Source organism: Rana temporaria, chromosome 4 (assembly GCF_905171775.1).
Source record: "Rana temporaria chromosome 4, aRanTem1.1, whole genome shotgun sequence".
NCBI classification, from domain to species: domain Eukaryota; kingdom Metazoa; phylum Chordata; class Amphibia; order Anura; family Ranidae; genus Rana; species Rana temporaria.
In genome coordinates this window covers 30,549,436-30,621,524 of record NC_053492.1, presented here as the reverse complement: position 1 = coordinate 30,621,524, position 72,089 = coordinate 30,549,436, and the positions used below count along the sequence as shown (strand labels likewise).

The window sequence follows — 72,089 nt, the reverse complement described above, 5'->3', positions numbered from 1 at the left end:
GTCATATGGGCAGGTGACATCGACTCCTTCCACAGCTTCATCGGTAGGCTTAATGTTAACGAGCGGAACATCCATTTAACCCACACGATAGACAGGAATGTAATTCCCTTCCTTGATCTCAAAATTGGCCTTAAGGAAGGTAGAATCGTCACGTGTACCTACCGTAAAGAGACAGCGGCAAATACTTTGCTCCAGGCAGATAGCCACCATCCACCGTGGCAAAAAAACAGCATACCCATAGGGGAATTTATCAGAATAAAACGAAACTGCTCTGATAAATCAAACTATGACACTGAAAGTAAGGAACTTTATAAGAGATTTAGGGAAAGAGGCTACTCACACAAACAGATCAGACATGCCAAAAAGATAGCAGCCCAACGAAATAGGAGTAGCCTTCTCACCACGAAACCCAAGATGTTAGTATCGGACAACAAGGACACCAACCCGGTGAGGCTTATTACCACATACGGCCCACAATGGGAAAACGTGAGACAATTGTTAGAAAAACATTGGGGTGTCCTAGCTGGTAACAGGATGCTCGCCAAAATTGTAGGCACAAGTCCTAAAATGGTAGCACGTAGAACTAAAAACCTGGGGGATCTCCTGGTCCATTCCGAGTTCACCAAACAACCACAGATCTCTTGGCTGTCGGAATATCCACGTAGCACCGGAATGTTCCCGTGCTCCAAATGTCAGATCTGTCCATATGTGGACAGGACCAAAATTTTCTGCGATGCAAAGGGTGAGAAGACCTATGAAATCAAAGGGCTCATAAATTGTGCGACAGAAAGGGTTATCTATATGCTCACCTGTCCTTGCCCTAAGATATATGTGGGTAAAACTAAGAGACAGCTCAGGACAAGGATAGGTGAACATCTAAGGGACATTAAAAATGAGGAAAGGGAGGAAGAAAAACGCAAAAAGGTAGGATACACTGAAAAATACCGTGAAAGTCCATTAGCGAGGCATTTCTTGAAATATCATGGAGGCAGACCCGATGGTCTTCTGGTCAAAGGTATATACACACTAAGGCTACCTGCAAGACGAGGTGATTTTGACAAAGTGTTACACCAAAAAGAAAAATGGTGGATATACACTTTAAAAGCTTTGGCGCCCCTCGGAATCAACACCGAATTAAGTATGCAACCGTTCCTCTAAACAAACATCTTCAGTATTGTCCCTCCATAATAGTCCCTTTATCCCAATCTTCCGACCCATCTTACATATCAAGTTTTCCCATCATACTGTACTATTACCAATAGGCACTATAGTAGCCTGGATATATCTTATGTGCCCGCAATACTGACGGTTTTAGACTTGTTATATCCCCCATCTATTGAATTCATGTAAAAAATCCCCTTCAAAATTTACAGCATGATGTGGAATAATAACAGTTCATACCCTTGGTGTCATGATGTGTTCTTTATGTAACATACAATCTTTGTTCTATGTTGTCTTGTGTTTATGGCCCCCTACTAAATACACCTTAGATAGCACCATTTTATGATATTGTTTGAAGGAATGAATCAGTTTTCCTCCACTAATGCTGTCTCAAACGGGGCACATATCGCCAAGAACTTTGATAACACACTAAAGACCATAATGAGATAATGACACTGATTCGGCCTCTTATTAGCATACCATGAAGGAACCAATCAGTCTTTACAAACAACACGAGACTAAATCAACAAACACTCAGAGATGAAATTTTTGAACGTATAGTTCAGGAAAGTGGGCGTGCATGGCATCATGCTTAAAAAGGAGTGATGCACGGCCCCTTTTCAAGCGTCCAGACGAAGCTACGCAAGTCATTTGCGAAACGCGTTGACGTCACACGCTCAGACGCCGGACACACATACACACCCCTTACCAGCTGGGATCAGGTGTGGGAGGGAGCGCTAACCCGACAGAAGCCGATGAGATCATCGTCAGCCTGCTGCATACCAGCACGCATACACGCCAGTATACTTGTACTCCGGACAATCTAATTCAATGTCACGGAGATATTGACCTACATGAGGGTCATCCCTCGAGGCGGTACCTTTCTATAAGGTGTATGTTGTGTTGGATCGGGCTATACAAAGCCTCAAATAAGGAGCTATACATATGATCTACATATGAAGGATAAATTCTCTCAAATGACCTGGAGAACCTCCAACACAGCTCATCAACTCTAACTCGTGGACGTGGTAAGACCGTCCCATTAATTATTGTTTCAACACCAAATTGCCTTCATTTGAGTTGTTTGCATCGTGAACTGCACTTCAGAGTCATATCTCTTTCCAGGAATTACATTGAGCCCAGTCATATCTATGATCCATGAGTGAGACTACCTAGGAATATGACCTAGCGGTCTACTATCCATAGTGCAATAAGCAGTTTTGTTTTTTGCCTCACTCGCTACTTTTGAGGACACCCTAACTTTTATTGTTGATAGGTCTGCACCTTATCAGTCACTGGACATTTTTCTACCTTCATCGGTGGGTCCTATCATTTGTTGTATGCACAGACCGTCACTTATAGAACATATACTATCATACAGAATATAAGTTATATAGGGTGTTCCCCTTGTGTAGTCAGCTGCTCCCCCCTCCCTGCAGTGTCACCTCTGTGGTTTGCTCACCATTTATTTGGTTACACCAATACGAGTATGTTCACCCTTCTTATCATTAACCATTAGGGGATTTTTTTCCTGGTGAGCCATCACAGAGGCGACACTTTTTGTGTCCGGACTGTCTGAGTTTTATTGTTATATGTCTGTCATTGTTTTATGTTTGTTCGTCTGATAATCTCACAACCGCTATTGCGGGAGTTTCTTGTTTCACTAATTAGCTCTGCCACATTTTCAATTGGTATTTACAGTTGATCAATTTTAATCATGTTATGTAGCTAACTAATAATTTATTAAATTTCATATTTTTGCATAAATTGAGTATAGTCCGTGTTTTGCCTACAGTAGCCTCTTACCCAGAGGTAGCCTTACTCTTTAGGGTCACCGTCTGGGTACTTTGTATATTTTCAGTTGGCCTTTTGGCTACGGCAAAACCCCTTCAAATTCCAGGGTGGTCTTCTCTGTGCTATTAGCTACTTTACATAATAGGTCAGTGCATGGGACGCTTTTCTTTTTCTATTTTGTGACATTACCTAATATGCCTAATCGATAGTAGGCTTTCGAGCATATACAGCTTGGAGTAAGACAACATGCATAAAGAGGATGATGTGGTCCAAATACTCATTTGCCTAATAATTCTGCACTCCCGGGATGTGTTAGACACATAACAAGTGTATACACATGATAATGATTGATTAATAAGCAAAAAAAATATTTTATTTATTTGGTAACGTTCTTTGAAATCCAAATGTTTTTTTATTATATCCTAACAGTATCAAGACAGATGATGAGGCAGAACACACTCATCAAGAAAACCCACCAGAGGATCCTGCGAAACCAACGCAAGATCCGCTACCTGACGCAACAAAATGCGCTGCTAGAGCAGCAGCAATCCAAAAATATTGCGGAAATGGAACGGCTTCAGAAACGCAATCAGAGTTATATCTGAATTTATTTTTTTATTAAAAAATCTTATTTTTTGGAAATGTTTCATTTCTTTTTGAGATAGATTTGTAGGTTTTTCAACACATCTAACTTCACATCAAACAAATCAACATCAACACATTTAACTTCATAATAAGCAAAAACATTTTATACTATTATTTTATTTAACAGTAACCTAGGACAAACTAAAGCACACGACACAGACACGACGAACACAAAATAAACTGTTGAAAAATGAACATAACAAAAGCAACAATATATATATATATACACAAAGAGAGAGAGAGGGAGAGCAAGAAAGAGAGAGAGAATGCAGATGAGCTCTTGCAGACAGCCCAATGGTTGCAGTATAAATGCCGCAAAACAGGGTTAAACATAAGGTTCATTGTTATAGTTACACTTGCTGTTTAGATCCGGTCTGGTAGCTTGTAGCGGAGGCTGTTGGTGGATCCGCTGTGCCAGAGAGGTCATGAAGCTTTACTCAGCATGGAGGCAGCAGCAGTAGTATTAAAATATAATATAACTAGACAATGCATTTCCTGAGGAAAATGCGAGTGGGAATGCTGAATAGCTTAATTGCTGAGCCCCTTGCCAAAGACATTCACCATAACCACTACACTATCTTTAGGACACACAGCTTCTTTCTCTATCTGCAAAGTATAGAGTATGCTGACTTCCTGGTCGCCCCTCCCCCCTCAAGAGGTTTCCCCTCCCCCCCAGGTCAGTGAGGATGAATATTGCACTGAGGTCAGGAAAGTTATTTATGGAAAGAAATAACATTACAAACGCTTTTAATTCACAGATCAAATACATGATTTAAGCCTCCAAACAAAGCTTAATAAATCCTCAACCGTACATGCGATCGATACAACGACTACACCGTTTGAAATACACGGCCCTTGTGAACGCATCGATATGAAATTTATGTTGATAAACTTAAAAATGTGGCCATGTCTGCGATTTAGAAAAGAGCGTCTTTGTGAGTTCTGCAGCAACATTTTTTAGATAATTTAACATGAGAGTCTATGAGACATAATTTCTGGCTGTTGCTCCAATAACTAAAACTAAAATACGTATCGCAGAATTGATCACATTGCCAGAAACCAGACAAGCATAGCTACGTTTTGATATAAACATTGTGTATGAAAAGTAGATCTTGTGGGCGTGAGAGCAATTTGTTTCCCCTTTTTCTAAAGATATTTTTAATTACAAAGATCTCCAATGTTAAGGTCACATGACAGACTCTAAATCCCCTCCATAGGATTACATTATAACCGATTGCATTTTTGTAAAAAATTCGCCAAACGTAAATTGCGTTTTCACCAAAAAATTGTAAACGATAACGATCTGAAAAGTCATAGCCGGATAGCTAAATATTTTGTGACCGCTTTAAAGTTTGTTTAGTGTCTGTAAGTGAAAGTATGAAGTAGCTGAAACTTTTGGCAGGGCATGTGAATTCAAAGGGGAAAAGGATGTTCTCATTGACTTCAATGTTAAAAAAAAGGGTCTAAAAGCTTAAAATTTATAAAAGTGTAAATAGTCGAAAAAAACTTGAAGAAGTCCCATCATTAGCTGAATGAGACGAACATTTTTACAGTTGAATGGTCTCAATAGCTGAAAGAATGCCGAAGTTACGCAGAACCAAAAAACGTAAGGAATAATAAGATTACTAAATTTACGGATATCAATACTGGAAATGTTTATTAAAGCATTCACACTAATTAAGATTAATACATTTACGGGTATCCATACTGGGAATGCTTATTAAAGCATTCCCACTAAGTATCACACAGGCAGGATTTACAAGCAGTAGTGGTAATAGTACTAGATAGCATAAAAACACTTGGGGAAGACTTTACAGCATCAGTAGTGGTCATAGTAGTCAATAGTGTACCAAAAAATTGGGACACAGGTGTCTTGACTGAGCTGTAATAGTAGTAGTAGACATTGACAATACAGTGTCAAATCACTCGGGCAAGAGGTGCCATGATGAACAGCAGCAGCAGCATCAGTAGTGGTAATAGTAGTATAGAGTGGCAAATAACTAGTGACATAGGTGTCTTGATTGAGCAGTAGTAGTAGTAGTAGACATTGACAATACAGAGTCATATCACTTGGGCAGGAGGTGCCATGATGAACAGCAGTGGTAATAGGAGTATATAGAGTGTGAATTAACTGCTGACATAGGTGTATTGACTGAGCAGCAGAAGCAGCAGTAGTAGTATTAGCAGTAGATGTTGATACAGAGTCATATCACTTGGGCAGGAGGTGCCATGATGAACAGCAGTGGTAATAAGAGTATATAGGGTGTGAAATAACTGCTGACATAGGTTTCTTGACTGGGCAGCAGCAGCAGCAGCAGAAGCAGCAGTAGTAGTATTAGCAGTAGTAGTTGATACAGAGTCATATCACTTGGGCAGGAGGTGCCATGATGAACAGCAGTGGTAATTAGAGTATATAGAGTGTGAAATAACTGCTGACATAGGTGTCTTGACTGGGCAGCAGCAGCAGCAGCAGAAGCAGCAGTAGTAGTATTAGCAGTAGTAGTTGATACAGAGTCATATCACTTGGGCAGGAGGTGCCATGATGAACAGCAGTGGTAATAAGAGTATATAGGGTGTGAAATAACTGCTGACATAGGTGTCTTGACTGGGCAGCAGCAGCAGCAGCAGAAGCAGCAGTAGTAGTATTAGCAGTAGTAGTTGATACAGAGTCATATCACTTGGGCAGGAGGTGCCATGATGAACAGCAGTGGTAATTAGAGTATATAGAGTGTGAAATAACTGCTGACATAGGTGTCTTGACTGGGCAGCAGCAGCAGAAGCAGCAGTAGTAGTATTAGCAGTAGTAGTTGATACAGAGTCATATCACTTGGGCAGGAGGTGCCATGATGAACAGCAGTGGTAATAAGAGTATATCGGGTGTGAAATAACTGCTGACATAGGTGTCTTGACTGGGCAGCAGCAGCAGCAGCAGCAGAAGCAGCAGTAGTAGTATTAGCAGTAGTAGTTGATACAGAGTCATATCACTTGGGCAGGAGGTGCCATGATGAACAGCAGTGGTAATTAGAGTATATAGAGTGTGAAATAACTGCTGACATAGGTGTCTTGACTGGGCAGCAGCAGCAGCAGCAGAAGCAGCAGTAGTAGTATTAGCAGTAGTAGTTGATACAGAGTCATATCACTTGGGCAGGAGGTGCCATGATGAACAGCAGTGGTAATAAGAGTATATAGGGTGTGAAATAACTGCTGACATAGGTGTCTTGACTGGGCAGCAGCAGCAGAAGCAGCAGTAGTAGTATTAGCAGTAGTAGTTGATACAGAGTCATATCACTTGGGCAGGAGGTGCCATGATGAACAGCAGTGGTAATTAGAGTATATAGAGTGTGAAATAACTGCTGACATAGGTGTCTTGACTGGGCAGCAGCAGCAGAAGCAGCAGTAGTAGTATTAGCAGTAGTAGTTGATACAGAGTCATATCACTTGGGCAGGAGGTGCCATGATGAACAGCAGTGGTAATAAGAGTATATAGGGTGTGAAATAACTGCTGACATAGGTGTCTTGACTGGGCAGCAGCAGCAGCAGCAGAAGCAGCAGTAGTAGTATTAGCAGTAGTAGTTGATACAGAGTCATATCACTTGGGCAGGAGGTGCCATGATGAACAGCAGTGGTAATTAGAGTATATAGAGTGTGAAATAACTGCTGACATAGGTGTCTTGACTGGGCAGCAGCAGCAGCAGCAGAAGCAGCAGTAGTAGTATTAGCAGTAGTAGTTGATACAGAGTCATATCACTTGGGCAGGAGGTGCCATGATGAACAGCAGTGGTAATAAGAGTATATAGAGTGTGAAATAACTGCTGACATAGGTGTCTTGACTGAGCAGCAGCAGTAGTAGTATTAACAGTAGTAGTTGATACAGAGTCATATCACTTGGGCAGGAGGTGCCATGATGAACAGCAGTGTTAATAAGAGTATATAGGGTGTGAAATAACTGCTGACATAGGTGTCTTGACTGGGCAGCAGAAGCAGCAGTAGTAGTATTAGCAGTAGTAGTTGATACAGAGTCATATCACTTGGGCAGGAGGTGCCATGATGAACAGCAGTGTTAATAAGAGTATATAGGGTGTGAAATAACTGCTGACATAGGTGTCTTGACTGATCCAGAGGAGTCATGGGAGAAAATCATGTGGTCAGATGAGACCATAATATAACTTTTTGATCATAATTTCACTAACCATGTTCGGAGGAAGAATAATGATGAGTACCATGCCAAGAACGCCATCCCTAATGTGAAGCATGGGGGTGGTAGCATCATGCTTTGGTGGTGTTTTTCTGCACATGGGACAGGGTGACTGCACTGTATTAAGGAGAGGATGACCGTGGCCATGTATTGCGAGATTTTGGGCAACAACCTCCTTCCCTGAGTTAGAGCTTTGAAGATGGGTCGAGGCTGGGTCTTCCAACATGACAATGACCCAAAGCACACAGCCAGGATAACCAAGGATTGGCTCTGTAAGGAGCATATCAAGGTTCTGGCGTGGCCTAGCCAGTCTCCAGACCTAAACCCAATAGAGAATCTTTGGAGGGAGCTCAAACTCCGTGTTTCTCAGCGAGAGCCCAGAAACCTGACTGATGTAGAGAAGATCTGTGTGGAGGAGTGGGCCAAAATCCCTCCTCCAGTGTGTGCAAAGCTGGTGTAAAACTACAAGAAAGGTTTGACCGCTGTAATTGCAAAGAAAGCCTACTGTACCAAATATTAACATTGATTTTCTCAGATGTTAAAATAGTTATATTCAGCACTGTAAATACATCAGGTCCGGGGCTCCATCAGGGAATGCATGACAAGGGACCCTTCAGCGCCCTGAACCGACGACGGGTGCCAGAAAGTCACCGCCGATCCAGGACTCATTCATCTTTATGAATGTGAGTCTGTCCACGGAGTCTGTGGACAGACGGGTCCTCTTGTCCGTGACCACCCCACCTGCCGCGCTGAATGTCCGCTCAGATAGTACGCTGGAGGTGGGGCAAGACAATAACTCCAGCGCATACTGAGCGAGCTCGCGGCAGGTGTCCAATCTGGCAACCCAGTACTCCATGGGGTCGTCGGTGCTCATACTGTCAGAAGCACCGACGGACGCCATGTAGTCTGCCACCATGTGGGCCAGCCGCTGGTGGTGACTGCTGCTGCTGCTGGTGCTGGTACTGGGTCGCTCGGTTTGGAAGAACATCCTCATCTCATCCATTAGGTCCCCTGCTCGGCTGCTGCTGGGTGCAGCCACCTGCTGGGTGAGATGAGGGGGGACAACTGGAGGCCGGGGAGTTGCCTGCTCCAACCGGCTGACAATGCCTGCCTGCAGTTCCTCCATCCGGTGCTGCCTCCGGCTGGCTGGGATGAACTGCTCCAGTTTTCCTTTGCACCTGGGATCCAAAAGGGTGGCCATCCAGAAATCATCCCTCGCCTTGATGGTCTTAACCCGGGGGTCCCTCCTGAGGCATCTCAGCATGTGGGCAGCCATGGGGAAGAGCACAGCCCGCTGTGACTCCTCACTGCTGCCCAGGTCAATGAGGTCCGACTCTTCATCCCTGAGGCGCTGCTGGTCACGCTCAGAGATGCCCAACCCCCGGACTATCGGTGCCCCCAACACCGGGTCTCCCTCCTGACCAGGCCCTGACTCCGGGACGACACCAGCAACCACCTCCTCCTCATCATCATCATCCTCCTCCTCGTCCTGGCCCTGGTCTCGGTGGAGCATTGCTGACTCCTCCTGCTCCACCAAGGCACTCTCCCCAGCTTCGAGCAGGCGATCTAGTGTCCTCTCCAGCATGAACACTATTGGCAGCACGTTATTGAGGCCGACATGCTCACTGCTGACCATCTTGGTCGCCTGCTCAAAGGAGGACAACACTTGGCAGACCTGGTTTATCTGCCCCCACTCCGCACAGGCGATGAAAGGGAGTTGTGGTGAAGCCCTCTCAGTGCGTAGGTCCATCAGGTACTCCCTCACCGCCCTTCGCTGCTCCCACAACCTCTTCAGCATGTGGAGGGTGGAGTTCCACCGCGTCACACTGTCCACAATCAGCCTGTGAAGGGGCAGACTGTAGTTCCGCTGCAACTCGGACAGGGACGCGGTAGCGGTTGGGGAGCGCCTGAAGTGGCTGGCAATCCTACGCGCCTTTGCCACAATGTCACTCAACCCGGGATATGTGCGCAGGAACTTCTGCACCACCAGGTTGAGGACATGTGCCAGACAGGGCACGTGGGTCAGACTGCCAGCACTGAGGGCGGCGAGTAGGTTGCTGCCGTTATCACAGACAACCATACCTGCCTGGAGCCTTCGGGGTGTCAGCCACTTCTGGACCTGAGCCTGAAGTGCTTTCAGCACTTCTTCTCCAGTGTGTCTCCGGTCCCCTAAACTAACAAGCTGGAGCACGGCCTGACAGCGCACGTGCCCCACACTTGAGTAGCTACGGGGGAGCTTGCTGGGAGGCTCAGCAGCTGCGGAGACAGTGGCTTGAGGGAGACCAGCAGTTCTCCCCTGGACACCCCGGGGCGGCACCACAAGATCGGTTGCCGCCGATCCCTCACCGACGCCTCGGAGGGAAACCCAATGGGCCGTGAAGCTGATGTAGCGCCCCTGCCCATGCCTGCTGGTCCAGCCATCCATTGTCAGATGAACCCTGTTGCTGACAGCGTGATCCAGCGACAGGGTTACATTCTGCACAATGTGCTGGTGTAGGGCAGGGACACCAGTCCTGGCAAAGAAATGGCGGCTGGGGACACGCCATTGGGGTTGGGCCTGCTCCAACATCTGCCTGAAGGGGTTGCTGTCAACTATGTTGAAGGGCAGCATATGTTGGGCAATAACCCTTGCCAGGAGCCCATTGAGGGAACGCACACATCGGTCTCCAGGGGGGAAGGGAGTGGTGCGGTCAAAGGCGTCTGAAATTGACGCCTGGCGCCGGACGGCAGTGCGGGACACAGACGCGGAGGGTGCTGTGGAAGTAGAGGTCTGGCTGCCGGTACCAGTACCTCTACTAGAGGGAGCGGGGGGGCATGACCTGCTGGAAAGAGATGAAGATGTGGCAGGGGCTGCTGTACCCTGCTCACTTGTGGTGGTGGCGCTGCTACCACCACCACGCTTCATCTCGTCAAACACCGCCCAGTGGTTTATCCTCAGGTGCTGGTTCAGGGCTGTGGTACCCACCCGAGCCAAACACTTCCCTCTCTTCACCCTCACTTTACAAATCCGGCAGATGGCCACGGTAGGGTTGTCTGCCACCAGGGTAAAGTAGTTCCAGACAGGTGACTTCAGCACCGCCCTCCTGTCAGATGGGGTGACGCTTACTTGCACCTGCTGGGACTCGGTGCGCACAGGTGGAGCTGCCTGCTGCTGCTGCTGCTGCTGCTCCTCCTGACACCTCCTGCTGCCATCACCAGTGGAGACCCTGACGATGGTCTCCCTGGTGGTGACCTGGCGCACCGTTTCACCAGGGTGCCTACCTTCCCCGTCGTCACTGACGTAGTGAGCCGACGCGTCAGATGGCAACCATGATGGGTCACCCTCTTCGCCCCCAGAGATGTCAGACCAAGGGCTGAGATGTGTTGGTCTGAGGGAACCAACTGACATGGAGCCTCTAGCCTGGCTCCGCTGTCCCCTCACCCACGCCTGGGTCTGACTAGGTGCTGCTGTTTCCTGCACCAAAACAGCAACACCAGTTTGAAGGGATGTCTCTGGGATACTGCCAGCAGGTATCCCATCCTCCTCATCCATCCCTTCAAAAAGGTCCTGACCATCAGGACAGAGCTGGAGGTCTGCCTGATGCATGGCCTCCCCCAAGATATCCCTCTCACTGTCGCTGTCGAACAGTAAGATGCTGGACTCTTGGGGGCTGGGGGGGGGTACTACAGGCACCGGTGTAATGGTGGTACTACTGTGAGTCGGGACCGACGACTCAGTGGCACTGCTGTGCCCCATGTAATCCACCACTACTTCAGCCTGAGATGGCAATATCGGGCGGCTGCCCGATGGGAAGAACTCCCGGATCAGGCGGACTCCCCTTGCACCCGATCCTCTACCACTAGTAGGGGCACGAGAGGTACCCCGTGCTGGCAGCGACCCAGCACTGGGAGTAACTCCCCTACCCCTGCTGCCACTGCCACGGATGCCGCTCATTATTGCTGATGTGTGTGGGGTAAACTTTATTGGGGGGGGAAATGTGTTTTTTTTACAAGACAGGCACGCAGACAAAGACGTACACAGACAGCTACTAAACTATAATAAAAGTAGTACACCAAAGACAAGGACTACAAAATTTAAAAAAAAAAAAAAAGCACTAAACAAACACTAACTTTTTTTTTTTTTTTTTTTTTTAACACAAAACACAGACACTAAACACACACTAAGCTAAGCTAGATGAAATAAATGTACACTAACAGTGTGTACACTTACTACACAAAATTAAACTAAACTAAACAACACAAAACTTAGCTTTTAGAAAAGCTCTTTAGGAAAAACTAAGCAAAATGTGCACTGAAATCACTAGCAAATATCACTGAACAGCGAAGATGCAAGATCAAACAGTAACACAAGATGAACAAAACAGCACAAAACAGCACAAAACGTAGCTTTGAAAAAAGCTCTTGGGTCTATTGCTTTGAAAAAAGCAGTTGATATACTGGAAACGATGCACTGGAATCACTAAATAGCAATGCAGCACTATGCTGGTGATGATATAAATCAATCAGGAACAGACACAGGAACACAGAAACAGCCTCCACACTCTCTAGCCAGCTTCTGAATCTGCAATGAAATGGTGCTGGGAGTGAGCTTATATAATGTCTGTGCAGGCAGGTTCCTATTGGTTGCTAACCTCTGACGAGTGTGGAAGGAGAACTCTGATTGGCTCTGATGCAAAAGGGCGGAGAAAATAATCGCGCAATATTCCTATTGCCGAATATTCGCATTGCGAATATTTGGCAATATAAAATGATCGCTTCAGCTACTCGGCCCAAGGTCTCTAATCATACCAGCAATGCTTTTAGACGTCTATGGAGATCACTAGGATGTGATCTGTTTTAAAAATGAAACTGTAAAAATCGCTCTGATGCGGAAGATAGGGGCGAAGAAAATAATCGCGCGATATTGCGTTTGCCGAATAATCGCATTGCGATTTTTCGGCAAAATTCAATGAACGCTTCAGCTACTCGGCCCAGGGTCTCTAATCATACCAGCAATGCTTTTAGACGTCGATGGAGATATCTACGGTGTGATCTGTTTTAAAAACAAAATTGTAAAAAATTGAATATTCGGAATTGCGGATATTCACCGCGAAATTCGAAATATAGCGCGATTTCTCGAATATGCTATATTCGAGTCGAATATTCGCAATGCGAATATTCGTGAGCAACACTAGTGGTTAGGTTTTAACGGGATGGGTAGTGTTCAAAAAATATAAAGGATCCGAGGGAGTAAGAGCATTTTAAACGAGGCTAGGCGACGGGACCACGTCAATTCAACTTTGGATAGGCGGTCAGCTTCTTTGGATAGCTTGTCTATTAGGGGAGTGTAGTTAGCGTCTGCAAGTTTCAGGGGGTCAGCTGTTATTTGATGTCCTAAGTATGGGATACTAGATGCAGTCCAAGAGTAGGGAAAGGAGACTTGCAAATGAGATTGGAGGCAAGGGGGAGGTTAAGACCTAATAAGAGGGATTTCAGGAAGTTCACTTTATAGTAGGTATGCAGCTGAACGCGGAGAGAATATTATGTGCCTGTAATGATGTTTGTGGAGACGTCAGGAAAAGGATGATGTCATCCGCAAATAGACTAATGTTATGTGATCTGCCCTGTAGTGTGAAGCCCGGGGTGCCAGCATGGGATCTAATCTTTTCCGCCAGGGGCTCTATGAGGAGGTTGAAAATGGAAGGGGACAGTGGACACCCCTGTCTAGTACCATTGGTAATGCGAAATGGACGTGTAAACCTGAGCGAAGGAGTACAAGGCCAAAATACCCGACAAGATAGGGCCAGAAAACCCGAATCTCTTGAGCACCCGACCCATGTAGCCCCAATGTACCCTGTCGAACGCATTCGCATCCAAGGAAAGGAGCAGAGAAGACGTTCGACTGACCCCAGCGTGATGGACAATGCCAATGACCCTCCTAGTGGCGTCAGAAGACTGCCTACCGGGAGTAAACCCTGATTGGTCTGGGTTGATCAAGGTTGGCAATATGGGGAGTAGCCTGGAGGCTATAATCTTTAACGTCTGTATTCAACAGCGAAATGGGCCGGAAGTTAGCTGGTTCAGTAGGTGGTTTCCCTGGTTTTGGAATGGTAACAATGTAGGCTTTAAGCATTTCATCTGGGAAAGAGGCAGAGAGCATTGCTTCTGAAAACATTTTACCTAACGCAGGGGCAAGAAGGGAATCAAAAGTTTTACAGTAACAATTGGGCCAGTCCATCTGGACCGGGCGACTTCCCAATAGAGATGGTCTTAATCACCCTCAGGATCTCAGGCTCTGTTATAGGTGAATTTAGAGACTCCAATTGGGACTGGGACAATGCGGGGAGTGTAAGATCAGCTAGGAAGGACTGAATGGCGGCCTCCATGGGCTGAGGGGTGGCAAGGTCCTCCCGGAGGTTGTATAATGAGGCATAGTAATCTGCAAAATAATTATCTATATTCTGTGGGTTATAGATTTTACTGCCATCAGAGCTATTATTAAGGAAAGGGATGGAGGTTTTCACTCTACGATTTTTCAGCCGTTGAGCCAGAAACTTGCCTGCGTGGTTACCAGAGGCATAGTGGGTTAATTTAAGGGATTGGACATGTTTGTTGTATTGTTCAAGCAGGAGCCGCCTGAGACCTGAGTGCAACTCGAACAGCCTAGCAGCCATAGGGTTGTCAGAGGTCCGTTTGTTCAGGGCCTCTAGGGCCCTAATCTCAGCCAGGATAGTGTCTAAGTTCTGTGCTCTCTGCCTCTTTGCCCGTGCAATACCTCTAATATAAGCCTTATGGGCACACAGTACACGGATTAGAAACAGACTCTGGGTTCAATGAGAAGTATTCTTTTAAGTGGGCGGTTAGAGCAGTCACCTGATCCGGTTGCTGGAGCAGGTGAGAATTAGCTCTCCAAACATGGTATGGGGACATCGGGCTTCTCCTGTCCACCACCACTGACACCGGGGCGTGGTCTGACCACGTGATGTCGTGGATGGTAGACGAGGAGATCCTCTGCAATAAAAATCTATCTACCAAAATCATGTCGATACGTGAGTAGGAATTATACCTGGAGGAGTGGAAGGAGTAGTCCCTTTCATTCGAGTGTTGACATCTCCAAGCGTCAAACATGTATTCCATGTGAAGCAGGGGTTGAAGAACAGGTTGAGGTCATTTGGATTTGGAGGTGGTGTCCATCGCAAAGTCAGCCGTCACCACACATGATCAAAGCCCCTTGTTTAACTTTGTTGAAAAGTCTCCATAGGAAGCGAAGTTGGTGGGTGTAGGGCACGTAGAGATTGACTATCATGAACAATTGGTTATTAAAAACCCCCACCAGAATCAGGAATCTACCTTCAGGATCAATGAACGACTCTTTCAAGGAGAAACTCACAGACTCCCTGACAGCAATGAGAACTCCTCTATGTTTCTTGGGAGCAGAGGCCTGGAATATGTGAGGGAATTTGCTGTGATGGAAAGGGGGTGCACCCAATGCCATCAAGTGAGTCTCCTGCAGGCACAGGATGTCAGAGCGTAATTTCAAGGCCTCTCTCTATACAGAAGCCCGCTTAACCGGATGGTTTAAACCCCTGACTTTAAAGGAGGTTACTGTGAGGGCCATGGGTCAGCAGAAAAAAAAAAGAAAGAAAACGGTACCTCTCGAGGTTCCCAACAGTTACTCGATTTCAATGAAGTCCAGGTATCAGGTGTTGAGAAGAGGCGGGACGTCTTCAGAGTAAGCGGCACAGCATCCATCCCAAGTGTGGCAAGGAGAAGGGTAGAAACTGTGGAAACTGGAAATAAAAAGAAGAAAAAACAAACAAAAAACTCAAGATATAAAAAGGGAGATTCCACTCGGAATCTGATGGTAGGGTAACTGCTCATAATTCAGGGAGGAGAAGATCATGGTTAGAGAACTCCAGGGAGCATCAGGAAACTTGTAGCTCTATTAGAACTTAGTTTCTGAGGCACAGGGCTTTCAAGCATTTTTCTTGTTGTTGCGCTTGTGCGACACCACTTTCCAGTTTGGACTCTGGAGGGAGAGGCCCGTTCGTCCGGGGTGTGTTCGGGCAGGATGTTCCATTTGCGCAGGAGTGCCAAACCCTCCTCCAGGTTCGAGACTGTAGAGGAGACACTGTCCTTAGTTATAGTGAGCTTAGTCGGATACCCCCATCTGTAAACAATGCTGTGGTTGCGGAGAGCTTTGGTAACAGGCAAGAGCGACTTACGCCTCTGCATAGTGTACTGCGAGAGGTCCGCAAACACTTGGAGATTGGAGTAACGTTCAGGGGCCTGAGGGTTCCTGCGAAATGCCAGTGTGAACTGATCCTTCACGTGATAGAAATGCACCCGCATCAGCACGTCTCTAGGGATATTTTCTGGGAGGTGCGCCGGTTTAGGAAGGCGATGAATTCAATAAATAACCGGCTCAGGGGCAGGTATTGAGGGCAGAAAAGATCCCATAAGTTCCTAGCATACTGATGGAGTTGAGCAGGGAGGACAGTCTCAGGGATGCCACGCAGTATATAAAATATACCATGGTGCTAATTGTGGCTTCAGATTTCATGATAGTCAGATCCAAGAAGTTTACCTTCTCATCACTGATGACATGGTCCAATACAATATTGTGAGGCCCTGTACACTTGATCGGACAAAACCGATGAAAACGGACGGAAGTTCAGTTTCATCGGTCCAAACCGACCATGTGTGGGCCCCATCAGTCAGTTATACTTCGGTCCAAAAATGTAGAACTTGCTTTAAAATTCAACCGATAGACGCCTAACCGATAGGTCAAAACCGATGGTTAGTACTGAAAAGCATCCGTTCCAAACCCGCACATGCTCAGAATCAAGTCGACGCACGTCGTTGTGTTTTACGTCACCGCGTAGGACTCGATCGGTTTTTGAACTGATGGTGTGTAGGCACATCAGACCATCAGACTGCTTCATCGGTTAACCGATGAAAACGGTCCTTTGGACCGTTCTCATCGGATGGACCGACCCTGTGTACGCGGCCTTAATGTTGCAATTTAAATGTTTCAAAAACTCCAACACAGACTCCATGGATCCCTCCCATATAAATAGGAGGTCATCAATGAATCTCCGGTAAAGTTTCAACTCCGGTCTCTGTTCGTTGAAAACATGTTTATCCTCCCATTCCGCCATAAACAGGTTGGCGAGGCTGGGAGCAAATTTCGCTCCTATTGCCACGCCAACCTGCTGGGAGAAAAACTGATCCTGATATCAGAAATAATTGTGGGCCATACAGAAGTCTAGCACCTTCCCCAAAAAACATTTCTGTGTGTACGGATACAAGTCTGCACATTGAGAGGACTTTATACCTCGGATATCACTCAAGCTTCTTGGGATTAAGCACTTTATCATCACTATTTGGACTTTTTACATATTTTATTTCTTTTCTTTTTTGCGTTGGATTCATAAGTAGTTTACACTGATAATATTTACATAGGCAAGCACTGTTTATGCACAGAGAATACTCTTGTGGATTGTATATTTGTATTGCACAACCTAAAGGTTTGGGACAGCAGCTGCAGGTATTTATATAGGTACAAGAAAAATCTAATACAAAAGACTGCCCATGATCAGAAACAATAAACTACAAAAATAAAGCCTGTCATACAAGAATGTTCATACATTATTTCCATCCTTGGTTCTGACTTGCTGTGAAACATTGAGAAAAAACAGTCTTTTTGACCCCAGATCTGATATTTAAGAGGACCTGTCATGCTTTTTTCTGTTACAAGGGATGTTTACATTCCTTGTAATAGGAATAAAAGTGACACAAATTTTTATTAATTTTTTTAAAGAACAGTGAAAAAATTTAAAATAAAAGCTTGCGTGCAGAAGCAAACGCATACGTGAGTAGCGCCAGCATATGAAAGCGGTGTTCTAACCACATATGTGAGATATTGCCGCGATTGGTAGAGCGCAAGCAATAATTCTAGCCCTATACCTCCTCTGTATCTCAAAACATGCAACATGTAGAATTTTTTAAACTTCGCCTATGGAGATTTTAAAGGATAAATGTTTGTCGCCATTCCACAAGTGGGCACAATATTGAAGCAAGACATGTTGGGTATCCATTTACTCAGCTTAACGTTATCTTTCACAATATAATATATTTTTGGCTAACTTTACTGATTTTTTATTCCAAAAGGTGTATTTTTTCCCCAAAAAAGTGCACTTGTAAGACCGCTGCGCAAATACGGTGCAACAGAAAGTATTGCAACGACCGCTATTTTATTCTCTAGGAAAAAAAAACAAACAGAAAAAGCACCTATGAGTGATCTGTTTTAATGTAATAGTAAATTAGTATATCCAACACTTACATAAAAGTAAATGAAGCGATGCTCAGGACGGGACAGTAGCGATGTCCTAGCTGGTATAGGGTCCAGAGTCAACAGGTGCATCCAGAAGTGTCCAAAGATCCAGGCTGTGATAGCCGCACGGAGCTGGGGAGAAGCCAGCTGGGTCCGTTGATGGAGGTGGCGGCTGAACCGAAGACTCATGGACTGGCGTGTGACGTCAGCTGAACAGGAAGAGAGCAGGGAACCACTATGCGTTTCAGAGCATGTGCAAGTCGTGAACAGAGCATGCGTGCTCCTTTGTCAAGTCTATTTTATTCTCTAGGGTGTTAGAAAAAAAATTATATATATATATATATATGGAAATTTCTTGATTGATCAATCAATATTGACACTATTCAAATTAATTATACCAACAAAGTATTGCTATTATTTTTCTACATGATACTAATACAGTCAGAATTTTCAATAGCTACTTAGTATCAAACTCATCAAATTTTGGATCTACATTATTTATGGACTTCCACTAAATCTGTATATACATTCAATATATATATATTTTTTTTCTGAAAAACGTTCTAAAATTATTTTGAGCTCTGACAACACACCACATACTCCACACCTCCCCCCTCCCCCCATCTCCCTAGTCACAGGTTCACCCACCAGGTAAAGCATCAATTAGATACTATAGTACTCTACATGTGGTGAGATCTACCGTTCCCCACACATAACCATCCTAATTATAGTCCCCATGATCTATGATCGGGGCATCAAAATTGCAACCATTTTATGATGCATGTCACTGATGTGTGAACCTTCAGCGCGCGTAGACGGGCGCCGTTATTTGTAGTCCAGTGAGTCTTGTAAGTCTTGTTTTATGTGTTCAGGAACTTTCAAACACTAATTAGATTTTTTATCTGATTATTTGTCAAATTGCACAAACCTGTGCTAAATAAATTTCACTTTGATATATTTCTAAATCAAGTTTTTTGGTCAATTACTGCTACTAAAAGTAACCCTCTTATCTAGATTCTATAGTCTTCCCTTAGACTACTCCCCACCCCCCCACTTCTCTATTTCTTTAATTTATTTTAAGCCCAATAAGGTTACAGTACCAGCACCGCCCATTGACGGATGACCTCCTATAGGTGTACTTAATTAAAGACACCTATCCAACAAGTGACACAACTTGCACCTTCCCCTTACCCTTTTCCCCTAAAAACACCATTTTGATATATATATATATATATATATATATATATATATATATATATATATATATATATATATATATATATATATATATAATGTTTGGGGGTTCTAAGTAATTTTCTAGCAAAAAAAAAAACTGTTTATAACTTGTAAACACCAAATCACAGAAAAAGGCTCGGGACTATAATGGTTAAGGCAGCAGTTTTTTGCTTATCTCCAAAATGACTAACAAGGTTTGGTCTGCAGAAGTCTGTCGGCAGTAAACTGAGACCATTATCTAGACATAGCGGAAGTAATATAGCTTTTACACTTCTTTACCCAGACAGAAATATGGAAAATGGTGAAGTATATATAGGTTTGTGGTTAGGTCATACAAGATATTGTGGTAGATGTGTTTTACTTTTCTAAAGCTGTGAGAAGCCGATGAGTAATCACTACCATACAGGCCATTAGCATGTGCAATTTTAGAATGATTTATAGTTTCTGAAAGCTGAATTCCAGGCAGGTATAAAAGACGGCTTTGTATTTGTTAAAAGAGAAGTTTGGCAAAAGCTTTTTTGATCATACTTCTCTTGTGTGTGATAAGGTGCACTTACTTTTGCTCTCATGTGACCCAGATAATAGAGCGATATTGCCTGCTATCAGCTGACAAGGCAGAGCCACTTCAGGATCTGGATGCCTGATCAGCAGTTGGCTCAACTTCTCAGAGTACTACTAAGATCTGAAGCCAACTGCTTCTTCCCCCTTCTCTGCATGGTGCTCCAGTGAGCGCTAGAGGGGCAGACCAGAGAGCAGTGACTGACAGATATTGCCCTCTGCTCTGAGCAGAGAACTGAGCAACCAGCAGTCATGTGAACTCTCTGTTCTCGGTCTTCGAGCCAACGTGGTAAAGATGCAGTATTTTTAATGTCTTTTCATGTGACAACACTGAAGAAATTACACTTTGCTACAATGTAAAGTAGTGAGTGTACAACTAATATAAAAGTGTAAATATTTCTGTCCCCTCCCCTTTAAACGGCTTGCAACAAAAGTGAGTACACCTCTAATTGAAAATTTCCAAATTGGGCCCAAAGTGACAATATTTTGTGTGGCCACCATTATTTTCCAGCACTGCGTTAACCCTCTTGGGCATGGAGTTCACCAGAGCCTCACAGGTTGCCACTGGAGTCCCCTTCCCCTCCTCCATGATGACATCACAGAGCTGGTGGATGTTAGAGACCTTGTGCTCCTCCACTTTCCGTTTGAGGATGCCCCACAGATGCTCAATAGGGTTTATATCTGGAGACATGCTTGGCCAGTCCTTTACCTTTACCCTCATCTTCTTTAGCAAGGCAGTGGCTGTCTTGGAGGTGTGTTTGGTGTCGTTATTATGTTGCAATACTGCCCTGTGGCCCAGTCTCCGAAAGGAGGGGGATCATGCTCTGTCTCAGTATGTCACAGTATATGTTGCCATTCACGGTTCCCTCAATGAACTGTAGCTCCCCAGTGCAGCTAGAACTTATGCAGTGCCAGACCATGATACTCCCACAATAACTTTACGCCAGATGTACGACTTACGCAAACCACGTATATTATGCGCTGGGCGCAAGTACGTTTGTGAATCAGCGTATATCTCCCTCATTTGCATATGTGCAAAAAAAAAATCTATGGGAGCGGCAAAAATCGCCCAGCGTAAATATGGGCCCAAGTGTCGGAGTGCAACTTGCAGAGGGGGGGAAGGTGACATTGCTGGGCATCAGGCCAAGCTGTGCTATTGCAGATGTTCCATCAGATTCGGCCACCCGCCACATTAAGTAACATAAGCGACATTCAGCGACGGCAATCTTGGTACACCAGTCTGCAATTAGCATGCAGTCAGAAGGCAGCAGCGGACATTTTTTTTCACCCACACAAGTCTAATGCCGCGTACACACCATCACTTTACGTCAATTTAAATGACCGTGTGTGGGGGAAAACGTTGTTTTATGTCTTGTGAAAAACGACAAAAAAAAATTGAAGCATGCTTCAATTTTTTGTGTCGTTTTTCAAAACAACGTTTTTAAACCCGTGCATGCCCAGAAGCTAGTTATGAAGCGAGCTTTAATGGAAAAAAGTGGTGAACGTAACCTCGCTTTGCTAGAACATTGTGAAAAAACGATGGTGTGTAGGCAACGTCGTTTTTGAAAATTGAAGTTTCAAAAACGTCGTTTTTTACTTCACAGAAAATTTCGTTTTTTTTCATTCACATAAAGTGATGGTGTGTACGCGGCATTACATGTCATATTTATTTTAACCAGTAAACTGAGCTTATATAGTGAAATACAGTATTTTCAAATCTGCTGTTTTGATGTTGTATTTTTCTGTCACATTAGCATGTAAGATCAGCTGCTTTTAAATTCAATATCAAAACAGTCTGATGGATTCCAAAATACTATATTTCACTATATAAGCTCAGTTTATTGGTAAAAAAAACACTGTGAAAGAAAAGACTTGTGTGAGTGTAAAATGATGTCCGCCGCCGCCTTCTGACTGTAGGCTTACTGTAGCGGAGTATACCAAGATGGCCGTCGTGAAACATCACTTCCATTACAAAATCTGACGGGTCGCTTAATAATATGGAACATCGGCATGGACGATCTTGCCAACCCCCCAGGGAGGGCTCAATAGACTAGGTGGGCAAGGGTCAGTATTTCAGCCCACCATAATAACCTCCTAACAATTCACAGAATAGAATTCTGGAAACCAGCCAGTAAGGGTGTAGTACTCATTTCACAGTGTTCTACATACAACTTTTTAATGATTTTTCATTCAGATAGGTGACACTAATAGATGGTTCTGATAGGCAGCACTGATGAGGAGGTACTGGCAGGCATTACTGCTGGGCACTGATTGGCATCATTCATGGGCACTAATTGGCACTTCTAATGTAATACCTGGTAGTCCTGGGTGGCATCCCTGGGTGGGCATCTAAGGTGGTCACCCCTGGTGGTCTTGGGTGGGCATCATCGGGGGGGCTGTGCTCATAATCAATCAGATCCCCCATCAGGAGAGCAGCCAAACGACTCTCCTCTACTCACGTCTGTCCAATTTACACTGTGATCAGCTGTGATTGGACACAGCTGATCACGTGTTAAAGCATCTCCGTCAGAGACTCGTTACCCAAATCGGAAATGCGGTGTGTCAGACTGACACCCCCCCCCCCCCACAGGCATGCGATCGCGGGTTATCCTGATCACGTCATATGACATTCTGTCAGGATAACAGAACCACTTTGCGCATGTCATATTGCTATATGGCGGGCGGGAAGTGGTTAATAATAATATTATAATAATTCTAAAATAAAATGTTTTTATTTAACTTTTTTTTCTGCAACAAACCTGATGGGGCTTTGGGCCAGCAGCCCCTACGGACGAGCCTACACTGGGTCCCTGCAGCATTTTAGAAATCACAGCCTTCACAGGAACCACAAGTGCAGTGCAGGAGCGATTTCCAGTGCGTGTGGCGTACCATCAGCATTAAGGCACCCGCACGCATCTCCTACATTTCTCTGTGCAGGTGGCTGCGGCATCAGGTGTGAACCTAGTCTTACTGGTTGAGCTTCTTTCCAAATTTCCCCCACAAGAAAATGCCCACTCCCACAGAATTAGTGAGCTGCAAGGGCTAGAGTCCTCTATTAATCCTACAAATAAGATAAGCTTGACGAGCCTGATAAGCAGCACGGTTGTTTGGCTCCCAACAGAACACTCCACAAAGGATAATTATACTAACAGTACAGCTGTCCTTTAATACACCTGCCTTACAGGAAGAAATACATCTGGAATTCCTGAGATCCCTAACATTAATCATGACTGTTTTTTTCAACCTAAATGAGTATATGACTATATAAGGGGGATTACGATTTAATTCTGAGCATTGCCTAGGCAGGTAAGTTTTTACAGATTCAGAAAACTTAGTAGAGGGTCAGATAGCCTACAGTACATGCCAAGTTTCTTCAAAAATTGTGTGCAAATGTAGCTAAAATTGATGCTGGTTTGAAGGAAAAGGGTGGTCACACCAAATATTGATTTGATTTGGATTTCTCTTCTATTTATTTACTTTCCATTGTTAATTGATTAAAATAAATTATTAACACTTCTATTTATGAAAGCATAATTTATTTACAGCATTTTTTCACTTCTGCCTAAAACTTTTACAGAGTAGTGCAATGGGCGAACAGTTTGGCCGGAGCATGAGTGCAGGCCAAACATTTGCCCGTTTCGTCGAACACCCGAATTTGCACCCAATTTTACTACTTTACATTAACAGCATTTACACAGTTCAATTGTTTTAAAATGGAAATATATTTTTTTTTCTCCTAAGGGTTACCTGGTTAGGAGGCTTTTCAGTGACCTTTCCGGTCTCTGCCACTGGCGCGTATGGCCGTCATACCTGCCGGCGCACTGTCTCCTGGGAGCTATGTGTCCTTATTACCAGGAGTCAGTGCAGATGGTCGCCTCAACTTCTTGCGAAACCGGAAGTGACACAAATCTCTTCATTGCCATCACAACGGGGCGGGCACTTCCGATGCTGTCACCCGTTGTGATGGCAACGTGCTGTACATACTGAGCATGCACAGGAATGGGCGGTGCATGCTGGTAGCTCAGCATCACTGTATCCAGGAACTGTATGCTTGTGGGCTTCACATGCCCACAAGCAAGATGAAAACTGGCAGTAAAAATTTTTATAACTATGTTTTTTTTTTATACGAAACCGGACATCGGGTTATATATTTGAATAAAACAAGTGAGTGTTACATTGAAATTAGATAAACTTAAGAATTGTTTAAAAAATAAAAAATAAATGAATTGTCGTTGGAACTTCACTTTAACAACCCATAAGTCATCAGGTGTAAATAGGTTTACCAGCTGACAACTGAATAAAAAAAAAAGTGCCAGTAAAAAAAATAAAGAAAAAAATGGCATGGGGTCCCCCAGTCCATACTAGGCCCTTCAGGTCTGGTATGGATTTTAAAGGGAACCCCACGCCAAAAAAAAAATAAAACAACATAGGGCCACCTCCAAAATCCATACCAGACCCTTATCCGAGGATGCAGCCCAGCAGATCGAGCAGCTCCCCCTCCTGAAACATACCAGGCCACATGGCCTCAACATGGGGGGCAGGATGCTTTGGGGCAGGGGAGGCTCTGTGCCACCACCCCAAAGCACCTTTTCCAATGTTGCTGGGGACTCTTCCTGACAACCCTGGGCTGTGGTTGGTCTGAATCTGCGGGTGGGGGGGCTTATCGGATCTGGAAGCCCACTTTAACAAGGGGGCCCTCAGATCCCGCCTGCCCATGTGAATAGGTATCAGGTACCAAATGCACCAAAAAAGTGTCAAAAAAGTAATAAAAAAAGTGTCAAAGAGTAATAACCATGAGGGCAGTACCCAGCCCCCCATACCCTTTTATGGCCAATTACTTGCATATAAGCCTTCAAAATGGGCACTTTTGATTTTTCCTGTTCCTCTCCCAAAGACTTCAATGGAGTTTGCCGTTCGGATTAAAACATTTCCCCTGTTTGGGAGTTCTGCTGCGAACCAAACAAGGGGGTGTTGAACCCCTCCCTAATCATCATACCTAAAGTCAGGATTGCTCATAGCCTTGCTCATAGCCTATTGTGCAGTTCACATTGGGAAAGCTTTAAGGCTTGATAAAGGTCTGGTTGACATTCATATCGGTTGCATATCTTATGCTATAGTTATTTTTACCTACTATTAAATTCACTCAAATGAATGTGACTATTGCAAAATGATGGCGTTATCTTGTGTAGCTTTTTCTTGCAATGAATAAAAGCCCAATGTGTGTATATAATTTAAATAGACCACCAGACAGTGTATGAATGTAGAAAAGTTGCAATACTCACCTTCAATGCAGTGCTGCCCCTCGCAGTACTTTCTTTTAACCACAAGATGTCCTCAGTCTAGTCGGTTGAAGGATACAATAGTATCATTAATACCTTCAAAGTGTCTAATGCCCTTGCAGGAATGGCTTGCATTGAGAGAAGAAGTGAGGCACTATACAGGCAAAACTTGCACAGGTATTGGACAAATATGGCTGTCCCCATGAACCTTACAAAGTTTTTAAAACATTAGAAGTGGTGAAACAATCTTTAGCAAGAAAGCGTAATTTCAGCCAAAAATGTAGATATTCTTTTTCATTTTAAGTAGAATAGGGTATACAAATTGGTGGCTCTGTTCCCTTTAACGTGAGGCTAAATTATATCCTTATACTCCAAAATAAATCTATACGCATCTACTACTTAATGGTCCATTCATCTATTTTTCATGAAAATGTTTGGAACAAGTAGTGCACGTTGGTTGTAGTCATATGCACTTCACTATGCATATTACATATTTCATAGTCCAAAGTATGCATGAGAGGGCGCCTATGTTCTTAAATACAGTGGAACAATAGAGAATGAATATAGCCACCCTCTATAACAGGAAATCAAATCACAGCATCTAAAAATAAATACAAAATTGAATAAAATAAAACAATACAAAACGGAGCCTTGGAGGAGGCTGAGAGCAATAGAATGGATTTTCTGAGTCAAGAATACATACTTAAATATTGATTTTTTTTTAAACCAGGAGTATAGTGTCACATTAGGGGAATTCTTATCACTTTCTATCCTGGACACAACACTGTAACCAGGAGGGTAAAGAAAAATATCAAATAAAGGCAAAGATGGAAATAAAATGGGATTGTTGTACATTTTTTTTCTCTTGAGCTTATTGAAGGACACAGCCAAATCTTTAGATCCTAATGTATGCACTGGTTTACTTTCAGGTATTTCCTTGCCCCAGTTTGTATTACACAGGTAAGGTCTTCCTAATAGAAAATGGTAGAAGATAGGCAAACTCATGCGGCCTGAACCACATCCAAAAAAAAAAAATGCCACTTCCTGAGGAGGAAAAAGTGTGGGATGTAGAAGACACAAAGGGTAACCTCATTCAAGTGGGAAGCTGACACAACCTTTGTCAGAATGGACAATTGAGGCAGGAGTACCACCTAAAACAGGTAAGCCTGACTTCAGAGGCAATGAAAGGGATGAAGGCTTCTGGCAGATGTTTTACAGTAGAACTCATAATTTTAGAATTTATTCTCATAATTTTTTAGCATTTGAGAGGTTTGTGTATGCTTTGTGTACAAGATACAAGTGGGTGAGACAAGGGTTCGAGAAAAGTTTGAAAAATTTGGGAAAAAATGGCAGGCAATAGCCCGACCTCAACATGTGGGAGTGAAGTGAATGACCAGTGAGAAACATAGGAGAAAAGCTTGCTCCCCTGCTTGACCCCGATCGGTTTAAGGGGTAAATCCCGAAACTCCACAATCTCAAATAGGGTAAAACTTTGTTTGCTAGTTTTAGCCAAAATTATGAGATTGGTCAAATTAGGGACAGGCATGGCCCTGGATCAGAATTCGGCCACAATGACATAATAGAGTGCTGGACGAAATCAGCAGAGAGTAGAGGACCTTCCTTTCCTACGTGTCTTGCACCTAGTGTAGCAGTGAAGTCGACCATTGGGCTTTTCTGTGTCTGGAATCCTGTAATATTTCATTTCTACGTTGAGGGGAGGGGCCCCTGAACTTGAAGTGCCCTGGGCCTCCCAATGCCTAAATCCAGCACTGCCTAGTGCAGCACAAAAAAGGGTTGCTTACAAGAAAGAGCCACTAATTCCGCACAAAGTGATAACCACCAGGAAACACCTTCGCAAGAGGGTCAATGTAGGGAATTTCTAGATATTTTCAAAAAAAGGCTGTTATAGGGCCAACACAATCAGATCTCACAGCGGCATTGGAGGCCTTGTAGGTAGAAAAACATACTTAACCCTCTGGAGAAAGGCACAAACCAGGGAAAGAGTATCCAATAGACCATAGAAAAGCATGACCAAGGCAAAAATCTGGCCATGTAGAGCAATTGAGGCATCCAGTGGTCCACACCTCTTGACGGAAAGTCTCTGGGAAGTTAACAAGCAGAGCAGCGCAAAGTGCTGTGTGTGGGGGAAGGGGGGGGGGGTTGGTTATTGGCCAACCCAGGGAACCGACACCTCCCAGGGAGACCTGTGTAATACAAACCGGGGCAAGGGGATACCTAAAAGTATACTAACGCACATTTTAGAAACTGAAGATCCAGCTGTGTCCTTCAATAAACAGAAAAAATTAAGAAAACAAAAAGGAACAAAATCTTCCCAGTAGGCACATGAACAGCACTTCAAAGCAGACAGACCCACGCCAAGGATGAAAAGTGTTTTAATTCCTTTTGTGTACCTGTGTAGTGACAATATTTTCACTAGGATGGGAAATTAGGAGATATTTCCCCAATGTTTCTACAGATAGCATAAAAAGCCTGACAGATTCTAAAACTCTCTTACTTTATTGATAATGAAAATAATTACCTTTTTTTTTGTTTTATCGGTGCGACAATTTAATTCCCGAAATGCCCGTGGCATAGCATTATGGTGCAAGTCTCACATCCTTTCACACTCATGCATGTTCTGACATGCTCTAACTTGCACTTACCTGGGTCACAGACCAGTTTACTCAGTCTTTATGGAGTGGTAGAATAAATAACATGTGTGTGTTGCGCTCTTGGCCGAAGATGAGTGACAGGAAACTGGAACAGCAGATTAACATAAAATTTGGAGTGAAAATTGACAAACCTGCAAATTAAACTTTAGATATGTTTCACCAAGCTCGTGGTGAACATTCAATGAAGAAATCATGTGATTTTGAATGGCATAGGCAGTTTAAGGAGGGGAGAGAAGATGTCCACGATGATGCAAAAAGTGGGCAGCCAAAAAAGCAAAGGAAGGATGCAAATCTGAAAAGAGTGCAAACCCTTGTATGCTCATGTTGGTGCGTTTTTTTTTTTTTTTTTTGGATCGCAAGGGGAATAGTTCACTACCAGTTCAAAGAACATGGTACAATGGTCAACCAACACTGTTACTTCTTTGTCACTTGGAAATTATGAAAAGGTTACTGGAAACTGTTCAGAGGAAGAGACTGGAACTCTAGCGTGACAAGTGGATTTTCCACCATGACAATGATCCCACACATTTTTTTTTTACAGTCCATTCCAAAAATGTAATTGTCACACCTCGTAAAGTGGCGAAGGATTAGAACATATTTTGGGTTTTGCTGCTATGCAAGGCTCTGTTAGAGAGTTTGCCCCCCCCCCCATTTCCTGGGGGAAATTATTTCACCAGACTGGAAAATCTCGAAAAGATAAAAAAAAAAAAAAATCTAAGCGGGGTATGGCTTCTATTGTCCCCCTGTTGCAGATTTTCTCTCCCAACATGTTTATTAAAAGCATTATCAACATGACAGGAAATTAAGGCAAATCTTTCTTAAAGGGGTTGCAAACCCTCATGTTTTTTTACCTTCATGCATTCTACCCTATTTCCCCCGATAATAAGACCTAGCACTATTTTCCAGGAGGGCTGCAAAATAAGCCCTACCCTGAAAATAAGACCTAGCTCTACTTTCCAGGAGGGCTGTAATATAAGCGAATAGCCGCGCTGTCGTCCCGGATCGCTCCCCGTGGGTTACCGACCGCCGCATGTAGCGGGGGGGGTCCCGATCGGACCCCTGACCCGCGGAAAAGGCGGGGACGTACATGTACGCCCATCTGCCTGTACGTGCCATTCTGTGGACGTACATGTACATGCGGCGGTCGGCAACCGGTTAAAATGCCTGTACAATCATATAATCCACTCTATTACAGTTGTATATAATGTACAATGTGTGTGTTTCTGTAATATAAATGCGTGGAAGAGAGCTCCGGCGGGTCACAGAAGCGCAGAGCGGCGCTATAACAAAGGTATTTGGCTCAATTATATTACAGAAACACACACATTGTACATTATATACTACTGTAATAAAGTGGATTATAAGAAGAAGCATTTTAACTCAGTTCACACTGGGGATTCCTATAAGGCGGGGAGAGAAAACAGCACATTACATTGTAAAACCTACCCTGAAAATAAGCCCTACTGTGTCTTTTGTTGCCAAAATTAATATAAGACCTGGGCTTATATTTGGGGAAACACGGTATGTATTAAGGTGAAAAACCTTCTGTTTCAGCCCCCCGTTTTGCTTACCTGCATGCTGTCATCTTCCGGCTGGGAACAAGCACACCATCTGTAGCTGGTGTCTCATGTCCTGATTTGAAAAAATGGATAGAAGCGCAGCGATTGGCTCCCGCTGCTGTCAATCAAATCCAATGATGCGGCGCCGGGGCTAAGTTTGTGCATTCTGTGTGAATGGACATGCCCGGGTGTCCACCAAGGAGAGCACTTCTCCAACGTGGACACTCGATGCGGGGAGGAGCCACCAGCGCCGTTGAGGGACCCCAGAAGAGGAGGACCAGGGGCCATTCTGTGGAAAACGTACTGCACAGTGGAGGCAAGTATGACATGTTTGTTATTTAAAAAAAAACAAGGGTTTACGACCCCTTTAACTACTTCCCTACCGTAGGACGTCATACGACACCCTGGACTTTAGGGGGGGATATCTGAATGCCTGCAGCTACTGGCATCATTCAGATATCCTTCTCTTCTGCCGGCGATTCTGCGCACCATAATAATGATCAAAGTGGCAGTTCCACAGCTTGATCATTCTTATAGGCGGCGGGAGGGGACGTCCCCCCCTCCTGCCACCATCCGGTGCTTCTCCGGGCTTTCCCATGCCATCGGGGGCCCGGAGAACGAATCGGTCAGCGCTTGAAAAATGATTGCGCACTTACCGTGTGAGATCAAAAGTTGGAATGACCGCCCCAGGGTGTCTGCTAAAAAAAATATATATATAATGTTTGGGGGTTCTAAGTAATTTTCTAGCCAAAAAATTATGATTTTTCCATGAAGGAGAGAAGTGCCAGAATTGGCCCGGTAGGGACGTGGTTAAGAAGCGATGAAAAAGACCAATAAAAATCCTTCTCCACTGTATCCAAAAACAATTTAAAAGGTTTTAGCTGAACCAACACTTTAAGCTAACTGCTTTCATGTGTATATTTAGAATACACTAAACATATTATAGGTTCCTCTTAAACTCTACTACTGAACAAGCATGAGAGAGTCATAAAACTTTTGATGGAAGCATACTAGATAGAATGTACTCCTGCTGTTAGGTAAGTGATGGGTCCCCTTCAAACAATGGGATTGTGTTAAAGTGTATGTAGAATTTTTTAGTTTTTATTAGAATAGGGAAGGGTTAGAGGCCGTGTCAAGTTTGGATTGTTGTCTGTGTCTCCACTCAGTAGATCAACCCTTTCTATTTGACCTGGTGACCAACTGCCATAGAGGCAGAAAATTACTAAAAATAAAAAATTTAGGAGTTTTCACCAAAAATAGGAGGTGAAGGTTAATCCAATGAAGACTCCTGTTCCAGTGAGACAAATAGCTAGATTCAGGTAGGCAGGCGTATCGTTGCGGTGGCGTCGTGTATCGTGTTTACACTATGCCGCCGTAAGTTAGCGAGGCAAGTACATGATTCACAAAGTACTTGCCTGCTAAGTTACGTCGGCGTAGCGTAAATCGGGCGGGCGTAAGCGTGCCTAATTCAAATTTAGCTGAGGGGGCGTGTTTTATGGTAATGAGGGGTGACCTTACGTGATTGACGTATTCTACGAACGGCGCATGCGCCGTCCGTGTACATATCCCAGTGTGCATTGCGGCAAAGTACGCCGCATGGTCCTATTGGTTTCTACGTGGACGTAAATCCCTATTCACGGACGACTTACGCAAACGACGTAAAATTTTCGAATTTCGACGCGGGAACGATGGCCATACTTAACATTACTATTCCAGCTATTTGATGGAATAACTTTAGGCCTGATAATGCGTTACGTAAACGGCGTATCTGTACTGCGTTGGCCGGGTGTACGTTCGTGAATAGGCGTATCTAGTGATTTACATATTCTACGCCGACCGCAATGGAAGCGCCACCTAGCGGTCAGCCTAAAAATTACACTTTAGGATACGATGGTGTAAGACACTTACGCCGCTTGTATCTGAGCCTAATTTAAGCGTATCTGGTTTCCAGAATACGCTTAAATTAGCGCCGGCACAAATTCAGACTTATGCCGGCGTATCTACTGATACGCCGGCCTAAGTCTTTCTGAATCCACCTAAAAGACTGCAACAAATAAATGAAGAGGGATTTTAACCTTTTCCTACTCCACCAAAAACTCTAGAAACATTTTTTTTGGGTTGAGAAGCACTATAATATCTGGGTCTGGAAGCATACTGGGAACAATTTAACTAATAAGAACACATGAGTGGTTGGTATAACTGTCACAATTGCTAAAGTCTAGGCCACAGCCTCCACATGGAAAGGATTCTCGCCCTGAATGCCTCTTCTCGTGTCTGGGGCAACTGGAGCCACTGCTGAACCTCCTGTCGCATTGGACGCAATCATATGGCTGATCCCCTGTATGAACTCTCTGATGTAAGATGAGGTTGGACTTGCTTCTGAAGGACTTGTTGCAATAAGAGCAGGAATAAGGCCTCTCTACCGAGTGGATTCTTTGGTGAGAAGCCAAGTGGGCATTTCTTTTGAATTCTTTCCCGCATTCTGAACAAGTAAAAACCCTCCCCTCCGTTTTTACCGTCCTATTTGAAACCACCTGAGTATCGGAACTAAATGACTGGCCACTGTCTTTGGGCATGTAGGACTTCCCTGCAAAGTGGGTCTTCATATGAGTGGCAAGGTTGGAGCTTTGACTAAAGGAGTTCCCGCACACCTTACAGATATAAGGTCTTTGTCCCGTGTGGGTCCTCTCATGTTTTGCCAGGTGTGACTGTAGCCTGAAACGTTTTTTGCATACAGTGCAAGCCCAGGGTTTGTCCTTCAAGTGGACCTCCTTGTGTAGATTGAAACTAGTCCGGTCTTCGAAGGCTTCGCCACACTCAGAGCAGATGTTCCTGTCATCCTCAGCATGGTTTTTCTGGTGCTTGCGATAGCCCGAACGGGTGTAGAAAGTCTTGTCACACTTGTTACATTTGTAGACGGTCTCAGTCATTAAGGTGATGTTCCCCGATGAATCTATGGTGCTTCTCTCCCTTGCAACGGATTTTTCTGGGGAAGTCCTGTCAGATGTCCGAGGCCTATAGGCCCTGCGGCCTCGATTGCTTTCGGAGGGTAGATTGTTAATTGATTGAGGTGCAGACTCATGGGTGTCGATGATGTGAATGTCTTCATATAGCTCAGTGTTTGTTACTTCTTCACCTGTTGAATGGAAACATGTAGAATAAGAACAATAAAGCTGACCTGTGAGAACCCATCCATCCATTACCCTTTAACCCCCACCTTCCTCCAATCAAATCACTAGCTTTAAAAAAATATATTAAAATGCCTCTCTACTTGCCTAAATCCTTGGTAGCTTGACCAAGTACAGTGGAACCTCGGATTACGAACATAATTCGTTCCAGGAAAAAGCTTGTAATCCAAAGTACTCACATATCAAAGCGAGTTTCCCCATTGGAAGTCAATGGAAATGAAAATAATTTGTTCCACATTGACTTCAATGGCATGCAAAAACGCACGCGGCCAGAGGTGGGGGGGCGTCGGATGAGCCTCAGAAATTGCCGAAAAGGCCTGAGGACACCTCGGCTGACCTTGGCAAACCCCAGAAAGACTTAATTCCTGAGATTTGCTGAGGTCAGCAGAGCTGTCCTGGGTCCTCTCCATGCATTTCCGAAACGGCTGCGATGGGCAATGTTCCGCTCTGCTCGGCTCCGCCACCCCCCCACCTCAGGCCAAATGCTGTACTGCACAACGCTTTGGCCTGAATTGTGCTAGTTTTGCAAAACAACACTCGCACACTGAGTTTCGATTTTTAAAAATACAGTGCTCGTATTGCGAAACGCTCGTTAACCGCATTACTTGCAATCCGAGGTTCCACTGTATTAAAATAATGACCAATAAATTTTAATAAGTTAATGTAATTTATTTACTTATATATACTTACCTTTAACTGTGCCTAAGGCTTCCCCTCATGGGATCCGCTAGGTTTGAGTAGCAATGTGATCCAAACAAACAATCATATGAAGGTGTGTTTGATGTATATATAGATACACACACTAACTTAACTAAAATATAATAAACTATAATAAACAATGCCTTTAATCACTTTGCCGCAGGTGTCTAACCCTCCCTCTGACCTACCAACCCGGCGGGCGCTTCCCATTGCCCGGTGACCTCTTGTATAGTCACACTTGATCACTCTGCTTTTCCCTGGGGTGTCTGCATTGGAGCGCAGGGGGGCCAGGGCACCACTTTGGTAAACCATCGGGGCCTCCTCTACTGTGACGAAGGAGTGCGGTTTGGACTGTTCTATACCCATCAACCTGGTAAAATTTGTTGATCTTTTATGTAACTTATTTATGTTCTTTTTCTCTTCTCTCCTCCCCCCTTTTTCTATGTCCCTGCTGTACAAAGACGGGGCAAAGGAGGGGGATATTCGATAAAATACATAATAATAATTTCTTGTAAATTTCTTTCAGAAAAACCTCTGAAGAAGACCCTTAGGGTCGAAACGCATTAGGAATTGCTATATGCTTGTACCCACACATGCCAAGCTGTATATCAATTTGTTGTGTCTTGTTAAATGTATGGAATTTTAATGATTTTGTATTGCCGCAACTCATATCTTAAACTACCCCATTATTACCTCTTTTGTACGTGTCATCCAATAAAAACCTTTTTTCTTTTACATTGTATTCCAATTCACTAATTGAGCTGCCCAAAAACCCCATTGGGGAAAACACCCTTGATATACCACTGTATTCTCTTTTCCTAACTTCAGAGTGGGAGGGTTCTTCTTCATGTCATCCACCTCACTGCCTGCATGACATGAACACTTCCCACTGACTGTCTAGTGGCAAGTTCCTCTCAGGTTTCATAAGCACCGTGATACATTCATGATGGGGGTGGCAACAAAACCAGTCAATGATGGGCCTGGTCTACATTGCTGGTTCACCTGTCTATACTCCCAAGGCATCGTGGACGGTCACATGACAGTGGTCTCAGGTTAATTAAAATTTGTATTTTAGCAGGGTTGGGAGGGGAGGGTGAGGGGTTTACATTTATATAGGCTTTAAAGTCCAGCTGCAGTCAGCACTTTCTTCTTTTTTTTGGGGCTTGAGCAGTCATGATCTGCTGGACCTGTAGACCAGTAAGTGGAATTTGTGACTTTTAGTCTTTATACTATTCATCAGAAGGCTTAATAAAAACGTTGTGGTTTGAAATAAGGCTTTGAAGAGTTACCTGTACAATATATGTTTACAGGAATGGTTTTGGTGAAGATTAGGGGTGGTCATGAAATATGCTCTTGTATAGATTAGAGGTGGCCTGAGTGACCTTGTTCCAACAAAATGGACCAGAGACTGAATTTGAGATTAATTACATAAACTCAGTATAACTGTAGATGTGGTACTGAATAGAATGGGGACTGTGCCTCTGATTGTTCTCAGTGACAGAGGGTCACTATTTAGTAGAGTAAGTAAGGTTTAGAATGATTGTCACTTTAATAACACTGTCACAACATATTTGTGGAGCTGAATAGAGTGGCAGGGGAGCGAAAGAAAGGTATATGTATTTATTGCCCTGAAGGGTAGTAGATGTACTAGTAGGGCAGAGGTTAATGTCAGTAGGGCAGTGGATGTCAGTAGAGCAGAGGATGGTGTTGGTAGGGTAGAAGAGGTGTCAAAGCAGAGGATGGTGTAGGTGGGGTAGTGGATGTGTCAGTGGGGTAGTGGATGTGTCAGTAGGGCAGAGGATGGTGTCGGTGGGGTAGTGGATGTGTCAGTGGGGTAGTGGATGTGTCAGTAGGGCAGAGGATGGTGTCAGTAGGTCAGAGGATGGTGTTGGTGGGGTAGTGGATGTGTTGGTAGGGTAGTGGATGTATCAGTAGGGCAGAGGATGGTGTCAGTAGGGCAGAGGATGGTGTCAGTAGGGCAGAGGATGGTGTCAGTAGGGCAGAGGATGGTGTCAGTAGGGCAGAGGACGGTGTCAGTAGGGCAGAGGATGGTGTCAGTAGGGCAGAGGATGTGTCAGTAGGGCAGAGGATGTGTCAGTAGGGCAGAGGATGGTGCTGGTAGGGTAGAGGATGTGTCAGTAGAGCAGAGGATATTGTTGGTAGGGATGAGGATGTGTCAGTAGGTGTCTTGCGTGGTCACTCAGAACAATTGCCTTGCATTTCTTGCGGGCGGCCCGGGGTCCCAAATGTAATGATGGCCCCCTCTATGGCAGCCAAAATCTCTTTGATTTGAGGGGGGGGGGGGGTGATAGGACATGTGCTAGAGGCTGATTTGGAAGGGGAGAGGGCTTGTGTTTGGGGGGTTAGGAGGGGGTCAGACTTAAAATCCAATGCCCCCTTTTAGCACAAGATCTCTCACTCCCAAAGCATCCCCTAGCACAGGGCTCAAAATTTCAAGTCCTGAGCTACTAGCCAGGCCTCAAGAGTTACTCGCCACCAGTTGCCCCACCTAATTCATACACTGCCTTGCGCCTAATTGCACCCGTAAACACGCCCTCGTAGATTATCTCATGGAATGACAATGTTTTATGCAGAATCAAGTTACAAAATTAAATATCACCAACAACAACTTTAACAAAATGGGACAGGGCACTGGGGGCAGACCAAAGGGACAGGGCACTGGGGGCAGACCAGAGGGACAGGGCACTGGGGGCAGACCAGAGGGACAGGGCACTGGGGGCAGACCAGAGGGACAGGGAACTAGAACTGGGTCTCTTCCCCATTCTCTTGCTGTCTCCTCTGCAACTCCCATCCATCCTCTCTCTCTCCCATTCATCTCATCATCAGGAGCCTGTGTGTGCGGCTCCACGCTTGCATGTCCCCACTTCCCCCCTTTTATTCAGGCTGGCAGAGAGGAGAGGAGCTGCAGCACAGCGGGAGGGAGTACAATCCAGCGCTGAGATCCACACAACTGCACAGTCATTGACACCATAGCACAGCGCACATTGACACCGCACAGCACACATTGAGACCAGTCTGTTCACAGTGCTCAGGCTAAACTTACATAGAGCACAAGGAGAAGAAAACTGCACAAACTAGAAGGATGCCGCTCTCATGTCAGGGCAACTTTCAGTGAGCGCTGCACCGGAGTGGTAATTTTTCCAATCCTCCACCTCACTTTCTGCTCTCCAGCTACATTGGTCGGGGCCCGGGGGAGGGGGGCAGGCTCAGAGAGGTCATACTGTTAGGTCCCATGGCTTAATGAGAATTGTAAGGAGAGCACCTATGTACTGCTCTGCCTGTGCGCAGCTCACCAGACTACTTTTCCCGAGCATGCACCTTTCCTCTTCGGCCGCCAATCTCATTGGGACTCTAAGTGTAGGCACAGATTGGAGGGAGATTGGTCATGCAGCCCTGTCATCACTCGCCCCTAGCTTAAATCCACTCGCCAAATGCTAGTAGGCGAGTGGAAATTTTGAGGGCTGCCCTAGCACATGTCCTCTTCCCCCTCCCTTCCTAAAATCACTCCTGGCAGCATGAAACTGTGTTATCTGCCCATGACCACCCGCTCCATCTTCCGAGTCACCATGTCCCCCTAATCTGCAAGGCTCCAATAAACCTCTTACAAACCGCAGATCAGTGTGGATGCAGAGCACTGTCCCTCCTCCTCAGCTCCGTCTCCTGTCCTGTACACATAAAATATTAGAGCCGTGGAGGAGGAGGCTTCAGTCCGATCTGCATGAATTGCTTACACGTGTAGCCGGCAAGGAGAGAAATGATGGCTGCCATAGAAAGTTGCAATTGCGGTGAAGAGATGAGGGGTAGGTGTGATCGGTGACAGCCCTAGTGCCCCCATGTGAGGCACGATAGTGGAGCCAAGTGGCAGAACTTGCTTTGACACTTGGCTCTAGGAGGTGTGGATCACCTGTGTTTTCCTCCTGCAGTACCTGAATGCCTATGTGGTAGCTGCATTCGTTTTCATTATTTAGGCTTGTTCTCACCTGGTGATCGGGCCAGTAACAAACCTCCTTTATTAGAACGCCCTCACCCTGGATGAAGAAGCAACAGGGACATCTTTGGGCAGCATCATTCTCAGTCTGGGGGAGAGGAGTGTTATACTAGCAGATTTAAATACATAATCAAATTGAAGCCAAACTCCAGCTTACACTTTATAATTAGTTACAGCAAACAGGTTTGTTCTTTTTAGAATAAAGGTTTGACAAAAACAAAAGCTGATAATTGTAAGCACCCCTGTCAACGTTAAATGGTTTTCCCCTTTCCTATAACTGTTATATTTGCAGGAGAGCTTGTTCTTTTGAAAAGCAACAGACTTACTGGCAAGGCTGTCTTAAAAGCATCATGGGCCCCTGGGAAAAGTAATGCTCCGGGGCCCCTATAATAATGACAGTGTAGGAAACAGACATCAAGTAGGTAGGAGGCAGACTACCCCCCCCCCCGTGTATCTATCACTCTCAGTGCCATCATGGGGCCCCCAATTTCGGGGCAGCATACTGGCCAGATCACAAGAAAATAGAAGAAATAAGGCCTAAAAAAGAGAACGAATGCAGCCATCACATCTAAGAGTTGGTAAGCTGCAATATAATAAATGTTTGCTGTTGGGTTTAATACCGCTTTAAACTGCACCTACCACCATAGTGCCTTTATTTTAATGACCCAAATCTAGAGCAAGAAAGTAAACTTACCTGTACTTAGCTTTCTGTTGAACGTGCCTGTAGGGGAATACACATGCCAGATATCTTCTGATTTGATTTCAGACAGGTGCTGCAAATCCACAGGGCCCAACCTTAAAAAAATAAAAATAAAAAAAATTCACGGGTTTGAAGCAGGAGCAGGTATGTACATGAAAACTTCATGCAGGCAGTGTCCTGGCTGGGATTTGAACACATAACCCCAATACTGCAAGGCAAATGGGCTAACCACTAAGCCACAGCACATGCATGAGAAAGAAATGTGGGTCCCCTTTATACTAGATGTGGGTGGGATGGTGAAATGGGGGGGGGGAGCTGTGATGAATACAATGCTCATTTCTATGACAGGTGAGATGTGGCAGGGATTTGATCTGATATCCCGATGTCTCCTGGTTTTAACATCTGATTGGTGCTGGGCCGACTTCACTTCCTGCCTGACCACGGTACTCAGCCACCGTCTACAATGGAAGCACATGGAATGTTGGCTGTCTGACCCCCAACTGTATATTGGAAATCATGAGAGGGTTCAGTAAATGGCATCCGTCCTTCATCCCTCTATTTATTCCATTCAACCCACCCAGTTCATTCCCTCCATCCCCCTATTTATTCCATTCAACCCACCAAGTTCATTCCCTCCATCCCCCTATTTATTCCATTCAACCCACCCAGTTCATTCCCTCCATCCCCCTATTTATTCCATTCAACCCACCCAGTTCCATCCCCCTATCTATTCCATTTAACCTATCCAGTTCATTCCCTCCATCCCCCTATCTATTCCATTCAACCCACCCAGTTGCATTCATCCCTCCATCCCCCTATCTATTCCATTCAACCCACCCAGTACCATCAATGCCTTTAGTGCTCATGTTTAGCATAAATGTGAGGACAGCCTGCCAGACAAGGATTATCAACTCATCCATCTAATCCAGCCCTCAAAATTTGCACTCGCCTACTCGCATTTGGCGAGTAAACAAATGCAGAGGGCGAGTAATGATAGGGCTTTGCTATCACAGGAATGTATACCAAGTGTCCCTTCCGCCGTGCACAGGCTCACAGCAAAGGTATTTCAATTCATACAGTCAGCCGTCTAGGACCGCCCCTCTCCACCTCCTTCCACACATCCCCACCCAGGCTCGCAGAGTGTGCATGAAAGAGCCGCTGGGACTGCCCCCCTCCACCTCCATTCTCCTGCACATCCCCACTGTACACTGCACTATACATGTAAGAGCCGCCTGGGACCGCCCCCTCCGCCTCCGTTCTGCACATCACCACCCAGGTTCACAGGTGGGACTGCCCCCTCCGCCTCTGTTCTGCACATCACCGCCCAGGTTCACAGATGGGACCGATCCCTCTCTGCATTCGTTCTGCTGCACATCTAAGGAGTGGGGCAGTCCTAAGTGGGCAGGCTCAAACGTCGCTCCGCCCTCAGTGTGCAGTGATGAATGACCCCCCGTGGCTGCAGAATGGTAAGTACAATGACAGTGTGCTGGAGGCATTGATGAAAGGGGGGGGATTAAACAAGTGGTGTGCTGGAGAGAAGGGGGTGGGATTGAGAGCAAGCATGTGCTGGATAGGAGGGGTGTAATTGAAGGCATAAATATCATGGATCGGGAGGGGGGTGGAATTGGAGGTCTGAATCTTTGCCTTCAATCCCACCAACCCACCACCACACCCCCCCCCCCTCAATCCATGAAATCTATGCCTCCAATTCCACCTTCACTCCCCTAATCTATCATATGGTATGATAGAATGGGGGGAATGGTGGTGGAATTGGAGGCATAGATATCATGGATTGGGGAGAACATTGAAAGCATAGATGTACAGGATTGGGGGGAGATTGGAGGCATAAGTGTTCTGGAGAGGGGAGGTCAGAAGATGAGGCGTGCTGGTGGGTCGTTGGGAGGGGGGGCATTGGAGGCAGAGATATGCTGGGAAGAGGAATTAGAGGTAGGGATGTACTGGGGGAGGCATTGGAGGTAGGGATGTACTGGGGGAGGCATCGTAGGTAGGGATGTACTGGGGGAGGCATTGGAGGTAGGGATGTACTGGGGGAGGAGTTGGAGGTAGGGATGTACTGGTGGACGAGTTGGAGGTAGGGATGTACTGGAGGAGGCGTTGGCATGTTTAGGGGCGGGGAAGGGTAGGGTTTGGGTGGGGCAACTGGTGGCAAGTAACTTTTAAGGCCTGGCTAGTAGTTCGGAACTTGAAATTGTGAGCCCTGATCTAATACCATCCACCCCATCCATCCCTTTATAGACTGGGTAGCTAAACCTGTGTTTGCCATAGGTGTGAGGTCAGCCTGCTAGACAATAATTATTATCCATCAATCTATCCAACTTATAGTCATCCATCCACATATCCATTTCATTCAACCCACCCTGTCCCATCCATCCCTTTAGTAACTAAGTGGCTAAACTCATGTTTGCCATAGATGTGAAGATCAGCCTGCCAGACAAGGATTATCAACTCATCCATCCCTTTATAGATTGGGTAGCTAAACTCATATTTGCCTAAGGTTTGAGGTTAGCCTGCCAGACATCCATTCATCCAATCCAGTCATTCATCCATCCCTTTATACTGGGTAGCTAAACTCGTGTTTGCCATAGGTGTGAGTTCAGCCTGCCAGACAAGAATTATCAACCCATTCATCCAATTTTATCCATCCATTTGTCCATCCCATCCATCCCTTTATAGACTGGGTAGTTAATGTGTTTGCCATAGATGTGGGGTCAGCCTGCCAGACAAGGATTATCATCTCATCCATCCATCCCATTATAGACTGGGCAGCTAAACTTGTGTTTGCCATAGGTGTATGGTCAACCTGACAGACAAGGATTATGAACTCATTCATCCAATCCCATCTATTCATCCCACCCATCCCTTTTATAGACTGGGTAGCTAAACTCATATGTGCCATAAGTTTGAGGTCAGCCTGCCAGACAAGGATTATTATTCATGCATCTGTCCAAGCCATCAAGTCATCCATCCATCCCATTATAGACTGGGCAGCTGAACTTGTGTTTGTCATAGGTGTGAGGTCAGACAAGGATTATCATCCCCTCTCCATCCATATATCTATCCAGTTTTCCATCCACATTTCCATTCCATCCAACCCATCCCCGTACCATCCATCTATCCCTTTGGTGACTCAGTGGCTAAACTAGCCTTTGTAATAAGTGTGTGGTCAGCCTGCCAGACAAGGATTATCATCTCATCTATGTAATCCCATCCATCCATTTCTTTATAGACTGGGTAGCTAAACTTGTATGTGCCATAGGTTTGAGGTCAGCCTGCCAGACAAGGCTTATTATCCATGCATCTGTCCAACCCACCAAGTCATCCATCCATCCCATTATAGACTGGGCAGCTAAACTTGTGTATGCCATAGGTGTGCAGGTCAGTATGCCAGACAAGGCTTACCACTCCATCCAATTCCATTGATTCATTCCATCCAGTCATGCACCCATCCATCCGTTTATAGAATGGGAAGCTAAACTCTTGTTTGCCATAGTTGTGAGGTCAGCCTGCCAGACAAAGATTATCATCTCATCCATCTAATCCCATCCCTTTATAGACTGGTTAGCTAAACTAGTGTTTGTCATAGGTGTGCGGTCAATCTGACAGACAAGGATTATCTTCCTTGACAGTCCTTATCAATTCCATTCATTCATTCATTCTATCCATCCATAACACCCATCTGTCCATACCATCCAGTCATCCATCTATTCATTCCATCCAACCCACCCATTCTCATCCATCCCTTTATAGACTGGGTAGCCATACTCATATTTGCCATAGATGTGAGGTCAGCATGCCAGACAAGGATTGTCATCTCATCCATCCATCCATCCATTTAACCCATCCAGTCATCCATCCATCCCTTTAGTAAGTAAGGCCTCGTACACACGACCGAGTTTCTCGGCAAAAACCAGCAAGAAACTTTTTTGCTGCATAGGTGGGGCCTTACAGCCCATAGACGCCTTCCTTCAGAGGTTCATCAACCGTCTATGGGCTGCCATAGGTCTGAGGCCAGCCTGCCAGACAAGGATTATCCCATGATCTATCCATCCCATCCATCTATCCAACCTATCCAGTCATCTATCCACATATCCATTCCATTCAACCCACCCAGTCCCATCCATCCATCCCTTTAGTGACTCAGTGGCTAAACTAGCCTTTGTAATAGATGTGAGGTCAGCCTGCCAGATAAGGATTATCAATTAATCTATCTAATCCCATGCATCCATTCCTTTATAGACTGAGTAGCTAAACTCATGTTTGCCATAGGCGAGACCTGCCAGACAAGGTCTATTATCCATCCATCTCTCCATCCATCCTTTTATAGACTGATTAGCTAATCTATTGTTTGCCATAGGTTTGAGGCCAGCCTGCCAGACAAGGATTATCATCCTATCCATCTAATCCCATCCATCCATCCATCCATACAGCCATCCATCCCTTTATAGACTGGGTACCTAAACTAGTGTTTTGTATGTATGCAGAACCCGTCACTGAGATTCAGCCCGCCTTCCTTGTTGGTGGGATAGATTTTGCTTGTCATGCTGATGAGAGAGTTGGAAGCCTCCCCATGGATAGGTGAGGGATAGGTTTGGGATGTGAGACTGATCAGTTTATATTTTTAGAGTCCACAGATATGTTCCTATAGGTGTCATTGTCCTTTTATTATAGATGGTCCCTGTAACTGGTTCTCTTTAGATGCAGACACTTACCAGCAGACATCAGAGTCTGACGAACTGTCGTCTAGGATCTCACAAGGTGACACCCCCGCCATCCTTCACCCAGTCATAGGTGGAAATCCTGCTGAAAGGGAAATGGTCTGTTATTACCATGGACCACAGTCACAGTGCCCCTGATCAACATCACACCAGTCACAGTGTCCCTGATCAACATCACACCAGTTACAGTGTCCCCTATCCAGGGCTGGACTGGGACAGAAATTTGGCCCTGGACTTCATCCAGACTGGCCCATTTTGACAGGTCTCTCCCATGATGGCGGCCTGACAACTCCCGCACCCCCCCCTCGCCCCGGCCACCCAAGCCCCCTCTCCCTCTTCACTAGCCACTAGCCGTTCTACTTTATTAGAGTAGAACGGCTGGTACTGGCACTCTTTTAGCAGTACCAGTGGGGAAGCTAGACATTATTTCACCTGGGGCAAAGAATCAGTTCGGTGCCCCACTTATGGGACAAGATTAGGCAGAAGTGAGAAACTCCCAGGCCATAGCTGTTGAGTCAGCTGTCTGTCCCCTCCCCCCATGCTCCCCTGTCGTCCCCCCTGCTCCTCTGGTCCTCCCCTGCTTCTTTGTTCCCCCCAGGTGAGCGATGCGGGGAGGGAGAGACAGAGGGGCGGAGGGGGAGGCAGTCCGCTGTCACTGAAGCCGGCCCACTAAGCCATCGGCCCACCGGGAAACTCCCTGTAGTCCCAATGGCCAGTCCATCCTTGCCCCTATGAATGTCACACCAGTCACAGTGTCCCTGATCAACATCACACCAGTTACAGTGTCCCCTATCAATGTCACACCAGTCACAGTGTCCCTGATCAACATCACACCAGTCACAGTGTCCAATATCAATGTCACACCAGTCACGGGGTCCCCTATCAATGTCACACCAGTCACAGGGTCCCCTATCAATGTCACACCAGTCACAGGGTCCCCTATCAATGTCACACGGTCCCCTATCAATGTCACACCAGTCACAGGGTCCCCTATCAATGTCACACCAGTCACAGGGTCCCCTTTCAATGTCACACCAGTCACAGTGTCCCCTATCAATGTCACACCAGTCACAGTTTCCCCTATCAATGTCACACCAGTCACAGTTTCCCCTATCAATGTCACACCAGTCACAGTGTCCCCTATCAATGTCACACCAGTCACAGTGTCCCCTATCAATGTCACACCAGTCACAGTGTCCCCTATCAATGTTACACCAGTCATAGTGTCCCTGATCAACATCACACCAGTCACAGTGTCCCCTATCAATGTCACACCAGTCACAGTGTCCCCTATCAATGTCACACCAGTCACGGGGTCCCCTATCAATGTCACGGTGTCCCTGATCAACATCACACCAGTCACAATGTCTCCAATCAATGTCACACCAGTCACAGTGTCCCCAATCAATGTCACACCAGTCACAGTGTCCCCTATTAACGTCACACCAGTCACAGTGTCCCCTATTAACGTCACACCAGTCACAGTGTCCCCTATCAATGTCACAGCAGTCACAGTGTCCCCTATTAATGTCACAGCAGTCACAGTGTCCCAGATCAACATCACACCAGTCACAGTGTCCCCTATCAATGTCACACCAGTCACAGTGTCCCTGATCAACATCACACCAGTCACAGTGTCCCCTATCAATGTCACACCAGTCACAGTGTCCCTGATCAACATCACACCAGTCACAGTGTCCCCTATCAATGTCACACCAGTCACAGTGTCCCCTATCAATGTCACACCAGTCACAGTGTCCCCTATCAATGTCACACCAGTCACAGTGTCCCCTATCAATGTCACACCAGTCACGGGGTCCCCTATCAATGTCACGGTGTCCCTGATCAACATCACACCAGTCACAATGTCCCCAATCAATGTCACACCAGTCACAGTGTCCCCAATCAATGTCACACCAGTCACAGTGTCCCCTATTAACGTCACACCAGTCACAGTGTCCCCTATTAACGTCACACCAGTCACAGTGTCCCCTATCAATGTCACAGCAGTCACAGTGTCCCCTATTAATGTCACAGCAGTCACAGTGTCCCTGATCAACATCACACCAGTCACAGTGTCCCCTATCAATGTCACACCAGTCACAGTGTCCCCTATCAATGTCACACCAGTCATAGTGTCCCTGATCAACATCACACCAGTCACAGTGTCCCCTATCAATGTCACACCAGTCACAGTGTCCCCTATCAATGTCACACCAGTCACGGGGTCCCCTATAAATGTCACACCAGTCACAGGGTCCCCTATCAATGTCACGGTGTCCCTGATCAACATCACACCAGTCACAATGTCCCCAATCAATGTCACACCAGTCACAGTGTCCAATATCAATGTCACACCAGACACAGTGTCCCATATCAATGTCACACCAGTCACAGTGTCCCCAATCAATGTCACACCAGTCACAGTGTCCCCTATTAACGTCACACCAGTCACAGTGTCCCCTATTAACGTCACACCAGTCACAGTGTCCCCTATCAATGTCACACCAGTCACAGTGTCCCCTATTAATGTCACAGCAGTCACAGTGTCCCTGATCAACATCACACCAGTCACAGTGTCCCCTATCAATGTCACAGCAGTCACAGTGTCCCTGATCAACATCACACCAGTCACAGTGTCCCCTATCAATGTCACACCAGTCACAGTGTCCCTGATCAACATCACACCAGTCACAGTGTCCCCTATCAATGTCACACCAGTCACAGTGTCCCTGATCAACATCACACCAGTCATAGTGTCCCCTATCAATGTCACACCAGTCACAGTGTCCCCTATCAATGTCACACCAGCCACAGTGTCCCCTATCAATGTCACACCAGTCACGGGGTCCCCTATAAATGTCACACAGTCACTGGGTCCCCTATCAATGTGACACTGTCCCCTATAAATGTCACAGTGTCCCTGATCATCACACCAGTCACAATGTTCCCTATTAATGTCACACCAGTCACATTGTCTCCTATCAATGCCACACCAGTCACAGTGCCCCCTATTAATGTCACACCTGTCACAGTGTCCCACCAGTCACAGTGTCCCTGATCAACATCACACCAGTCACAGTGTCCCATATCAATGTCACACCAGTCACAATGTCCCCTATCAATGTCACACCAGTCACAGTGTCCCCAATCAATGTCAAACCAGTCACAGTGTCCCAATCAACGTTACACTAGTCACAGTGTCCCCGATCAACATCACACCAGTCAAAGTGTCCCATATCAAACGGTCCCCTATAAATGTCAAACCAGTCACAGTTTCCCTGATTAATATCACACTGTCCCCTATCAATGTCACACCAATCACAGTGTCCCCGATCAATGTCACACCAGTCAAAGTGTCTCTGATCAACATCACACAATCACAGTGTCCCATATCAATGTCACACCAGTCACAGGGTTCCCTATCAATGTCACACCTGTCAGGGGGGTTCCCTATCAATGGTACACAAGTCACAGTGTCCCATATCAATGTCACCCCAGTCACAGTGTCCCATTTCAATGTCACACCAGTCACAGTGTCCCATATCAATGTCACACCAGTCACAGTATCCCATATCAATGCCACACCAGTCACAGTGTCCCATATCAATGCCACACCAGTCACAGTGTCCCATATCCATGCCACACCAGTCACAATGTCCCCGATCAACGCTACACAAGTCACAGTGTCTCATATCAATGCCACACCAGTCACGGTGTCCCCGATCAATGTCACACCAGTCACAGTGTCCCCAAACAATGTCACACCAGTCACAGTGCCCCTGATCAATGTCACACAAGTCAGTGTCCCAGATCAATGTCACACCATTTGCAGTGTCTCCAATCAACATCACATCACATCACAGCGTCCCCAGACTGGTACAGCCAGCAAAAGTGCTGAAAATTGCCACCAGACCAGTGGTATAACCAGCAACAGTGCTCCTGGTCACTGTTGTCATGAGTCCTAGTGTTAGCAGACCAGTGTAAATCAGTAACAGATTCTGATACAAAAGATAAGGTTGTGTACAACTAAACAGGTACCCAGCATGTCCAACTTTGCGTATGCCCATGAAATGGCAAAACTTTAGTACCCTATACTTTTCATATGCAGTGCTTCAAAAGCCTCTAAAGGTCACCAGCTTAGCATTGCGCAGGAGGTCTGGTGCTAAAACTATTGCTCTCAGTACGGCGTGTTTGGCTATATGTAGCATGTGTATCGCAATCAATGTATTCGTGTCTAGGTGGTCCCAATGCATGCTTTACATTTGTACATGCGTGTTCTTGCTCAGGACAATTTTCAGCTTTCAGCGCTCTCACTCTTTGAATGACAATGGCACGGTCATGCAACGCTACCCAAATGACATTTTTATATTTTTTTCATACAAATAGAGCTTTCTTCTGGTGGTATTTAATCACTGCTGGGTTTTCTAAAAAATGTTGCTACATTTTTGCCGAAAATTTTGAAAAAAAAAACAGTTTCATAGTCTGTTATAAAATTTTGAAAACCGGTAATTGCTCTCCTTCATTGATGTGTGCTGATGAGGCAGCACTGATGGGCACTGATAGGTGATACTGGTGGGCACTGATAGATGGCACTGGAGGGCATTGCATAGCAGCAGTGCCTCTCCCTGTTCAGGACTGATGTCGCTCTGCCAGAGGCCTGTGATCAGCTTTTTTTTCCCCCTCACGCTGTCAGCGTGAGGGAAAAGTAAAAGCCTATTATCGATCTTTTGTTTACATCACGTGATCAGCTGTCATTGGCTGACAGCTGATCAAGTGGTAAGGGGCCGGCCCCTTACTTTCTATCTGTGATCAGCCGAGTCTCATTGACTCAGTGATCACAGAGCCCGCAGGGGGCGTGCAAAAGAGAGAGAGAGAGAGAGAGAGAAGGTGCCTCCAGGTTAGTAAACATAAAAGCTTTATTTATACAAAGGTGCAGCATCCACTTACAATCAAGTAGTAGAAAAACGACATGTTTTTGGAGTCCCTTAGGTGATGTCTTTCCGCGCTCGATGGTAGACAGTGCCTGTATGTCTATCTGTTGTCCGGTCGAACGGTCCTGTAGTAAAATCCAGCTGGTATACTGCAGCGTTGTAGACGGGATTTGGAGAAAACGTAGGCCGCGGTGACGTCACCAAGATGCAACGACGTTTCAGAGCCAGCGCTTGTGTTTGACAGAGCGCGCTCCTTTTTCAAGCATAGAGACTGAAGGGAACTACATGGATCCATAAAAGGCATGTAGTTCCCTTCAGTCTCTATGCTTGAAAAAGGAGCGCGCTCTGTCAAACACAAGCGCCGGCTCTGAAACGTCGTTGCATCTTAGTGACGTCACCGCGGCCTACCTTTTCGGAAAGACATCACCTAAGGGACTCCAAAAACATGTCGTTTTTCTACTACTTGATTGTAAGTGGATGCTGCACCTTTGTATAAATAAAGCTTTTATGTTTACTAACCTGAAGGCGCCTTCTCTCTCTCTCTCTCTCTCTTTTGCATACACTGGAGTTTTGCTCTCATCTCCCCAACTTGTGAAGGCTTTGCCCCGGATTACAGACTAACACCACCTGCTTTTGCATAGGACTGCATCTCTTCCCCTTACAACATCCATGTTCCAGCCCAATCCCAAGGTCTTATTTATTTATTATCATTTTTTATATTTATTTGTTTATCTTCAGGAGGTTCCTCTCTTTGTATAACGATTGTGTATTTTTAGCTACTCTTATTTTATTGTTTTTCAGCGCCACTATCCAATTTTTTGTACGCAGGGGGCGCGCAGGCAGCTCCTGCATGGAAGGACGTCTATTTACAGTGCAGGCCTCAATTTACGTCAATTGAGGCCCACACTGTAGCCACCATTCGGCTATAGTGTGAAAAAAAATCTGCGTTTAGGGCTCATTCACACGGGCAGAAAAAAAACTGCGTTTAGGGATCATTCACACAGGCAGAAAAAAAACTGCGTTTAGGGCTCATTCACACGGGTAGAAAAAATTTGCATTTAGGGCTCATTCACACAAGCAGAAAAAAAATCTGTGTTTAGGGCTTATTCACACTGGCAGAAAAAAATCTGCGTTTAGGGCTCATTTACACAGGCAGAAATAAAATCTGCGTTTAGGGCACATTCACACGGGCAGAAAAAATCTGCGTTTAGGGCTCATTCACATGGGCAGAAAAAAATATGCATTTAGGGCTCATTTACACAGGTAGAAAAAATCTGCGTTTAGGGCTCATTCACACAAGCAGAAAAAAAATCTGCATTTAGTGCTCATTCACACAGGCAAAAACGAATTCTGCATTTAGGGTTCATTCACACAAGCAGAAAAAATCTGCGTTTAGGGCTCATTCACACGGGCAGAAAAAAATCTGTGTTTAGGGCTCATTCACACGGGCAGAAAGAAAAAACTGCGTTTAGGGCTCATTCACACAAGCAGATAAAAAAAATCTGCGTTTAGGGCTCATTCACACGGGCAGAAAAAAAACTGCATTTAGGGCTCATTCACACAGGCAGAAAAAAAAACTGCGTTTAGGGATTATTCACACAGGCAGAAAAAAAACTGCGTTTAGGGCTTATTCACACGGGCAGAAAATAAATCTGCGTTTAGGGATCATTCACACAGGCAGAAAGAAAAAACTGCGTTTAGGGCTCATTCACACGGGTAGAAAAAAATTGCATTTAGGGCTCATTCACACAAGCAGAAAAAAAATCTGCGTTTAGGGCTTATTCACACGGGCAGAAAAAAAATCTGCGTTTAGGGCTCATTCACACAGGCAGATAAAAAAAATCTGCGTTTAGGGCTCATTCACACGGGCAGAAAAAAAACTGCATTTAGGGCTCATTCACACAGGCAGAAAAAAAAACTGCGTTTAGGGATCATTCACACAGGCAGAAAAAAAACTGCGTTTAGGGCTTATTCACACGGGCAAAAAATAAATCTGCGTTTAGGGATCATTCACACAGGCAGAAAAAAAAAAAACTGCGTTTAGGGCTCATTCACACGGGTAGAAAAAAATTGCATTTAGGGCTCATTCACACAAGCAGAAAAAAAATCTGCGTTTAGGGCTTATTCACACGGGCAGAAAAAAAATCTGCGTTTAGGGCTCATTCACACGGGCAAAAACGAATTCTGCATTTAGGGCTCATTCACACAAGCAGAAAAAATCTGCGTTTAGGGCTCATTCACACGGGCAGAAAAAAATCTGTGTTTAGGGCTCATTCACACGGGCAGAAAGAAAAAACTGCGTTTAGGGCTCATTCACACAAGCAGATAAAAAAAATCTGCGTTTAGGGCTCATTCACACGGGCAGAAAAAAAACTGCATTTAGGGCTCATTCACACAGGCAGAAAAAAAAACTGCGTTTAGGGATTATTCACACAGGCAGAAAAAAAAACTGCGTTTAGGGCTTATTCACACGGGCAGAAAATAAATCTGCGTTTAGGGATCATTCACACAGGCAGAAAGAAAAAACTGCGTTTAGGGCTCATTCACACGGGTAGAAAAAAATTGCATTTAGGGCTCATTCACACAAGCAGAAAAAAAATCTGCGTTTAGGGCTTATTCACACGGGCAGAAAAAAAATCTGCGTTTAGGGCTCATTCACACAGGCAGATAAAAAAAATCTGCGTTTAGGGCTCATTCACACGGGCAGAAAAAAAACTGCATTTAGGGCTCATTCACACAGGCAGAAAAAAAAACTGCGTTTAGGGATCATTCACACAGGCAGAAAAAAAACTGCGTTTAGGGCTTATTCACACGGGCAAAAAATAAATCTGCGTTTAGGGATCATTCACACAGGCAGAAAAAAAAAAAACTGCGTTTAGGGCTCATTCACACGGGTAGAAAAAAATTGCATTTAGGGCTCATTCACACAAGCAGAAAAAAAATCTGCGTTTAGGGCTTATTCACACGGGCAGAAAAAAAATCTGCGTTTAGGGCTCATTCACACGGGCAGAAAAAATCTGCGTTTAGGGCTCATTCACATGGGCAGAAAAAAACTGCATTTAGGCCTCATTCACACAGGCAGGAAAAAAAAAACTGCGTTTAGGGATCATTCACACAGGCAGAAAAAAAACTGCGTTTAGGGCTTATTCACACGGGCAGAAAATAAATCTGCGTTTAGGGCTCATTCACACGGGCAGAAAAAAAAAACTGCGTTTAGGGATCATTCACACAGGCAGAAAAAAAAAACTGCGTTTAGGGATCATTCACACGGGTAGAAAAAAATTGCATTTAGGGCTCATTCACACAAGCAGAAAAAAAATCTGCGTTTAGGGCTTATTCACACGGGCAGAAAAAAAATCTGCGTTTAGGGCTCATTCACACAGGCAGAAAAAAAATCTGCGTTTAGGGCTCATTCACACGGGCAGAAAAAATCTGCGTTTAGGGCTCATTCACATGGGCAGAAAAAAATCTGCATTTAGGGCTCATTTACACAGGTAGAAAAAAAATCTGCGTTTAGTGCTCATTCACACAGGCAAAAACAAATTCTGCATTTAGGGCTCATTCACACAAGCAGAAAAAATCTGCGTTTAGGGCTCATTCACACAAGCAGAAAAAATCTGCGTTTAGGGCTCATTCACACAAGCAGAAAAAAAATCTGCGTTTAGGGCTCATTCACATGGGCAGAAAAAACAAATCTGCGTTTAGGGCTCATTCACATGGGCAGACAAAAAATGCGTTAAGGGCTCATTTACACAAACAGAAAAAATCCTGCGTTTAGGGCTCATTCACTTAGGCAGGAAAAAAACACTGTGTTTAGGGCTCATTCACACAACCAGAAAAAAAATCAGCGTTTAGGGCACATTTACACGGGCAAAAAAAAAGCTGTGTTCAGGGTTTATTCACATGGGCATAAACAATTTGCATTTAGGGCTCATTTATACGGACAGAAAAAAACTGCGTTTAGGGCTCATTCACACGAGCAGAAACAAATCTGCGTTTAGGACTCATTCACACGGGAAGAAAAAAAATCTGCGTTTAGGGCTCATTCACAAGGGCAAAAACAAATTCTGCGTTTAGGGCTCATTCACACGAGCAGAAAAAAATCTGCATTTAGGACTCATTCACACGGGGAGAAAAAAAATCTGCGTTTAGGGCTCATTCACACGGGGAGAAAAAAAAGTCAGGTTTAGGGCTCATTTACACGGGCCAAAAAAATGGCTTTATTTGTAATCACTGCAATTTCAATATGCACAGTTAAAAATGGTCAAATCGCACATCCGCCTTTTTCCGGTAAAAATGCGGTGATTCTGCCATGATAAATCGCGCAAACCAAATTGTGTGACGTGTCACCCAAAAAAAAAATATGTCTGGAACTTCTTTTGGGCATCACAGGTTTGCACAATTGCAGGGCGATTAGTTGAGGGACAAAGGCGGCAGAATCGAACCAACGTTTTTAGGTGCCTTTGAAACGAATGCCACCTGAACACGCTGATGTGCGCTTTGACATTTTAAACAGCGCGTTTTCAAATGGCTGGCAGAATCGCGGCAAAACGCGATCGCTCAATGGCAATCCAATTTTGCCGCGTTGCAATCGCTTAAACAAAATTGCGTTCTTGAACTTCTTTTGGGGGGGACGCACATCGCGCAATTTTGTTTGCGCGGCAAAAATCACACCACATTAAGGCTCCATTCACACCTAGGTGTTTTAACGCCTGAAGCCCGACGCTATTGCAGCCTAAAATACGCTGGAGGGGTGATTTAACATTGTTATCTATGGAGATAGTTCACATCTTCACGCCGAACGCCGAAACGCCATACGCCTGAAGCTCAAAACAAGTCCCTGACCCTTTTTTTCAGGCGGCTTCGGCGTTCGGCATAGCCGACAATGTTAAATCACCCCTCCAGCGTAAAAAACGTTGCGTTTTGTCACGGCAAATCGCGGTACAAAACGCCGCAATTTGTCGTGGCAAATCGCGGTACAAAACGCCGCGCTAAGGTGTGAATGCAGCCTTAGGATACCATGAAGCGATAACAGCATCACAAATGTGTCCCTCGTTTTGCGGCGATTCCACCCGCGATTCAGAAATCGCTAGGGTGCGTAAAATCTGCCGGCACTGAACTAACGCACGTTTTCGCATGCAGACACAGCAGTGGTTGGCCATAGGGTAAAACAGAGACATGAGCACATGTGACCACAGAAGTCATCTGCTAACAGGTAATGCAGTCCACTCAGATGATGATTGGCTACTTTGCACATCTCATTTCACTTGATACTTTTGTTTATATTACACAACAAATAACAAATACAAAGAGCAACAAATACAAAGAGCAACAAATAACAAATAAAAAGAGCAACAAATAACAAATACAAAGGGCAACATTGTATAAAGAAACAAGGCAGGCTGCCAATCAGACACCTTGCACTGCTGTCTGGAGCTGCATTGGTTAATCTCCCCCCTCCCCTCCTCTCCCCTGCAGGATTTGCAGCCCCCCTTCCTCTCCTCTGCAGACATTTCATGCATCTCCCCTCCTCACCTGCCCTGCACACCCCAGAGGCACTCACAGGGGGACGTGGGGCTCCTGGGTCTGGGGGGTCTCCAGAGGCACAAGGGACACTGACTTGTGCATGTGCCAGAAAAGGAAGAACCACCCAACCCAGGAGCCAGTTCCTGAACAAAGCCCTGCCTGACTGAGGCATTCTGGGAGATGTAGTTTTCCTGGACTCTCCTGCCTGAATAAATGAATACAAATATCCATTAACCTGAGGCTGGCGTACGCTCACAGCAACAATACACCGCCTGATAGACGCAGCACAAGGCGACTGCTAGGCCACAGCTGCCTGCCTGTACCAAATATACAATTCTCAGGATTATTTACATCACAAGACAATAAAATGTGGCCACATATTACATGTACTAAAAATAAAAATCTATTTTTTTGGGGCATTGCCTTTGTTACATAAAAAAAACAGTCTATTCGTTCTTTATATAAAATATTCTTCTTGTTTATTTATTTTTTATATAAAAAAATTCCCCGGTTTATTAGTTATTTATATAAAATATTCTTCTAGTTTATTCATTTTTTATATTTAAAATAAATCCCTAGTTTTTTAGTTCTTTCTAGATTAATTTTTTTTACCGACGGTTAAAGAACAAGAAGTCTTAACAGGATGTATCAGAAAGAAATCTTCCCTCTGGATAAGGGGAGTCAATAAGTATATTTGTTCCTTAATATAAAATATACTTCTAGTTTATTCATTTTTTATATTAAAAAAATCCCCAGTTTATTAGTTATTTATATAAAATATTCTTTTAGCTTATTAATTTTTTATATTTAAAAAAAATCCCTAGTTTATTAGTTCTTTCTTGATAAAATTTTTTATCGAAGGTAAAAGATCAAGAAGTCTTAACAGGATGTATCAGACAGAAATCTTCCCTCTGGATAGGGGGAGTCAATAAGTATATTTGTTCCTTGATATAAAATATTCTTCTAGTTTATTCATTTTTTATATTAAAAAAATCCCCAGTTTATTAGTTCTTTATATAAAATATTCTTCTAGTTTATTCATTTTTTATATTTAAAAAATCCCTTGTTTATTCATTCTTTCTTGTTCAATTTTTTTATTGAAGGTAAAAAAACAAAATCTTCCCTCTGGTTAAGGGGAGTCAATACGTGTATTTGTTCCTTAATATAAAATATTCTTTTAGTTTATTCATTTTTTATATTAAAAAAAATTCCCAGTTTATTTGTTATTTATATAAAACTTACTTCTAGTTTATTCATGTTTTATATAAAAACAAATCCCCAGTTTATTAGTCATTTATATAAAATATTCTTCTAGCTTATTCATTTTTTATACTTAAAAAAAATCCCTCGTTTATTAGTTCTTTCTTGATCAATTTTTTTTATTGAAGGTAAAAAAACAAAATCTTCCCTCTGGTTAAGGGGAGTCAATACGTGTATTTGTTCCTTAATATAAAATATTCTTTTAGTTTATTCATTTTTTATATTAAAAAAAATCCCCAGTTTATTTGTTATTTATATAAAACTTACTTCTAGTTTATTCATGTTTTATATAAAAACAAATCCCCAGTTTATTAGTCATTTATATAAAATATTCTTCTAGCTTATTCATTTTTTATACTTAAAAAAAATCCCTTGTTTATTAGTTCTTTCTTGATCAATTTTTTTTATTGAAGGTAAAAGAACAAGAAGTCTTAACAGGATGTATTAAACAGAAATCTTCCCTCTGGATAAGGGGTGTCAATAAGTATATTTGTTCCTTGATATAAAATATTCTTCTAGTTTATTCATTTTTTTATATAAAAAAATCCCCAGTTTATTAACTCTTTATATAAAATATTCTTCTAGTTTATTCATTTTTTAATTTTTAAAACAATCATCAGTTTATTAGTTATTTATATAACATATTCTTCTAGTTTATTCATTTTCTATATTTAAAAAAATCCCTAATTTATTAGTTCTTTCTTGATCAATTTTTTTATGGACGGCAAAAGAACAAGAAGTCTTAAAAGGATATATCAGAAATAAATCTTCCCTCTGGATAAGGGGAGTCAAGAAGTATATTTGTTCCTTAATAAATATACTTCTAGTTTATTCATTTTTTTATTTAAAAAAATACCTAGTTTATTAGCTCCTTATATAAAATATTCTTCTTGTTTATTCATTTTTTATATACAAAAAATCCCTAGTTTATTAGTTATTTATATAAAATATTCTTCTAGTTTATTCATTTTTTATATTTAAAAAAAATCCCTAGTTTATTAGTTCTTTCTTGATCAATTTTGTTATCAACGGTAAAAGAACAAGAAGTCTTAACAGGATGTATCAGAGAGAAATCTTCCATCTGGATAAGGGGAGTCAATAAGTATATTTGTTCCTTAATATAAAAAATACTTCTAGTTTATTCATTTTTTTATTTAAAAAAAATCCCTAGTTTATTAGTTCCTTATATAAAATATTCTTTTAGTTTATTCATTTTTATATATATAGAAAGAAAATAAATCTTCACTCTGAATATGGGGAGCCAATACATGTATTCATACTTTATATAAATTATTTGTCTAGTTTATTCATTTTTTTATAGATAAAAAAAATCCCCAGTTTACTAGTTCTTTATAGAAAATATTCTTCTTGTTTATTCATTTTTTTATAATTATAAAAACCCTAGCGTATTCATTCTTTCTTGTTCATTTTTTTTTATTGATGGCAAAAAACAAGAAGTTTTAACAGGATGTATCAGAAAGAAATTGTCCCTCTGGATAAGGGGAGGCAATATGTTTATTTGTACTGTATATAAAATATTATTCTAGTTTATTATATATATATATATATATATATATATATATATATATATATATATATATATATATATATATATATATATATATATATATATATATATCCCTGGTTTATATGTAAAATATTCATCCAGTTTATTTTTTTTTTATCTGGAAAAAATCCCTAGTTTATTAGTTATTTATATGAAATATTCTTCTAGTTTATTAATTCTGTATATAACATTCCCCTAATTTATTATATCTTTATACAACATATTTGTCTATCTTATGACTTTTTTTATATAAAATATTCATCCAGTTTATTATTTTTTTCATATAAGAAAATCCCTAGATTAATCTTTATATAAAATGTCAGGTTAGTCTATTAATTCATTGTATTAAATATACCTAGTGTAATTGTTTTTTGTATAAAATAGTCTCCTAATTGATAAATTATTTACATACATGCACCCTAGTTTATCAATTATTCATATAACAAATTATCCTAGTTTATTAACTCTCCATATAAAATATTCTCCTAGTTTATTAATTCTGTATATAAAATATTCTCACAGTTTAGTATTTCATTATGTAAAATATTATTTTGGTTTATCATAGGAACAGGGCTACCGAATTTGGACATTGGCATATGCCAGCCGATTTAAAAAAAGCGGGCAAAAGCTATTAGTATTGATCAAACCCACCCAGGTTACAGTGTGTTTGTCCCATTAAAGCATTTTTTTTTCCTTGGGCTGCATTGTCCATTATCCCATCAGGTACAGTGTTTTAGAAATTTTATGTGGAATTCAAAAAATATATATATATATATATATATATTTTTAAACATTTTTTATATTTTGATATATTTAAATAGATGTGTGGGCATGTGCTAGGAGTATGTATGTTTGGTTTTGTTGAGAAATGTTTTATTGCTGCTGTAAAGAGTGCCCAGAATGTTTTTGTTTATATGTATACAATGACAATAAAGTCTATCTATCTATCTATCTATCTATCTATCTATCTATCTATCTATCTATCTATCTATCTATCTATCTATCTATCTATCTATAATGTATATAAAATGTCTCTAGTTTATTTTTCTCTATAGAAAATATCCTTCTAGTTTATAGTTTTTTTTTTTTTTGTATTCTATGTACCTACAGTAGTTTATTAATTATTTGTGTAAAATATTCTCCTACTCTCCTATCCTCTTCTACTAGTTTATCAATTATTTTCATATAACAAATTCTAGTTTATTAATTCTCCATATAAAATATTCTCCTAGTTAATTGATTATTTATATAAAATATTCTTCTAGTTAATTATTTATTTATATAAAATATTCTCCTAGATTAGTAATTATTTATTATTATTATTATTATTCATATTCATATTCATATTATTATTATTATTATTATTATACAGGATTTATATAGCGCCAACAGTTTGCACAGTGCTTTACAACATGAGGGCAGACAGTACAGTAACAATACAATTCAATACAGGAGGAATTAGAAGGCCCTGCTCGTTAGAGCTGCTTTATGTAAAATATATTTTTGATTTATTAATTCTGTATAGAAAATGTCTCTAGTTTATTATTCTTTATACAAAATATCCTTCTAGTTTATCAATTGATTGTATTGATTTTATTCAATTTACCCAGTTTATTAAATCTTTGTATAAAATATTATCCTAATTTAATAATTCTTTACATACATTTCTCCTCAATTATTTTTATATAACACATTCTCCTTTTTTTAATTAATTCTTTACATAAAATATTCTCCTAGTTTAGTAATTCTTTATGGAAATTTTATTTTAGTTTATTAAGTCTGAATCTAAAAAGGGGCAGATCCACGTACATCGGCGCATATATGGACCGGCGTAGCGCATCTCATTTACGTTAAGCCGGCTCAACTTAGAGAGGCAAGTATCGTATCCTCAGAGTATTTGCGCCCAACTTTGTGCTGGCGCAACGTAAATTCCGAGGCGTAAGTCGGCGTAATTGAAAGTGGGAAGGAAGTGGGCATGTTCCATTGAAATGAGCCGTGGCCCCATGCAAATGAAGGGCCGAACGGATGGCGCATGCGCAATGACGCTGACTATGTTCAGCGCCTCTCTACGCATGCTCAGAAATCGGCCCGGCGTAATTAGTTAGATAGGAACTAGGCCCAGCGTAATTAGTGAGATACGCCCAGGGCATAAATACGCCCAAACATGCGCCCGCCCATTGCAAAAGTACATCCATTTGTTTCCCCCCCTGAAGCAAGATGCTTTTGTTCCGTTGTTTGTTGGTGTTTGTAGGTTTGTGTCGGTGTGTTTTTTGGAGCGTGTTTTTTGGAGTGATGTCAGCGAGGAAGAGGAAGCTGAACTACTCCCTGCGGGAGAAGGCCATCATTGTCAGGGCCATGACCCAGTATGATCGTTTTCTCCATGGGCCTGAGAGTGTGAACACCACCCCGGCCAGGAGGAGGGAGATCCTGCAAATTATTGCAGATGATATTAATGCATTGGGGAGTGAGACCAGGACCCCCAATGAGATCTTGAAAAAGATCAATGATCTCAGGCGCGTTGCCTGAGGTAAGCTGAGTAAGATTACCTGCTCATGCCAGGGGCACTGGAGGGGGACCAGCAACTGGTGTGTGGTTGCCCAGTGCCTCCACAGGCATCAAGTGGAGGGAGTGCCTGGATTTGACTCCATTGAGGAGGTCTTGAGGACAGGTAAGTGTTTTTTTATTTTCTATCTGGTGTGTAGCATGTGTGGGGGGGGGAGGGAATACGAGACAAGTGTGTGGATCCTCCAACCTGTGAATGTTTTGTGTCATCCACAGATGTGCAGGAGGGTGCTGGGCCATCTGGCCAGTCCGCACCATCCCCCAGACATGAGTCTGATGCAGACTCCCAGGCAAGGCAGGAGTCCTCTGAGGAGGGGAGTGGCCACAGCTCTCCTCATGAGGAGGTTGAGAAGGAGGAGGTCACCAGTGCCAATGAAGTGAGGCTCCATTTGGAGGAGTCTAGCCCTGGTGCTGGCACCAGTCAGGCCTCCATCAGGGGTGCCCCCCCCACTCCTCCCCCAACAGGGCTTCCCCCCAAGGGTCTCCCCTTCTCGTAGGCCCCAAGCCTCATCAGGAGCCAGGAAGGCGACCCGGAAGACAAGGGGGGTGGCAGAGGTTCTGCCGGAAAATCTCCGGAGGGACCAGGCCCGTCAGACCCGCCATCTGGGTCAGGTTACCCAGACTTTGGAGAGCATGGAAGACAGCATGGCCTCCATAAAGGAGTCTGTGCAGGACATGGGTTGCAACTCCCTGGCTCTGATAACCTGCCTGAATGACATGCAGACCACGCCAGCAGGCGTGGGTCAGGAGGTGCGCGCCCTGATCGAGGCTGTCCAGGCCAACACGGCAGCCCTCAATGTGGGCCTCACCCGCATCGCCCTGGCGTTGTAGGGCAGGCCGCCAGGTGGGCAGAGACCAGGGGATGCTCCTCCTTCTCCTGGTTTCCCCCCCCATGAGTCTCCCCTGAGGAGCCGGGGCCGTTAGTTTTTTTTTTTTTTTTTTTTTTACTCAGGTCATGAGTGTTTTATGTTTCTTTGTTATTTTTCTCAGATTTTGATTTGTTTTATTTTTGTGTAGCCCAGGCAGGCTACAGTGTGAATGATGTTTGAATGTGGGGGTGACATTCCTGCCGGAAAAGGGGTGTCACCCTTGGTTGTGGTGGAGAAGGGATCCCCAGGACCAGGGAGAAGTGATCCCCAGGTCTGTGTGAATGGTGTATGAATGTACAGTGACATAATTGGAGCCTTGGCGTGGCGTTGCTGCTCCCAAGTCCTGCATGGTGGACTTGGGCTAATCCAATTTGATAAGGATGTGGGGTGTGTGTGCTAGGGACCACAGTGGTGTGCATGCGTGCATTCTCCTTGTGCCATGATTAATGTGTTTGTTTAATGTGCAAAGATGCCTACTGCGAGGCATCTCCTGACTGCTGCTCCCTCAGAAGACGGGGTATCCTCGGTCAGGGGGGGAATGTCTGGTTGGGGGGTCAGGTTATCACGTATGTCAATCTTCAGGCCCCTTCTCACGGCGAAGTTGTGCAGCATGCAACATGCACCGATGATCTGGCACACAAAGTTTGGGGAATACAACAGGGTACCCCCAGACTTATCCAGGCATCGGAAACGGACTTCAGGAGGCCAAAGGTGCGTTCCACCACTCCACGGGTACGTATGTGTGCAGCATTGTAGTTTTCCTCTCCTGGGGTTTGGGGATTCCGGAATGAAGTCATGAGATGGGGTCCAAGTGCATATGCAGAGTCACCTGGAAGGGAAAAGACAGGAGGATGTTAGTCGTGCATGTGCCCCTCTTGATGTCTGCATCATGGGGTCGGACAGACATGCCTGACTCCCATGTCACTCACTAACCAGCCAGCTGTCCCCATACACGTTCTGTTCGAATTCCATTGGGATGGGGCTTTGACGGAATATGTAGCTGTCATGGCTGGACCCTGGGTGTTTGGCACGGACGTGCCATATTAGGAATCGACTATCACCTGTACGTTGATGGAATGCCAGTGCTTACGATTGCGGTATAGGTGCTCTGTGTCACGGGGGGGCTGTAGTGCCACATGTGTGCAATCAATGGCCCCCCACGGTGCATGGGAATCCTGCAATTCTGTAGAAATCTGCCATTGCCTTCACCCGCAGGTCCTCCTAGGTGGGTCTGATGATTTGGTTGGCCATGCGTCTGAGGATTGCGGGGATAACCTGGTGCACACATCTGCTAATGGAGGATTGTGCCATCCCTGCCACCACTCCACTTGTATGCTGAAACGAGCCACTGGCAAGGAAATGGAGTGTTGCCAGTACCTTGACCAGTGGCTCCACTGCATGTGAGCGGCGTGTCTGGCTGGTGATGTCATCTTTCAGGGTTGTGGTTAATTCCAGGATGGCAGTAGGGGTGAATCTGAAAATGCGAATCATCTCAGAATCCACCATGCCAAAGACGTTTATGCGCGGTCGGTAGATCCTCTCCCCTGCCCTCCTCCTTCTACGCGCATCTAAAGCCAGTAGTATAGCTATGACCATGGATGCCCCTGGCATTTTGGCATACAGATTGTTGTCCTGCAAGTGTGGCTGCTCAGCTCGTCCCTAACGGTGTTGCTTTAGCTGACCTGCACACGTCTGGTGCAAAGTTAAAGCTGCTTTTATGAGGGGTAACTTTAGACCGGACATACAACTTATGCGCATAGCGCGTAGCCTGCGCCGGACAAACTTACTTTCGTGGATCGCCGTATCTCCCTCATTTGCATATTTGCATAGCAAAACAATGGTGCGTCCAGCGTATTTTTGCCCCCACGATGCGCCGGTGTAGATAAATTACCTCTGTCGGAAAAACCTAGTTCTCAGGCGTATCTCGTTTTGGGGATACGGCGCATAGATACGCCGGCGCATATTTACACTTACGCCGCGCATCTCGAGATACGCCGGCGTAAGTGCTTTGTGGATCTGCCCCAAAGTCTCTAGTTTTATTTTTCTTTATATGAAATAACCTTCTAATTTATTAATGTATTGTATTCCATTTACTTAAAGCGGGATTCCGGGCATAGTTTTAAAATTTTTTTGCAATGCACAATACATTACATGCTACACTTTACCCAAACAGAATTTTTATTTTGTTCCCACAAATAGAGCTTTCTTTTGGTGCTATTTGATCGCCTCTGGGGTTTTGCTATACAAATAAAAAAAGTCCGAAAATTTGGAAAAAAAAATAAGTTTTTCTTTTCTTTTGTAAATAAGTACGTTTTCTCCTTCACTGATGGGCACTGATAAGGCGGCACTGACGGGCACTGATAAGGCGGCGCCAATGATGTGGTACTGACGGGCACTGACGATGAGCACTGATATGCGGCATTGATAGGCGGCACTGTTGGGTGGCACTGATATGCAGTACTGATGGGCATTGATAGGCGGCACTGATGGGCACTCATGGGTGGCACTGATTGGCACTGATAGGCAACACTAATGAGCACTGAAAGGCTGCAATGGTGGGTACTTATGGGTGGAATTGATAGGCGAAACTGATGGGCACTGATAGGCGGCACTGATGGGCATTGATTGGCGGCACTGATGGGCACTAATGGGCATCGATACATGGCACTGATGGGCACTAACATGCGGCACTGATATTCAGCACTGATGGGTATCTCTTGTGGCACTGGCAGGGATTTTGAATGGGCACTGGTTGACAGCTGCCTGGGCATTGATTGGCAGCTGCCTTGACACCGATTGGCATTCCCTGGTGGACTTTTTCCATCGGAAATTCCGACCGTGTGTATGCCCCATTTTTCTCCGATGGAATACCGATTTTATTTTGGGTCTGATCGTTGGTAAGGGACTTAAGACACTGCTGCTTCTCAGTGCTTGTGTCAGGAGATTTGGAGTGAGATTTGGTGATGTTACTACTGAGTTTCTCATTGTTCTCCTTTCTAGAGGTTCTTACATTAAAAAAGCAAAGCCTTGTCTCTACCAAGATGGCCATCCTCAGCCATGCTTAGTCGTCCCCATCCATCCTCATCCATACTAAGCCATCCTGATTCATGATTAGCCAGTCCATACTCAGCCATACTCAGCCATCCTTTTATGGGCAATTACTTGCATATAAGCCTTTAAAATGGGCACTTTTGATTTTGCCTGTTCAGCTCCTAATGGGGTTCGCTGTTTGGGTTAGTACACTTCCCCTGTTCGGAAGTTTTGCTGCAAACCGAACAGGGGGTGTTCAACCTATCCTTAATATCCAGAAATGAAGATGGTGTATATAGCTTTATATACACCCACCTTCCTTTCTGTATATAGAGGTCTTCCTCAGGCTCAGCCAATCCCTCCACCCCTGGCCTCATCCTGCAGCAGCCTTACATGGACTGTCCTTCTCCAGCATCCTTTTATGTGTTCACCTTTCAGCCGCTCGGTTGCAGTGGTGTGTGAGCAGTGTGGGCAGTGGTGGGTGCTGCTTAGGCTGAGGGCTGCTGGCAGGCTGGGATGGAGAAGGGAGTGGCAAGGCCCGGAGCTTCGTGTAGGCCAGTATGTGGCCACAAGTCCTCGAGTCTGGCCCTACATTGCTGTGCTTGAGCCAGGTGCAACCAGGTATGGGAGCTGAGAGGAAGTCTTGTCACCCAGCGTCAGTAGCACTTAGAGTGCCCGTCATGAGGAAAGAGCAGGGCAAGTGTAATGGGTAAGCTTTCCATTCACCTCCTCACTCAATGGCACTTTGCATCGCTTTTTACTGGACTTTTCATTTCCCCCTCCCACTTTTACCATACCTGCCTGTTGATGACACCCCTGTACTATTCCATGGTGACAAGTGACAACCCTGTACTTTTCTATGGTGACAACCCTGTACTATTCTATGGTGACAAGTGACAACCCTGTACTGTTCTATGGCGTGCCAGGTAATAAGCCCCTTTAGGAGACCTGATCGGATTGCCTTCCAGGAGGAGAAGGGAGGAGACGCAGGGGAAGCGAGGGAGCAGCCCCTTGCAGCCAGAGAGAAGCCACCGGAGCGCTGGCCAACGAGATGGGGTAAGTGTGTGTGGGGTAAGTGTGGGGGGCCCTACCTACTGACTAACCGACCCGGGAGTGGGTGGGCAATGTTCCCCATCCAAGTGTAATGTAATGGTCCACTCCATACAAGTGCTCAGGGAATATAGCTTAGTGTAGCATCACCTGTATCAGTCACCTTTCCTAAAGGCAGTGGCGGCTGGGGTTTTTTCTTTATGGGAGGGACGCAAACAATCAACCCAACGCCACCCCCCCCCAAAAAAAACATCAGTCACCTGTGATAATCAGTTAAGAAATGTAAAAAAAGGTTCACATTTGGGATATCCCCGTACTCGGGAGGAGACGCAGAATGTGTTTTGGGGTTAAATTTGCCCATTCTGTGTGTTAGAATTATTTTATTAAAATGGAGGTTCACCCGAAAAGTTAATTTTTAACATTAGATATATGCTCATTTTGTCAAGGGGAATCGGGTAGTTTTTTTAAAATCGAAGCAGTACTTACCGTTTTAGAGAGCGATCTTCTCCGCTGCTTGGGCTGCGGGACTGGGCGTTCCTATTTGATTGACAGGCTTCCGACAGGCTTCCGACGGTCGCATACATCGCGTCACGATTTTCCTAAAGTAGCCGAACGTCGGTGCACAGGCGCCGTATAGAGCCACACCGACGTTCGGCTTCTTTCGGCTACTCGTGACACGATGTATGCAACCGTCGGAAGCCTGTCAATCAAATAGGAACACCCAGTCCCGAAGACCATACCCGGAAGCGGCGGAGAAGATCGCTCTCTAAAACGGTAAGTACTGCTTCGATTTTAAAAAAACTACCCGGTTCCCCTTGACAAAATGAGAATCAATCTAATGTTAAAAACATTTTTTCGGGTGAACTCTCGCTTTAAGTTGACAACCATAGCAAAATATCTTTTTCAAAAGCTTATGTAAAAAAAATATAGACTTCAAAAGGCTCGCCATGTCACTTAAAAATACCTTGGGGTGTTTATTCTCCAAAATATGATAATTTTGTGGGGGTCTCTTGTTCAAAGATTTTATTGCGGAAATGCAAGTACAGGGAATACAGACCAACAGCAATGCAGAAAACAACAAGTTTTTGCCGGGGGGCACAGCCCCTGGTATGATAGGAGGTATCTTAAAGTCCGAGTTAGATGCACATTGACCACAGAATGTTTCTAATTGGCATGTGAATCTCATAATCCCAACAGACACATAAACTTATAAGATCTAAAGATGCCCTATCATGTGGAACCTTATGTGGCCACAACTATCAGGTCCATGAGGTGCAAGACTGTATGAGAAAGATAAAGTGATCAAGTCAAGTAATACAATACGGAGGAGAGGGGGTATGACTAGTTACAGGGTCTCACATCGGCAAAGCAGAAGACTTAGATGATGTTACCTCAGTAAGCATCCATTTGGGCAGGTAACTGGTACAGAGGAATCCCTCAGACAGAAGGAGCAAGAAGAGAAGAAAAAGAGAAAGCCTCAAGGAACAGAAAAGAAGGGAAGAGAGCCAGGGAGAGGCTAGAAGGTGGGAGGGTAATGAAGAGCGAGAGATGGGAAAGGGCCCCAAGGGGGGTTAGCTAAAGGTTGCATCTTACAAGCACTGAGCACATGCGCACGGTATTATATGGGGAAGAGTAAGGTTTTATCAGAGTCTACTGGACGATCCACCCATGGTTTCCACAACTGTTCATACTTACGCACCCTGTCCAATAGGACTGCCTCAACCTTAGCGTGCATCATGGCCCTGGTAATTCTATTTTTGGTTTCTGCGATGCTGATATGTGGTTTTTTTTAGGCCATGGCAACATTTTGTGGGTGTTTCTAGATTCCAGGGCCTCACAAAATGTCATATGTTGTCAGGAAATCGGATTTGTAATTTATGCCCCTTGGAAGCCTAAAGGTTCTCCTTGGAGTGTTGGGCCACTCTCTACATTTATGCTGCAAAAAAGTCTTACGTATGTGATATCCCCATATTTGGGAGTGATATCCCCATACTTGGGAGTAGGGATAAGCTTCGAGTTCGAGTCGAACTCATGTTCGACTCGAACATTGCCTGTTCGCCTGTTCGGCGAACAACGAACAATTAGGGGTGTTCGCGGCAAATTCGAAAAGCCACGGAACACCCTGTTAAAGTCTATGGGAGAAATCTAAAGTGTTAACTTTAAAGGCTAATATGCAAGTTATTGTCCTAAAACGTGTTTGGGGATCTGGGTCCTGTCCCAGGAAACATGTATCAATGCAAAAAAAAGTTTTAAAAACGGCAGTTTTTTAAGGAGCAGTGAATTTAATAATGCTAAAAGTGAAACAATAAAACTGTAATATTACTTTAAATTTCGTACCTAGGGGGGGTGTAAAGTCAGCATGTGAAAAATTGCATGTTTCCCGTACATAGAACTGTCCCTGCACAAAGTGTCATTTCTGAAAGAAAAAAAGGCATTTAAAACCGACTTTGTCGGCTCTGGCAATTCAGAGATGATTCATTCATAAAAATAAAAATAAAGCGTGGGGGTCCCCCCAAATTCCATTAACAGGCCCTTCAGGTCTGATATGGATATTAAGGGGAACCCCGCCGTCAATTAAAAAAAAAATGACGTGGGGTTCCCCCCAAATATCCATACCAGACCCTTCAGGTCTGGTGTGGATTTTAAGGGAAACTCCACCCCAAATTTAAAAAAAAAATGGCGTGGAGTTCCCCCAAAAATCCACACCAGACCCTTATCCGAGCACGTTAACCTGGCCGGCCGCAGAAAAGAGGGGGGGACAGAGTGCGCCCCCCCCTCTCCTGAACCGCACCAGGCCACATGCCCTCAAAATGGGGAGGATGTCCCCATGTTGATGGGGACAAGGGCCTCATCCCCACAACCCTTGCCCGGTGGTTGTGGGGGTCTGCGGCGGGGGACTTATCAGAATCTGGAAGACCCCTTTAACAAAGGGGACCCCCAGATCCTGCCCCCTTTGTGAATTGGTAATGGTTTACACTGTACCTCTACCATTTCACGAAGGAAGTGTAAATAGTTTAAAAAAACACACAGACACCGTAGAAAAAATTCCTTTATTAATAAAGAAATAAATAAAAAAAATCCAGCGATGCTGCTCCCTGCTCCAACGTTGTCTTCTATCCAGCGACGGATGATCTCTCCAGCGACGGGTAATCAGCGGTCCGGTCCAGCCATTTGGTAATAAGGCTTGGTATTTTTTGTGCATAATGTGAACTATTTTCTTTTGGGAAAATGATTCTCATTTAGTTTATCAAACATGTTGCCCCTTCTCATATCTCTAACAACACAAGTTCACTTTAAGGGAAATACATCACTTATCTCTTACCAGCCTCCTCATGGCTCTCTTAACGTCCTTATTCCTCAGGCTATAGATCAAGGGGTTCAGCATCGGGGTGATCACTGTGTAAAATACTGCCACCCTTTTGTCCGTGTCCTCTGTGTCTGCATGCTCTGGTCTAACGTACATAAACATGGCTGTCCCATAGAAAATGACCACCACTACCAGGTGTGAAACACAGGTGGAAAAGGTTTTGTACTTGCCAGAGTGAGTTTTCACAATAGTGGTAATGATTCGAAAATAGGAAAAAAGGATTAGTGAAAGTGGGATGAAGGCCAAGATGGCCGTGCCCACCAGTTTTACAATATTGTTTGATGAGGTGTCACTGCAAGAGAGCTGTAACAGCAGTGGTGCCTCACAGAAAAAATGGTTGATGATGTTAGGGCCACAGAATGTTAAGCGGAATACAAAATACAAATCAATGGATGATATGATGCAACCAGTCAGCCATGCCATGCTGATCATCCACAAACAGACTGTTGTGTTCATGACCATACTATAACGTAGAGGGTTGCAGATTGCAACATAGCGGTCATAGGCCATCAAAGCCAGAAGCAGACACTCCGTTTCCCCCATGAGCAGGTAAAAAAATACTTGGGTGGTACAGCCAGTAAATGAAATCTTCTTCTTCGTTGCAAAAAAGTTAACCAGCATGTTTGGTACAATGACTGAGGTATAGCAAATGTCCAAAAATGACAAATTAGCTAAGAAAAAATACATAGAGATGTGCAAGCGCTTGTCGGTCTTGACAGCCACTATGAGAAGAAGATTCCCAATCAGTGTGGACATATAGATTGCCAGGAAAATGGGGAACAACAAAACTTGTACCAGTGGGTTGGTTGAGAGCCCAAGAAGAATGAATTCGGTTACAGCACTTTGGTTACCAACATGCATCCTAACTGATCCAAAATTGTGAATTAAGGAATATTTTTGTTTTATACAAAATATAAAATGAAATTAGATATATGATGGATAGACTGTGTGATAATTTACATAGAATATACAGTATTATAGAATATATTTTTAGATTGTAAACCTTTTATTGGTTCAGTGCATAGAAAAATTAACTTTTGGATCCTATTGCTTAGAGGAAATAGTAATATACTGTATGTACTCGAGTATAAGCCGACCCGAATATAAGCCGAGGCATCTAATTTTACCACAAAAAACTGTGAAAACGTATTGACTCGAGTATAAGCCTAGGGTGAGAATGCAGCAGCTACTGTAAGTGGAAAAGACGGTCAACAATGCCCATTTGCAGCCTCAATGTGCCCATTGCAGGCTCACTGTGCCCATTGCAGCCTCACTGTGCCCATTGCAGCCTCACTGCACCCATTGCACGCCTCATTGCGCCCATTGCACCCTCACTGTGCCCATTGCATGCCTCACTGTGCCGATTGCATGCCTCACTGTGCCGATTGCATACCTCACTGTGCCGATTGCATGCCTCACTGCACCCATTTCACGCCTCACTGTGCCCATTGCAGCCTCACTGTGCCCATTGCATGCCTCACTGCACCCATTTCACGCCTCACTGTGCCCATTGCAGCCTCACTGTGCCCATTGCATGCCTCACTGTGCCCATTGCAGCCTCACTGTGCTGATCTACATACCTGCAAAGTGAGTGAAGTCAACATCGACAATCTTCATGTTTATCTCTGGAAAGGTTCTTTTTTGTTCAGATTTGCAAGCATCTTCAACACGTTCCTCTGTAGTTGGTCTTTCATCCACGGTGAGATACCTGGCATGAGTATTGCATATATATGGGATGTCAACATGAAGGTTTTCTCCATTTACCACTGGGATTGATTTTCTGATTACAGCAGGCAGATTGTTTAGCAGTCTCTTTTCAAAGGTTAGGTTAGTGAATAGCTTGTCAGACGGCTGGCGTCCAGTGTAAAAAAGCTGCGCATCCTCCTCGTCCTTGTCTGTTATGGGCGGAACACTCAGTTTACCAGCAGAGACTGTGTTCAGTGTTTTGCCTATCACGGACGTCCTCTCGTACTCAAGGACGTCTGTGATAGGCGGAACACTGAACACTGCTGGGAAACTGAGTGTTCTGCCTATCACGGACGAGGAGAAGGCGCGGCTTTTTTGCTGCATGTCACAGGTTGATCAGGTACAAAGACTCGCGGATAAGCTGAGGGGGGCATTTTCAGCACAAAAAAATGTGCTGAAAAATTCGGCTTATACTCGAGTATATACAGTAAGTGAAATCTTTACATAATTATAGTGCACATATATGAAAAATGAATATAACTAAATAATCTGAATGACATCACTTCCCCCAAGTAGTGATGCAGTGAATTTCATTGATCTTTCATGATTAAAAGTTTACAGCACATGTGTCAAAACACATGTGGCCCCCTAGGCCATTCCATGTTGCCCTCGCACTTATCCTGCAGCTGTGGCACTCCCCTCACCTCTGCCACTACCTTGTCTCGGTCATTGGCAGCATAGGGGAGGACAGAACTACTCCTATAGATTCTTCGTTTTTCTGTGCAGCTGCAGCATGCCCTCATCTCCACCTCATCTGGTCTCAGCATTCCGCAGACTCTGGTAGCTGATTCCAGTCTTCCTCCAAACCCTGCACTTTCTGCTTTCCAACTTTGCCGCCAGCTTCTTCCCGGCAGCAGCACAAGGTAGGGGGTAAGGTGCACTGTGATGTAAGGAATGGTGGGGGACTTTTGACCTCTGATGGTGGGGGGCTCCTGATGTAAGGGAGGTGGGGTGCTCTGGAAATCTGGTCCTACAGATACAGCTGGCCATTTGAGGGCAACTGTAATGCTGATGTGGCCCACAATTAAATTGAGTTGGACACCCTTGGTTCATAGTGTATCATCAGTTTGCTCTGCTTGGCAAGCCTATCCTTAGCAAACTGGTGAAGTGAGTCTTGTCCACCCCATCCATCACAAATCCAGAAACTGGGAGCTTTGTTCATTATTCCATATTTCCTTTCCCTTAAGCTACAGAGTCAACTGTGCCTCCATGGATGTTGGTTTATAACACAGTTACAGCTTTTAATTGTAGAACCCCCTTTCTCAACTTCTTTTTACCCCAGAGGAAACCTTAAAATAATTTTCAGATCATGGGGAATCCTTGCTAAAACCACTTTATGGTGGAACAAATGCTTCTCAAATTGGAGGTCAGTAGGAAGGACCCAACCCTTACATTGTAGGTCAAAATGCCACTCTTACAGACAACTAAAAATTTAATTGGTGTCATTCTACTTGTTTAGCTAAATAGAGTTGGTTCTGGAACTAGACATGTGCATTCGTTTTCGCCCGAATGCATTTTCGTCTGAATTTCAGGTATTTTTTGTTATCGTTTTAACAAACGATAACGAAAGCACAGATAGTGAAAAACGAAAGATCCGACATAAACAAATGCTTTATTTTCGAATGTGCCTAACCTTAACTCTAATAGCCCAATATTATTCTACATAAAGAGAAAAGATTTGACATTGAGAGAAAAGATTTGACATTATAAAGACATGAAGAAGAGTCGACATAGAGAGAAAAGATTTGACATAGAGAGAAAAGATTTGACATAGAGAGAAAAGATTCGACATAGAGAGAAAAGATTCGACATAGAGAGACATGAAGATTCGACAAAGTATACGAATTCTAATGTTGGTTGACTAGTAATAATAATTAATAATTATTATTAGTCATTAGGGATGAGCCGAACACCCCCCTGTTCGGTTTGCACCAGAACCTGTGAACACACCAAGAGTTTGTGTGAACTTTAGAACCCCGTTAAAGCCTAGGAGACTTGAACGTTTGAAATCGAAAGTGCTAATTTTAAAGGCTAATATGCAAGTTATTGTCCTAAAAAGTGTTTGGGGACCTGGGTCCTGCCCCAGGGGACATGTATCAATGCAAAAAAAGTTTTAAAAATGGCTGTTTTTTCTGGAGCAGTGAATTTAATAATGCTTAAAGTGAAACAATAAAAGTGAAATATTCCTTTAAATTTCGTACCTGGGGGGGTGAAAAGTATGCCAGTGAAATAGCGCATGTTTCCCGTACTTAGAACTGTCTCTGCACAAAGTGTCATTTCTGAATGAAAAAAGTCATTTAAAAATCACTTGAGGCTATAATGAATTGTCGGCTCCCGGCAATTGAGAGAATTCATTCATAAAAAAAAAAAAAAGCGTGGGGGTCCCCCCAAATTCAATTACCAGGCCCTTCAAGTCTGGTATGGATATTAAGGGGAACCCCCGCCGTCAAATAATTTTTTTAAAATTACGTGGGGTTCCCCCCAAATATCCATTCCAGTATGTTCAGGTCTGGTGTGGATTTTAAGGGGAACTCCACCCGAAATGAAAAAAAAATGGCGTGGAGTTTCCCCAAAAATCCACACCAGACCCCTTATGCAAGCATGTAACCTGGCCGGCCGCAGAAATAAGGGGGGGACGAGAGAGCGCCCTACCCTCCTGAACCATACCAGGCCACATGCCCTCAACATGGGGAGGATGTCCCCATGTTGATGGGGACAAGGGCCTCATCCCCACAACCCTTGCCCGGTGGTTGTGGGGGTCTGCGAGCGGGGGGCTTATCAGAATCTGGAAGACCCCTTTAACAAAGGGGACCCCCAGATCCAGCTCCCCCTATGTGAATTGGTAATGGGGTACATTGTACCCCTACCATTTCACTAAGGAAGTGTAAAGAATTGTAAAAAAACACACACACACACCGTGGAAAAAAGTCCGTTATTAAAAAAATAAAATAAATCCAGCGGTGGTAATCCACTCTCGATCCCCGCTCCCTGCTCCAACGTTGTCAGTATCCAGCGATGGGTTATCTCCTCTCCGCCGGGGTCCAGCGATGAGAAGATCATCCAGCCCTGGGATCCAGAGCGCAGCATCGCCGGCCGCCTGTCTCCACCGGAGACAGCCCGGCGAATGACGAGGCTGTCGCTAGTGACAGTTCTTATATAGATGAGGCAGGGCCACCCGTCACATGACCCTGCCCCCCTCTGAAGCAAGGGGGAAGCCTGGGCTTCCCCAGTGACGTAGCAGAGGGTGCATCAGTGGGGGACGGGGTCACGTGACGGGTGGCCCCGCCTCACCTATATAAGAACTGTCACTAGCTCCAGCCGCGTCATTTGCCGGGCTGTCTCCGATGGAGACAGATGGCCGGCGATGCTGCGCTCTGGATCACGGACCTGGATGATCTTCTCACCTCTGGACCCCGGCGGAGAGGAGATTAC

At 44.2% G+C, this 72,089-nt stretch overlaps 2 protein-coding genes across 5 annotated transcripts; both read right to left on the bottom strand.

The window, feature by feature from the left end:
- Positions 1 to 31,412: 31,412 nt before the first annotated feature.
- LOC120936078 (gastrula zinc finger protein XlCGF8.2DB-like) lies at positions 31,413 to 53,351 on the bottom strand. 4 transcript variants are annotated; one of them, XM_040348182.1, is made up of 4 exons: positions 53,216 to 53,351; positions 42,741 to 42,828; positions 38,005 to 38,105; positions 31,413 to 32,550 (listed from the first exon to the last, which is right to left on the bottom strand). In XM_040348182.1, the coding sequence occupies exons 2-4, from the start codon at positions 42,800 to 42,802 to the stop codon at positions 31,580 to 31,582; spliced, it is 1,134 nt and encodes a 377-aa protein (XP_040204116.1). In that variant the 5' UTR covers positions 42,803 to 42,828; positions 53,216 to 53,351; the 3' UTR covers positions 31,413 to 31,579. The 4 variants fall into 4 exon arrangements, with proteins under 4 accessions (XP_040204116.1, XP_040204117.1, XP_040204114.1 ...); XM_040348183.1 differs by having other exon boundaries at positions 53,244 to 53,351; XM_040348180.1 differs by having other exon boundaries at positions 31,414 to 32,550; positions 42,741 to 42,831.
- A 13,500-nt stretch (positions 53,352 to 66,851) lies between these two features.
- LOC120935279 (olfactory receptor 2D3-like) lies at positions 66,852 to 67,772 on the bottom strand. Its single transcript, XM_040347422.1, has one exon. It carries the CDS (start codon positions 67,770 to 67,772, stop codon positions 66,852 to 66,854), a length of 921 nt encoding a protein of 306 aa, XP_040203356.1.
- Positions 67,773 to 72,089: the final 4,317 nt, after the last annotated feature.

Coding starts and splice junctions, on each gene's coding strand:
- LOC120936078 (XM_040348182.1), bottom strand. CDS start 42,802: ATGGCGGGGGTGTCACCTTGTGAGATCCTAGACGACAGTTCGTCAGAC. Junction 38,106..42,740: donor TCAGACTCTGATGTCTGCTG/GTAAGTGTCTGC, acceptor TATTTTTTTAAG/GTTGGGCCCTGTGGATTTGC. Junction 32,551..38,004: donor CAACAGAAAGCTAAGTACAG/GTAAGTTTACTT, acceptor TCCATTCAACAG/GTGAAGAAGTAACAAACACT.
- LOC120935279 (XM_040347422.1), bottom strand. CDS start 67,772: ATGCATGTTGGTAACCAAAGTGCTGTAACCGAATTCATTCTTCTTGGG.